At 30.0% G+C, this 72,089-nt stretch overlaps 4 protein-coding genes and 1 long non-coding RNA gene across 10 annotated transcripts; 3 read left to right on the forward strand and 2 right to left on the reverse strand.

Moving 5' to 3' along the window:
• Positions 1 to 1,576: 1,576 nt before the first annotated feature.
• Positions 1,577 to 2,233, reverse strand: LOC112491413 (replication protein A 70 kDa DNA-binding subunit B). The gene is made up of 3 exons (XM_060816781.1): positions 2,087 to 2,233; positions 1,727 to 2,001; positions 1,577 to 1,598 (listed from the first exon to the last, which is right to left on the reverse strand). The coding sequence occupies exons 1-3, from the start codon at positions 2,231 to 2,233 to the stop codon at positions 1,577 to 1,579; spliced, it is 444 nt and encodes a 147-aa protein (XP_060672764.1).
• A 4,443-nt stretch (positions 2,234 to 6,676) lies between these two features.
• Positions 6,677 to 8,415, reverse strand: LOC107417366 (uncharacterized). Its single transcript, XM_016025983.4, has 5 exons — positions 7,901 to 8,415; positions 7,719 to 7,796; positions 7,481 to 7,580; positions 7,222 to 7,355; positions 6,677 to 7,106 (listed from the first exon to the last, which is right to left on the reverse strand). The coding sequence occupies exons 1-5, from the start codon at positions 8,294 to 8,296 to the stop codon at positions 6,885 to 6,887; spliced, it is 930 nt and encodes a 309-aa protein (XP_015881469.3). The 5' UTR covers positions 8,297 to 8,415; the 3' UTR covers positions 6,677 to 6,884.
• A 13,979-nt stretch (positions 8,416 to 22,394) lies between these two features.
• On the forward strand, positions 22,395 to 30,588 carry LOC125422031 (tRNA threonylcarbamoyladenosine dehydratase). Its single transcript, XM_060816782.1, is given in 14 exon segments — positions 22,395 to 22,486; positions 22,842 to 22,875; positions 23,079 to 23,200; positions 23,471 to 23,523; positions 23,526 to 23,617; positions 24,159 to 24,281; positions 24,344 to 24,433; positions 25,077 to 25,227; positions 25,883 to 25,998; positions 26,290 to 26,505; positions 26,885 to 27,009; positions 28,038 to 28,056; positions 28,058 to 28,096; positions 29,564 to 30,588. Coding segments are annotated over 14 exon segments (1,383 nt in total). The 3' UTR covers positions 29,675 to 30,588.
• A 3-nt stretch (positions 30,589 to 30,591) lies between these two features.
• Positions 30,592 to 37,164, forward strand: LOC132803376 (uncharacterized). The gene is made up of 4 exons (XR_009638561.1): positions 30,592 to 31,982; positions 33,978 to 34,181; positions 35,556 to 35,646; positions 36,630 to 37,164. It is a non-coding gene; the product is annotated as an uncharacterized LOC132803376 (long non-coding RNA).
• A 2,281-nt stretch (positions 37,165 to 39,445) lies between these two features.
• LOC107417368 (octanoyltransferase LIP2p2, chloroplastic) lies at positions 39,446 to 45,207 on the forward strand. 6 transcript variants are annotated; one of them, XM_048472764.2, is made up of 7 exons: positions 39,446 to 39,669; positions 41,882 to 41,989; positions 42,160 to 42,327; positions 42,473 to 42,651; positions 42,733 to 42,997; positions 43,597 to 43,747; positions 44,509 to 45,207. In XM_048472764.2, exons 4-7 carry the CDS (start codon positions 42,482 to 42,484, stop codon positions 44,859 to 44,861), a joined length of 939 nt encoding a protein of 312 aa, XP_048328721.2. In that variant the 5' UTR covers positions 39,446 to 39,669; positions 41,882 to 41,989; positions 42,160 to 42,327; positions 42,473 to 42,481; the 3' UTR covers positions 44,862 to 45,207. The 6 variants fall into 6 exon arrangements, with proteins under 6 accessions (XP_048328721.2, XP_048328722.2, XP_048328725.2 ...); XM_048472765.2 differs by having other exon boundaries at positions 42,207 to 42,327; XM_048472768.2 differs by having other exon boundaries at positions 41,887 to 41,989.
• The last annotated feature ends 26,882 nt before the right edge of the window (positions 45,208 to 72,089 follow it).

Raw genomic sequence — 72,089 nt, forward strand, 5'->3', positions numbered from 1 at the left:
ACTTAAAAGATGGCTCATTTTGTTATTTTTCTTTGTTTTGTGTTGCAATCCTTAAACACGATCTCTGTTTAAGTTTGATTTTTGAGTTTCAAATAATGATGATTAATTTCAATTATTAATTTTTGAGGATCTCAATTATTATGGCAACTAAATATCCGAAAATACTCAAAAGACAGTGGAGTTTTTCTTGCAACAAATCTCATTATTTTGGCTAGCAAGCACGATCCTCAATCATAATGTAGCCTGTTTTTGCTTTTAAATGCAGCATATTGACAAATGAGCAAAAGTTGTAGAATGAGGTGATTGCTATGGGGCTCAACAAATGTACAAATCGATCAGTGCAAGGTATAATCATATCTTTTTTCTGTTTTATTCTTGTCCTATTCATTTAGATTAAAGCTTTATCTTATGTTTCACACCTGAGATGAAAAATATAATATCATTGATTATAAATTTTTCATGCATAATTAATTAGTGTGTTTTTAATGGGGAAAAAAACCCAGTAGTTGTAAGTTACAATCATATAATGATGATTGCATAATTGGACTATAATAACAATAATAATAATAATAATAATAACAACAAATATTTGTATGCATACCTTGGCATGGCTTTAACTTGATCATGTCTGCAATACAAGCAGTTAAACCTCTGGTCAAATTCATATCCAGTTGCTTTTGTGCATTTTTCACAGCTTAAGTACCAAAAAGGTTGAATCAAATTTGTCACTTTGATGTGACCATTGATCCAAAAACTTCTCCTCTGTTACATAATGAAAAGTACAAACATATCTTAATATTATAGTTGTTAATAATTATAAACAAAATAATAGTCAAGAAATTTATTGTATTAAGTTGATTATCTATCATCTTAATGGTAATGATGTCCTCAGCAGAAGGAAGTGTAGACAGTGACTTTGTCTCAAGACCAATCCTTCCACATATTATGTCCATGGCTTTTTCAGCATTAGCATTATACCTGTAATTGCTCAAATTAATTATTGCTATTTTTATTTTTTATACAAGAAAAATTGTTCTAAATTTAAACTCCAATATTAGTTTACCAAATTGATAAAGCAGCTGCTTGTGGTATCTCCGGTTCAATAACAAATGAACTGGAGGATTTGGTTGAAAGCGAGATACCTGTATGATGATATAAATAATACAAATATGCATGTAAAAAATTGAATTAATAAAAACTAATTTAGAAAATTGCTGACTATTTTAATTACATAAAAATTGTTCAAAAATAACATCAATTGTAGTGTAGTCATTAAGGAAACATACCATTATATGAGCTAACTTTAAGTCGACATCCAATAATGATTGGTTTTCTATTCGTAATATTCAAAATTTGAGTACATTCATTGTTCACAAATTGGTTCCACATGGTAAGCATCACAATATCCATACTGTCCATAAAATTAAAATCAAAATTCAGAAAAATGTTTATTAACTTATTTAATAATTAATAATTATTTTTATTTTTTTGGACTACTTACTTATCATTCATCAAAGTCATCTCTTGGACAATCTCTAAACCATCATTCGTGATTATCTCCCTTTTTGGCTTGATTTCAATCGCTATTCCAATCACATCTGATGATAAACAAATTCAAAAGTTAATTAAAATGTTATAGATCATTAGAAATTTGTCCACATGATGAATTAAATATAAATGAAAAGTTATAAAAATATAGCTGAACAAATTGACTATATAGACAAACATACCGACGTGGGAAAGAGAGTCAATATAAGTGTGTAGTCGTGAGAACGGGACAAAGCTATAAACAGCAGGCACAATTATCTCTGAATCTCCAGTCACTTCTTCCACAATGGTTCGACCATTTATAGTCCATTGCAAATTATTTTGAACAATCTGATACTGTGCACCAATTTCTTTAACCCAAGCATTAGAAATATAATAATTTTTCCCAATTATGAGTGTGTCTCGGAAGATGTGGATGTCTCCACCATATATTGTGGCCTGGATCTTATTACCCTGTATAAGAAAAACAAGAGACTTAAAATTGAGTTATATATGAAACAAATTATACAAAATAAATATATTATCAAAACAAACTTACTTCTTCATCAGCTAAGATTAACCTTTGATATTTGTTTGGACTTGATTTAGAAACTCGTGGCATTGCTTTCTCAATAATCACCACTTTTATTGTCCAACCTCTTTGTTGAGCTTGAATATCCTTGATTAGCTTTACTTCTCTAACCATTTTGCTATATTATATTTTAGAAAAACATAAAATGAAATCACTATGAATCAAATAAACCAAATTATAGATGACATAGTCATTGACTATGAGGAACACGGATGCTCTGGCAGTTGTTAGAGCTCTCAAAAAATGGATGTTTGAGATAATCTACGCAGACAAGCTAGTCCTTTTGTTAGCATAAATACATGTTGGTTTTTCATATATCAATATGTGATATTGGGTGAAGAACTGAAATATAAATCATATGCATGTGCACACAAAAGCAATGAAAAATGCAAAGATCCATGCACAATGAAATTCATGAACTCACAAAAGAATTGAAATGCACGAGGAAATTAAGTAATAAGACAAAGGAATGGAAAAAATTAAAGTTACCAATTTTGTAGTGAATAACACAATCCTCATGTTCTTTATCGTCACGGATAAAGAGAGTAGAGGGAGAGAAAAGCTGAAAACAAAAAAAAAAATAGAAAAGAAAAAAAGGCAATGGCATTTAAATACTGAAAACCAAGGAAATAGGCTTTAAAATATTATAAATCAAAATCTTTACTTACATGGTAAGGCAAAGTCTTTTCTGAAGTACAATAATGAAGTCCAGAATTTTGTATAAAGTACACCAACTCTATCCTTACCATACTGTACGTCATCATAACCATAATGCATGCCATACCACAACCCCTGACACCTGTATGGCAAAATAAAAAAAAAAAACAAGCATAAAATGTGGATCTCACCAGTATGGCAACTGTTGAATAGTAAAAAAATAAGGAAAAGAAAAGCCAAAACGCACAAAAAGTAGTCGTTTTGGAACCATTTTGAACAGTAAAACATGACCAAAACTTGGGAGCCCTTCTCGCTTATAGTATAGACTAAAGGATATATATTAACATAATTTATTTTTCAACCAAAACAGGAACTCAAGAAGACCACCCAGTCATAAATTGAATCATAAAAAAAAAAAAAATAACATTTAACTGATTAAATAGGAAAGCAACCGTTCAAACACTGTGCAAAAAAAGTTTCCGGCCAACAAATTCTCTACTTTTTTGTCAATAAATACTCTATTGCAAAATAAGTTCAATGATATAATAAAGGTTTAGACCCAACAATCAGGATGAAAAGGTGTTTTGACCATCAACATTTCTAGGAATTGAAAAGCTTTCACCATCAAGCATTATGGACTGTAAAGTTAGAATGATGCATCTTAAATGAAGATTTTGGAGCAACATAAATTATCAAGATGCCAAGATTAACTCCACACTCATTGAAATCTGCTATTTGACATGTAACCTAAAGACAGAATATGGAAAATTGCATCTGATAATTTTTGCAACAGTAGAGGTATATATCATGTATAAGAGGTAGGAATTAATTACAAGGATAACCAATCTTAAGGCATATGCCAAATTTCGATACCTAGCCCATGACAAGGCAATGCAATTTTGTATTTCTACTGTAAACTACTAGCAAGAAGATTGATGAATCATTCTTATTACTTTATATTAAGAACATTGTTAGCCAAAAAAGAACTGGCATGTCTGTTATATGCTAAATAATGTCTTCATTCTAATTAACATCAATAGGAACTCCTATGTCCTTCCCATTCCAAAATTGGATTCGACAGGTTTATTTAGTCTAAATAATAATTTTCAATATACAATACCAAAGGTACTAGAGATGGATAAAATTGCCATTAATTCTATTGCAAACACACCTCTCAACGAGAGCAGTAAAATCACGATAGTTTTGCATACAAGAACTACTAATACAACCTGATACTCTAAACCTAAATGCATCAGCAATTTTCCAACCTCCCAGTGGTAAAAATATCTAGTTTACATGAACAAAATATGCATAACATTTCATCCATTTTTTAAACAATGAACAAGCCTAGTCAATGTTATACAAGGTAACTGGAAAATGAACAGCACTTCCAATGCTCGGGGAGCAACTAGCTCACCATGATAAAAAAAAATTAATAAATAAGAATGACTTAAAGCCTAATTTCCATCCGGAGTCCATAGTACAATGAACTAAATCATCCATTGAAATAATGAAAACAATTCTGAGCAACATAAACAGTAAATGGTGCATTGTACAACACAAAACAATTAAAAAAGTCAACTTAATTAACAAATGGGTTGAATTTGCTGCCCAAAAACAAGTGCAAAAACTCAAGCTAGATCTTTATCTCTGTTTTAACCATGCAAGGAATATGTGGGCTGTTTTTATTTTATTTTATTTATTTATTTTCTTAAGCTGAAGAATCAGAGCTCACACAGGTATGTAGTTCATTCTCAACTTCTGGCTCTGTTGATTTGTTCACGCCACATTAAAATGATTCAAGCAGCTAACGAACATCACATTTATGAATTCAGATCTCTAACTTTGATCAAAGCATACCATGTTGAGGCTTTGTCTATTTGATGTTGTAGCGACTCCAATACCGCAGCATCTCACACCTTAGCATGGTTGGTTGTTTTTTGAAAGACACTATTTGTAGCCTTCGCTACTAAGTACTGTTAATCTACTTTTTAATGTAGTGCACACGTATATAATTCTCGCACTAGCGTGACAGCGATTTTCCTTATCAGTAAGATTTTAATGGTAAATCAAAAATAAAATACATACAATCAAGTTTGTGAATGTACGACATATAAAAAGAAACAACATACTAAAAACATGTACTCAACAAAAATATATATACTAAAAACATATTTACTATTGACAATTGGCAATCCATATAAGAACATAACATTGGAAAAGAGGCCAGAAATAAAAATTCCACAACCCATAGAGATTAATATATAGTTTTTTTGTTGGTAATGAGAGGATAATATATATATATATAGATATGGTACTCTCATCACCCTAAAATCCACTAAATCTTAATGGAAGAAACAAGCTCCACAACCTTTTTCAGTTGGGAAATAAGAGCAACAACATTCTCCAAATCAATATCATCCACAGCAACACCAAGCAAAGCTTTGGAAGCAGCATTTGATTCAGCAGTTTTCTTGGAGTTACAACAATCACCAAAATATATCCTCTTCATAATTTCAACGATGTTTTGAAAGAGAATAATATTGGAATCTTTTGGGTCAGACAAAGTTCTTGTATGGTAAATCAGTGTGCTCTCCTTGCTCTTCTGGCATAATTCATTCAGAACAATTTTCGATGACTTATTGTTACTAGCCATTGCTCAAAAAACTAGGAAGATTGTTTTTCTTCCACTGAAGAATTATGCTTAAATGGTAAAGAAAAAAAAAACATAAAAAAAAGACTAGTTGTTCAAAATTTTGGCGTTCATGTTTGGAATTTTAAAGGGCATCAACCAATTACACACCACGGAACCCAGAAAAAAAGGAAACGTAATTGAGAATTTGAAAAGCACGAAAGACTTTTGGTGTTTTTTCAATACATGATTATTTATTTTTTTTTCAGATTCTTTTCTTCATGTTAATTTGTGCAGATTATAAGGCATTAAAATTAAACATTAAAAACCGAATTAAGATACTTTGTTATGGATATTTTACTCCAGATATTTAATTTGGAATATCGATCACACCATTATTATATCTCGAACTTTAATTTTCCTCTAAAGTTTAAAAAAAAAATTTATGTGAAAACTCTTTATCCAGATATTTCTCATCCGTTTCTTTTACAGTCATTTATTTTTTATATACAAAATTTTCGCTCAAATAAAATTTATTTTATAAACATTTACTTTATTTTTGCGGCTATTTTTCTACTGTACTTTTTCCGCCAACCTTTTTTTGTTTTAATTGAGAACTTCTTTTTATTACAAAAATTTATAATTTATTTATCAGTTAATTAAACAAATGATACAACTCTGTTAAATTATATTTAATCCTATTTTTTCAAAAGAACTATAATCGTTTGTATCTTTTTTTTTTTTTTGGGTTAAAAAGATATTTGTTTTTGTGATATGAGAGGCCTACGGACAATATATGTAGTTTTATAGCAAAACCCAAAACGTCTGTTTTAATTTTCTTTCCAAATAAGAAATTTGATGGAGACATTGATGATTAGTAAGCGGAGAGGTCAGTGTAATAATTTTTGGTCCGTGACTCTAATTCCTGTCATAATTAGATGATGCGTACTTCCCATTTCCAATTAATATTAATAAAGCTACATATTTACCATAACAAAATATTATTATATTAATTCTTATTCTATACATTGAGAGCTAAATTCCATTAAAATTCATCTAACAAAAATGCATAATTAGTCATTAAATTATATATATATATATATATATATATATATATATCAAACATTATATGAGATCTATTTTCCGATCATGGGGTTTCCCAAACTTTATTTAGAAACAAATTAAGAGAATAGAGCTATATATATATATATATATATATAATTTCATGAGTAATTATATATGGTGTACATATAAAGGAGAAGAACAAATTAAACAAAATTTCCTAACATGAATATATCATCTATAACTGTTAGAAAATTTTCTATTTTGAACTTTCGAAGGTATAGCAACATATACAACTCATATCTCAAAAAAAAAAAAAAAGAATTAATGTGATAAATTGAACAGGTCTAAGTACGTATATATGTTCATGATCCTGTTTAAAAGTGAATGAAAGAAAATTCGATTGTCCATCTTCTAATATCCGTCCGTACTGCTGTAAGAGATTCTGGAAAGAACAAAGATACAAGCTGATGAAAGAAACACAGCTCCAGCAAAACATGCAAGATCCAAACCAGTAACCAATGGTATGCTTTTGAACTTCTGTAGCACTCCCACTTGCAGTATCATCATCATTGCATGTCCAATTTTCGATTTTGCTTGCGATACTGTTTGCATTTCAACCCATGCAGGAACCATCTGATGGATCATCATAAAAAATATTAAGTTATATATATATATATAAATGAGTGAGATAGTTTCCAGAAGATCAAATCTGTATTATTTATTTATATATATATATATATATATGTACCTTCATATAGAAGAGACCGAACAAGTTCGATCCAGAAAGTGTTGAACCTTTTTCTTTGATGATATTTGATCCAACAAACATGGCATACAAGCCAAACCCGAACATTAGCATGGCTGTTCCTACTAGGAACATATCTGTATGTAAATTAAAGAACAACATTATAAGGAAAAGAAAAATTAATTAATTATTTGCCAGCTAGAAATTAAACTTTTAATTTTTGTGTATCATAAAAAAGCGAGTGAGAGAGATTATTAATTACCTATGGCTTCAATAAGTAGCTCCACTACATGTCCTTGATCCGATTTTTCTGATAATGCATGGAAATACCGGAAATATGACTCTAAAATTGTAAAACATCCCTGTAAAATAAATGCACATAAAATTTCTTTGATAATGCTAAAAATTACAAACAAAAAATAATAATAATAATAATTAATAACAAAACAAAAGATAAAAAATAAAAAAACAAAAGTTATTGTAACTAGCTAGTTAATTACCTCAAGGAAACATAATACAGAACCGATCAATGAGCCTCCAACAGCAAACAATGTAAAAAATCGACAGTCAATAATCATCTGCAGACACACAGTGATATTCATCTCTCGTTATTTTCTTGTGAAACTAGCATGTATATATATATATATATAATATTCTAATATATATAGAATAAAGAATATACCTTTTCAATGGCCATCTGGAGTCGATGCTTAAGACTTTTTTGTCTGAAAGTGTTTCTCAAGAAAACAAGGACAGCATGGTTTGCATTTAGAATCACAGAAACCAAATATTCTAAGATTCCTCCAATCTGAACCTCCTTTGGTTTGGACGCTGTCATAACATTCTCCGAAGTGGAAAGGGAAGCCTTTACGGCCACCGTTTGATTCCTCTGATGATGATAAAGATGCTGATGATCATGATCATGATGACCAGTACTACTACAGCTCCCACCAACAACTCTTTTCTCTCCGTTGTTCAGACACCTAACCATCGTCGCCTGAGACGAAGACGGCGGAGAAGAAGAAGAAGAAGGAAAATTCAAAGGTTTAGAGGACCGTAACAATCTAGTGGTTGCCATGGTTAGTTGGTGTTTGATTTTTGGTTTTTGGTTTTGATATATGGTGGTGGGGGTGGTTGTTTTTATATGGCAAGGGGGCCGAAGAAGATTCGCAGCATATTGGCTTGGTTTGTCCGGGCGTGGGCTACTAGCCGGCTAGCTGGGCTTCATTTTGTTTCTTGAAGAGGTGGGTTTGAATCTCTCTCTCCCTTCTTTGACCTCACGTGGTACTTTTGCGTAATTGCAGCGTGTGGGCCCACTTTTATTAAGACCCGGACACGTGTTCACAACGTAACTTTTGGGAGCTCCTTCATGGTGAAATTTCAAATTCAAGACCCACCGTCTTAAACAACGTGGTTATGACATTTGAGTATGTTTTTTTTTTTTTAGTTCAATTTATTAAAAAAAAGTGGTTCCCCTAGGTGATTATATAATTCCCTTGTTAAATTGGTGTCCTAATTTAATCCACATACCCCCAAAAATTTGTCATGGTGATTATAATTCCTCTATTAGAAATTGATATCCTAATTTAATCATAATCCATAATAGGCACCTAATATGTCTCCGAGCATCGTAAATGTTATGGCCACAATCAGCCTCATTTTCGTTTTTTTGTTAAGCAATTGTACCATCTTTGCGAGTTTATTGATAAATTAAATTGTGATTTTACATAATAGAATTATTTGTAACATTCAATGACTTCTAAACCATCTTAGTACTTTAATTTATTCCACCGATCATTGTCAGGTGAGTAAGAGAATAAAAATGACATGTACTAGAACACTTGTAAAACGAACGGTGTAGAAACCATACAGTTAATATCAGGACGGTGTATAAGAAAATTCACAAGGATGAAAGTAAAATGAACGGGTATTATTTATGGCGTGTATAATTTGTCTGCATTTGGAAATTCAGCAGTTCGTGCATTGCAGTCGGCAGGAAAGTCAGAATTGAAGATCCTTGGAAGCTGCTACCGTTGCATAAACATGGCATTAGCATATACGCATCGCATGCGTACTGTAAATTTGTTTTTTGGTGTGGAATATAAACCAACGGTGACAAAAAGAAGGTGGTCAATGCTCAAGGACTAAAAATCACGGGACACGTGGCAGCTTGTAGCACCACATAAGAGTTTTTTTTTTTTCATTTTTTTTTTTTTTTTTTGGTGTTAAAAAGTTTCACAAGTTAGAAAGCCTATTTCTGTTTTGTTAAACGCAAGAAGTGCCAAAAAGTTTGGTGCATATTTTCAATATGGATTACCAATTCAACTTAAGAGTGCTGATTTTGCATGGAAAAGTAGTGGGTGGAATTCATATGAAAAAAAAGCTTATATGTGAATTTAATCCCTCAATTTGATAAAAATACAGAAATTAAAAAAAAAAAGTGAATATAACAAATATATTAACTAAGTCAATCTTTGATAACCATCTAATACCTGAGTATTCGAAATCTCATAGCTATAGTGACCATAATCTTGTTTTTCTTTGTAATAATACCATTTTGATTCCAAAAGAAAACAAAAATAATAAATATACTTTTCTATGAGTTTTATTGATAATGGAACTTGTTTTTCACAATTTAGCCATCTCTTGTACCAAATACGGTCATTTAGAAGATTTAGTTTTACATATTATGATTTTACATATTAGAATTATTTGTCAAATAAATTTCATGCCTTCTAAACCATTTTATACTTTGTTTCTGACCATAGTACTTAAGGAAATTGGCACCGTTGCATTTCAAATTTTGTTGGGGTCGACACTTAGTAACTTAAACAATTTTTTCTAACATTTGACACCCTAAACTCATACAAATCTTACATCATTGGCCCATCTATTAAAAAATCTAACAAAACGAGTCACATGACGCACATGTAATGCTAGTACGAGGATAAAAAAGAATTTCACTTTCATCTATACAAAAAATAAAGAAAGTAAAAATAAAGCATAAAAGATAATGATAGAAAGAGAAAATGATAGAGTAACAAGGAATTTCGAGTTCGATCAATTAGAATGTTCATGAAGCAACAAGAAAAGCAAGATTACAAAAAGCCTGACCTCTTTGTGCACCCAAACCATATTAGCAAGGAATTTTCTTATGTTCATCCGAGATAACTAACATTAATTATCCATAAATGATGAGGTAATTAATCAGCTAACATTCACATAGATTGTCTATGTAATGAAATATGATTATTTAATTAACAATTTTTTTAAAAATATAATTATAAAACCCCAAATTAATGGAAGATAGTATATACCATTAATGTGGGAAAAAATGTAGGGAAGAGGGATCTGTTTTTATATGTTAGGGCAAAACGATCTTGCTTTCTTCATCGATTTTTTTCGATGGTGATGGATGTCGACATAGCTGTAATATTTTCAATGACTATGGGATCACTGGTGTTGATGAGTTCTTGTTGCTCGTACAACGTTGGGCATGGAGGAACTAGTCTGGTGATTCTGGATTGGATATGAGGTGCCTTTTGCAAACAACACAAGGGGTGCACATTGATGGGCCTGTTCCATTAACCAGGTTGCTGCAGGTGTGTTCACCTATTTTATCTAATCGATTGTCATCAATTTGTTTAGGTTTTGATTGGATCCTGTTTTGAGTGCACCCGAATTTGTAGTAGTGACATGCAGCCTTGGTTATTCATTGTTGAACGGCTTTGTTTCAACCTCGGACGTTCTCTTTAATGAATTTTTCATTGAGGTATGATGATGGATGGTGCAACAGTCCTACTAGAATCGACAATCGTGGGGTGTTCACTATATTTTTTCTCCATTATCTCTTTGATAATGGAATGGATTTGGACCGGAGATTTTAAGCTTGGTTTCTATCATCATCATCAATGTTGATGCAAAAATTGGGCTCGGTTAAAACTCCTACCTCCTTCGATCTCTAGCCTTTAAAAGATACCAGAAAAAACTTAGATTATAAATGTGGTGCTGACCAAAGATACTTTAATGCTCAAATTAATATTGGTATATTTAATTAGAAGTAAATAATTAATTATAAGATTTTGAATGGCATACCAATAAACAGTGGTGTTGATGTCGTCTATATTAATAATGCCTTCATGATACTTAATAAACATCGTAGATGAGACTTGATTATATAGTTTATCACTTAAGATTTATTGAATAATTATTGATTAAGCTTAGAGATCACGTTATCTTTGAAATTTACCTCATGATATGTCTATCACCAGGTCAATAGAGATTATTTGCATATTTAATTAGATACCAAAGATTATATCTTATGATATCTTGTAACATGTAGTAACATACTGTTTCTATAGTAATACAATATTTGATTGATAATACCATGTAACATTGTAATGCCAAGTAGGATCAGTACAGAGGATAATAATGTTACATAAGCAAATAATGCCATATCAGTTACCACATTAGCAAAAACCAAATTCATCTACAACAATCATCATCATCATCATCATCGTGATTATTATTCATATGAAAGTAAAATTACTTTGTTAACCCCTTGTACAAGCATCATGTGCATGTCACATGACTTATTATTTTAGATTTTTGTACACATGGACCAATGGTATTAGGTTTCTATGAGTTCCAAATGCAAAGTACCATAAAGAATTATTTTTAGGATGCAAAATGCCAACCTATTAAAGATTGAAGTGGTATGGTGCCAATTTCCCTATTATTTAAGAATATACTTACAGTTTCTTAAATATAAATGCTTCAATTATAAGCATGTAAGTAAAATAATAGAAAGGAAAAATGTATACTAAGAGGATGTATTCAATATGAATTTTAAAAGATTTTTATAAATTTTTCAAAAATAATTAACTTGGTAGAGTTTAAAGACTTTTATCAAATTTTAATTGAAATATTTAATTATATTATTTTTATATTAAAATTCTAATAGTAACTCTTTAATAGTAGCCGTTAGTGGTAACAAATATTATTTTTTTAATATAAAAGTTATAAAAGATTCTCATAAAATTTTATAAACTTTTATACTCAAAGAGTTTTATAGAATTACATAAATAAACTTTTATAAGCTTTCATTTTAAAAGATTTAAATATATTTTCATTTATTTTTAAATGCAATATAAACTTCATAGCAACAATATTATAATTCTCATGTCAATAAAAATATTATCATAAAAGAATAAAAAAATAAGTTACCTCAATAAGAGAAATTTATTTACAAAAAATAGTAATGGACATTCTTAGTTATTTAATTTTTTTCAGTGTCTAAAAATATAATAGATATTTTAAAATATTTATATTAAACAAAAATAAATGAACATAAAAAATAAAAAAAAAATATAGAAGGAAAATAGTGATGAAGGTCATTTCTCAAAACCAAATCATAGATTTATTGCACTTTGGTATATTTATTTATTAAAAAAATCAATTGTTACATTTTTATAAAAGAAAAGGTAATTATGTGACATGTAATAAAAAAGACAGAGAAAAAAAAAATCCTATAACAATTTATTATTTTTAGGCTTTGGCTTTGCGACAGGGAGAGAGATAGAGAGTGAGGAGAAGATAGATGGGTGTTTAAAATGCCTCACTTGGGTATAACTAATTCAATCCAAAAAAAGAAAAAAAATCGAACGGCGTGTGTGAAAATTAACCAGGATCAATGAAAGTGGTGTACATAAAATTTGTCTGCATCTGGAAACTCTGCAGTTCGTGCATTGCGGTCCAAACGAAAGTCAGAATTGAAGATCGCTCTGAAAGCTGCCACCGCCGCATATGTACGGCGTATACGCATGCCCACTGTGAATTTGTTTGTTGAGGGTTGTGGAATAAACACCAACGGTGAATACGAGAGGGTCAGTGCTGGAGGACTCAAATTATGGGACACGTGGCAGGCTGTAGAACCACAAAAAGGTTCACAATTTTGTTTACTTAATTAATTTTGGTGTTAAAAGTTTAGCAATTTAGAAAAGCCAATTTCCCTTTCGTTAGATGCAAGAAGTGCCAAAAAAATTTGGTGCATGCTTTCAATGTGGATTTGCCAATTCAACTTAGAATCCCTATTTTGCATGTAAAAGTAGTGGGTAGAATTCATATAAAAAACAATTTATCTGTGAATTTAATCCCTCAATTTAATAAAATACCAGAATAAAAAAAATGTGAATATTATATTTCTAGTTTTTTTTTCACATGCACCTCAATTCTGGAACTTTTATGACTTGCTAAGAGAGGATTTTATATATGGAATAAAAAAAGGGGTTTTTTTTTTTTTTTAAAATAGTCATCGTGCAAATCCATTCTTAAAAAATAGTAAATTTTTTTTAGAAATAGTAATTTTTTTTTAAAAAAAAATAACCATCATGCAAATCCATTCTTTAAAAAAAAAAAAGAAAGAAAGAAAAAAAAGCAAACTTTTAACCCATCCAGACCAAAATATTTTTTTTTATTTTTTTATTTTTTTTAATCTTTTTTATGTTTTTTCCCCTATCAAAATGTTGATTTTTGTTTTTTTATTGTTTTTGTTTTTTAATCCCTTCTTTCCCTTTCTCTTTTGAAACAAAGCTAGAGCTTTCCCTTTCACCTTCTTTCAGAAAAACAATTCCATTTCATTTTAATTATCCAAATAAATAATTTAAATATTTTTTTCTTATTACTCTCTGTTTTAATATTTTTCTTCTTATTTTTCTCTATTCTATCGATCTAAACTTAATGACAAAATTTCAAGTTATATAGGCGTAGTAGATTATATTTTTTTAATAATAGTTTTTTATTACTATATATTTATATTTTAATAATAGATTTTTGTTAATATATATTTATATTTATAATACAAGGTTTTTAATAATTTATGTCCATAACCATGTCAATCAATTTTATTAAATTTTTTTATTTAATAATCAATTTCAAATTTTCCCCATTTTTCATCCCTATATTTGAATTCATTGATGTTACATATATTTTTTATATGGCCTAAAGAATGATTATATATATATATATATATATATATGGCCTAAAGAATGATTATATATAAATATAGAAAAATTCTATGGTGCGGACTATGAGTATTGACGATGGTTTTTGAAAAACTGTTGTCAATACTCACAATCTGCACGTGAATCGTCTGCACCATAAACGGACTCTATGTATGTATATATACATAAATAGATATATAAATCTTCATATGCGAATATCCTAGTTTTATAAAATTCGGATATCAATATCAGCTTATGCAACATTTTACCTAATTTGTTCCCAACTTTACTAAAGTCAGAATAATCTGATGGAAAAATAACTATATATACAAAAATTCTATCATTAGAATATTCTGATAAAATTTTGTGCAGATGCCAATGTCTTGCAACGTGTTACGGAAAAATTTCTCTCACAATGTCTACATCCTTCATTAGGATATCCTAATAGTAGCTAGATTAATAGTAGCTAGATTATATATATATATATATATATATATAAAATAATAGATCTCAATTAGGCTTCAACTTAAAATAGTTTTCTTTAAAAAAAAAAATACAATAATTAAGATATATGCAAATTATGGTCTTTAAATTGAAAAATATTTTAATAAATATTAAAATGGTGTTAATTTAATTTATGTCTCTTAATCTGCGCCAAAATAGTCATGACAATTAAGTAGAAAATTATTTGTCATTTTTAACTTTTTAATTTTTATAGCTTTAATTTTTATTACTGTTTTAATTTTGAATATATATTTGAACAAAATTAATTTTGAATGTTAATGTACCAAATGTTGAAGGTATCACCTAATTAATAACTTAATACTAAAATCCAATAGGTAGCTTAATTGGGAAGTGTCATTCTTTGTGGAAAACTAAGATTTCTTGAGAAAGTTAACACTTCTTGTATTTTGAATAATTTTCCAAGATAAAAAAGGAGGGTACATTGGAAATCTATTTATGAGGATTTGAAAAAATAGAGTGGAAAGTAAATTCTTTTAAACTATTGTCATTTTATTTTATTTATTATTTTTTTTTTTTTTGAAAAGTTCTACTTGCAAGACCTTAAGGATTCTATTTAGTTTCCTTTTTGTAAAAGAAAAATGTTAATGTACCAAATGTTGAAGGTATCACTTAATTAATAATTTAATACTAAAACCTTATTAGTAGCCCTAATTGGGAAGTGTCATTCTTTGTGGAAAACTAAGATTTCTTGAGAAAGTTAACATTTCTTGTATTTTAAATAATTTTCCGAAGATAAAAAAGGTGGTACCATTGAAAATCTATTTCTGAAAATTTTAAAAAATAGAGAGGAAAGTAAATTCTTTTAAAATGGTGTCATTCTTATTTTTTTTATTTTTATGTTTTTCATAAGTTCTACTTGCATGGCCTTAAGGATTCTATTTAGTCTCCTTTTCTTAAAATTCAACCTCTATCCGTAAGCCTTTTTATGTTCTTTTTCAAATTTAATTTTTCTTTTAAAAAAAAAAAAAAAACCTTCTTTCTTCCAATGTGTAGTGTCCTGTTATGAAGGTGGCATTGTCGATCTATGGTGACTACTCTTTTTTATTTATTTTTTTCCAAATAAAAAAGAATAGTGATATAGAACCTTTAAAGCCTTTTTTTTTTTTTTTTTTTTTTTTCAATCTATGGAGTGTTTCATTTAATGCACAAGAATTAATTGAGAAAGAGAAGAAATAGAAATCTTGTATGTCGTCAGAACGTTGCTAGCATTGGAGAACGATTAGATCCTCATTATAGGTATGTCAGATCTTGAAGGCAAGGTAACAGTAACTTTTTTTTGGTGGTGGAGGCAATGGCTACTGCTAAATGTATAAAACCCTAACCCTAATTAAAAAAACATAGAAATAAGGAAAGAAGAAGGTGAAAGGGGTTTTTGATAAATTAATATGTAGGAAATTACATAAAGTCCAAATAGAATCGTAAAAGGAAAGTTTTATTTGCACTACATATCATGTTACCTGCATTACACGTCTTTACACACCCACTCTAAAATTTATTTTGCCTAGCTACACTAATAATTGTATCTATTTTATACTAAAATTAAACTTGACGGATATTACAGCCCATTATCACCTTTAATATCCTTAATGAGACAATAAAAATAAATAAATAAAAAATTTATCCCCAATTTGTATTTTGGGATTATGGTTCTAAATAGAACAATCTAATCACCATGCCCGCTCTGTTCTTCTTCACCTTAACACCCAACCGAAAATTAACTATATGTCTCAGTTAGAAAAGAAACAGGGAAAAAAAGTTAGAAAAAAATGAAAAAGAAAAAGGTAAAAGTATTTCAAGCTTCAATAATTTTCTTATTCACCCAACCAAAGATTAACTGTGAAACTCAGTTATAAAAGAAATAAAAAAGAAAAAGTCAAAGTATTTCAAGTTTCTATAACCTTCTTCTTCACCCAACCAAAAATTAATTCTATAACTTAGTTATAAAAGAAAACCAAAAAAAAAAAAAAAAAAAAAAAAAAAGGTAAACGTATTTCATGTTCCAGTAACCTTATCCAATAATCAACATAAAATAAGACAACGAATCAAGCATGCCCTCAAGTCCTCATCTAAAGCATTTATTAGTAATTTTAGATTAGGAATTGTACTATTTGACCACTCCAATTAAATTCTTTGTTGCTTTCTTGGAGGAACAGGAAATAGATATTTGCCAATAAGAATGACAATTGGGTTGGATATGGGTAATTTTAATTAGGTATTAGATTAGGTTAGATTTTGTAATTTTACTATCTAATCAAGTCGAGTCGGGTCAGGTTTAAGGAAACACGTCGGGTACTTGGATATATTTGTAAAAAAATACAATACATTTTTTTTTTTTTTTTTTTCAGTTTTATGCACATTCAAACTGGGTTGGAGTAGATAAGGGCGGGGTAACCCATGGGGTTGAGTTGGGTGAAATCCGATTAGCAAAGGAATCAAATCAGGGTAATTATGATGGATTTTTATCAAGCCAGGTCAGGTCAAGTCCAATTAGCGAAGGAACCGGATCGGGATAGTTATGATGGAATTTTATTGGATTGGGTTGGATTTAACCGAATTTGGATAAATCTAACCTAATTGTTATTCCTATTTGCCAAGCCCAAGACTATGTAAGTCATGCAAGAATAAAGTGACAAATGAGAATACATTGAGGAAACTAACATTCTTATACTTGCAACTTCACCATTATTATATGATTTTTGCTACATCAGCAATATGATTTGGGTTTATCTATGGTTTTCTTTTTTTTCTTTTTTTTTCTTTTTTAAATTGTAAAAGAGATAAATGCAGGGTTAATTGTAAAAGGAAATTGGTATTTTAGTTGTAGTGTATCTAACGATTCTCTCTACTTTTTTTTTTTTTTTTTTGACCCTTGAGATTATTTAAGAAATTTTATTCATAAGTCTTGTTGAAATACTAAAGAGTCATTAAAATTGAAGTGCAACTAACATGTTTTCTAGTGTGAATAGAATTGACCATTGTAAAAAAGAACCTCTCTATTTTTCTGAAAACAAATTTAATCCTTATTTAAAAGATACAATTAATTTAATTATTTGTAAGTTTTAAAAATTCCAAACAGTAGAAAATGAAACCAAATACATGGAAACTATATTTGTAACAGATCAAAACTAATAGTTTGGATATAATAATAACTGAATTAAGATATCCATAAATATATGTAAAAGAAAAGTTATTGTGTAAATTTTAGTTAATAGATTTATTGTTAGAAAATTGAACTTTTTACTTTGAAATATAAATGAACTCATATTAAAAAAATAAAAGCTTACTTCGGTTTATTAAATTGAATAATATTTTAATTAAAAATTTATAAAAATGAAATTGCATCCAAAGCAGAATTTATTGAAGGATATAATTTCATTTTTTAAATTGGATGCATATGTACGATTGATATATATAGTAAAACATTGATAGATGAATCATCTCGCTAAATGTATAAAATTATTCGGTTTGTACTTGAACTAGTATACTAAATAAATAAATTTACTAAATGTGTAAGATAGAATTTTTTTCAAAAAATCTTTTAGAACAAAGTGAATATGTAAATTAATATTTGATTAAACTTATAAAAAAATAAATAATATATGTACATTTACTAAACAATAAAAAAATTTTACGTAATAAATTTTTTTTTTCCATTTAGCTTTTTTCCAAAATATGCATATAAAATTTTTTGTTTTTTCCAAGATATAAAAAAAATGGGAAAATAAGAATTGAATCTACTGATAAAAAATCATAAGTAGTTTTCCATAAGTAAAAGTCAACTAATTAGCAGAGTTAACAATCTTCTTTGCATTTATTTGTTAGATTCCTTTTATTAGTGTACTTCTCTATATGATGGCGATGATGATGATGATGATATATGTATATATCCACCTGATATGCATTCTGAAGAATGAGACTCATATAAAGCTGCAGCATGTGCATTCAAACAAGACGGATGGAAAAAAGAAGAAAGGAGAAATTTTTTTAACCTTAAAAGTCAAGGACCAGGATCTTCTAGAGAAGTGGTAGTTAACGATATTCTCAATTCTGTCATACAACAAGTGTAAGGGAGCCCATTCATAGACAACAATCTTAATAATTTCTTTCAGCTGCACCTTCATTATATAAGTCATCTGGTGCAAAACAAAAAAATATAAAAGATGTATTGACAAAAATATGCTGCCAAAGAAACATTAGGAATACTAAGAGCAAGATTCTTTATTTATGATAATATTCCACTTGCAAAGGCAAAATCACATCATTTTAAAAATATAATCGTTGGTACTCAACAGACAGGTATGGGAGTTGAAATTCCATCTTTATATGAAATTAAAGAAAAATATCTAGGTATGAAATATAAAGAGATGCCAAAATATATAGAAAAGTTCAAAGAAAATTGGAAGACATATAGTTGTACAATTATGTGTGAAGGATGGACAGGACCAATTAAACTATCTATATTGAATTTTATGGTCTATTGCAAAGGGTTATCAGTGTTTTTTAAATTAGTTGATGCCTTAGATGAAATCAAAGACTATAATTGCATATATAAACTTTTGGAGGATGTTATCTATGAAGTGGATAAGAAGAATGTTGTGCAAGTAATTATGGATAATGGTTCTATATTCGTAAAGGCTGGTAAAAAATTAATGACAAAGTACAACTTGTATTGGATACCATGTGCTGCACACTGTATTGATCTTATATTTGAGAATATAGAAAAGCATGAGAGTATTATAAGAATCATTCAGCATGAAAGAATGATAACCAATTATATTTGTAATCATAATTGGTTACTTTCTTTAATACGAGATATATGTAAAAGCGACATAGTTCGACCAAGAATAATAATATTTGCAACCAACTACATTACTTTAAATAGTTTCCTTAAAAAAAAAAAAAAAAAACTTATCTAAAACAAGTCTTTACCAGTGATGTATTGGCTGAGCATCCATTGAATCGAAAAAAACCAGGTAAAAAGGTGGAGAAAGTTATCATTGATAATCATTTTTGGGATTTGATTACTCACATTGTTAATATATATAAGCTATTATATAGTATTTTGCGAATTGTTGATGCTGAGTTCATATCTATGATACCAATATTGTATGATTGTTTTCAAAAAAAAGATATGCAATCAACAACCAAAGAGGAATTCAGTGGGTTATGGACATCATAGATGCTTGATGGAATAATACACTTTCTTATCCTTTCTATATGGTTGATAATTTTATATCAATTACTTATTATTAATTTTTATTTTATCAAATAATTTACATATTAGATTTAATTATTATTATTATTTTATAACATACTTTCTGAATCCATGATTTTAGTATAAAGAAGGACTTAGCACTGAGTCAGATCTTATACAAACTATTCACGATGTTTTTATAGTATTATATCCAAATTCGGATCGTATATCTCAATTTGGAAATGAAGTAAGATTTTGTTTTTTTTTTTTTTAAACTAACGTATAATAAAGTTTCTTATAATTTTTTCGTAATTACATATAGATAACATGCTTTAGAAATGCACGAAAAAGGTTCAGCGATCGTGTAGCAGCCCGAGCAGAAATGATACCTGGTATGTGCATTTGAGTATATTTATTAATTATTATAGAATAATCATGTATGAAATATTTAAAATTTTATTAATATTTAAAATTTAATATATTTTGATTCATAATGTTGAAATATACAGCTAAATAGTTATTAATGTATGAGAATAGCAATCTAACACTCAGAAAACTTACTATAAGTATTTTGTCACAAACTGTATCATCATTTGCATACATGCCAGTGCAATTGGAGTACATTTGCTTTAATACACATAAAACAACAAAATAAGCTCGCATATGAAGAGCTTATGAAATTGATTTTTTTTTTTACTATAATATGAAATTGTGAATTCGTGATATAGAATTAACAAATCAAATGCAATTAGATTCAGATTATTTAGATCTTCTTGAAATTAGAGCTAATCTTGGTGAAGATGAAGATAATTTCTATTATCCAATGGATTAAGAATTCACACTTAGATGATGATGAAGGCAATCCAGATTCTCGAGTTGTAATCCATGCTTCACAATTAGGGATAAATATTGACAATATAATTGCTGAAGAAGTTATGAACAGTGATAATGAAGGTAATAATTCATTTAAAATAGTGATAAGGCCTTCAACTAGGCGATTTAATCCTAGTTTAGAAACATTTGGTGGTGGTTATGCTCAACTAAATAAATATAAGGATGAAGATGATGATGATGATGTCGTTGATCTTGATGATGATGATGATGATGGAGGTAATGGTTATGGTGGCGATAGAGGAGGAGAATAAAATATATGTGGAGGTGGGGTTGGAACATAGTATCTCGAACTAAACCAACAACCATTAAGCCCATTTATTGGTGAAGATCAAGACACACATGCAACACAAGATTTTGATCATGGGGGTCGAACAGCAAGCACTGGTTCAAGCTGACACTATGAAATTTCCATGATGAATCAACTTGATAAAGATTATCTTTCTAACTTTTTAGATTCAATGAGTTTAAGTACACAAGTTAGTTATCAATATGGAAATTCTGAGATTTCAATTGTGTATCCAATTGATCAAATGAGATCATATAATCCTCACAATGATTACAGTATTGGTATCTTTAATCATCTCATGTCTCAAAATGAATACTACACATCTCCTTGGGTAAATTCACATTATCCATGACTTGGATAGTTAGTTAGAAGTGATAGAGAAAGATATACTTGGCATATTCACAATTATATAGAAAATTTCTCTAACATGATGAGTTGGATTATCTATTATTATACTCGCGAAATATTGGGATATAATCATCAATTTAAAGCACAAAGGAGTTCTTTTTGATATTAATAATGAATTACAAATTATATTTGAGAATTTCATATATCTTAGTATTATCTGTTAAATTTTCTATATTTTGGTAGTAACAAACATTATATTTTTTTCATTTACAATAATTTTTAATATTTATGAATTATTTTATTATCATTATATTCTAATTATTATATTTTTTTATGTTATTTTACTATATTAATTATCGTATATATAAAAATTTATATTGTAAATTAAATATTTATAGTTTCTATAATTTTATTAATATTTTTATTGATATTAACATTTTTACAAAATTATATTTTTAATATTTTTATTAATATCAATATTTTCATTACTGATGGAACATGAACATATGGAAGAACCTATTGCATCATGCCATCATTTTGCTTCAATGACTACTGCAGCAAGAAAAAAGATTATATATATATAGTTTGAAAAAAAAAATCAAAAAAAATATTTTGGGTAATTAAAATATTTGAAACGTTGTAGAATTTAAATGGAATTGTGAAGAGAATTACTCTATATTCAATCCTATTTCAATTCGATTGGATTTGGCCCGAACCATTTTAGTCGGGTGGACACCTGGAAGTTGGGGACTAAAACCGTAATCGGCGGTCTCCTCACACTTCAAAACCCTCAGTCAGCTCTAAAACCCTTCAAGTCTCCGATAAAATTTCCATTAAAGAGAAAAACGAAAACCAAAAAAAAAAAAAGAATTTTCCCGAGAAAATAAAAAAGAAAACCGCCACAAGAAAGAGAAGAAAGAAGAAATTCATGGAGGATAGAGCGAAGAGCTTGGCATTGGTTGGAGTCGGAGCTCCTTTGGACTCAGTTTCTACCATTGCTCTTCTCAAGCTTCTTTCGAGGCGAGTCTTTTTAGGTCGCGCTGTTTATAGTTGATTGTATATATGTACATTTCTACGTTTCGAAAAAAATCTGGTTATGGTTGTTATTATTCCTTTTATTTTCCCTTAAAATCTTTCTTCATTGTTCATAATTTGCTCTATTTTCCAGATTGGGTGACATTCGGTTGAAAATTTTCATATGTAATATTTTTTTTATTATTTTTAATTTTGAAACTTTGAATTATAGATGGTTTAGTAATTTAGGACCACCATTTCACTGAGACTGTTTGAGCTGTTTTATTTTTATGGTATTTTGCCCTCAGCATTAACAGTAATGCATATTTGCAGAAGGATGACAAACCACTGCAATAAGAAGGCTACTGAATTGGAGACTAAGTCACCATTTCAATGTAATTTGGTTACATATTGAAATAACCCTGCTTTTTCAATGCTGAAATGCATATATCTATTATGCCTGAATTTGTGGTCTTTATAATTGCGTTAAAAATATGATGATGGTGATATCTAATTTCATTTTCTGTCCTTAGGATCTTATCCCACTTCCATATCATGAAGTTTGTCAATTTTGCTTATGATTCTCATAACTTCTTAGAAGGTAAAAAGGCTTTTGTCTGAGACACATACAAGATGCAATGAGGTTTCTTCGGATGGAAATGATGGGATGGCTTGTGCAAATCTGCTAAATGACGAGATAGTTTCTGAACAACTAACCAGGTACTATTTGAGAACTGTTTTTAACCTAGGAAAATGAAAAATGAAAACTTGTTTAATGGCACTTTAAATATTAACTAAAGGATATTTAGTTGTAAAAGGTTAATTTGAAAAATATGGTTTATTGTGTTAATACTTTGAATTAAATGAATACAAGCATTAATAGCATAATTTAGATAAATGATAGGTTATATGTTTGGGTGCGTATTTATACAAATGTTTTTGTCATTCTGGATGGTGGTTGTTAGGATGTTGTTTTTCTGTTTTGTATAGGAACATTCAATTTTTTGGCCTTGAGTCTCAACAGAAAGTGACTACATCCTATGTTGTGTCATTGGTCTTGGAGGAGTTGGAAGTCATACGGCTTCAATGCTTTTATCGTCAGGAGTTGGCAGGCTTCTTCTCGTGGACTTTGACCAGGTATCTTCCGTGTGCACTTTTCCTTTTTTTTTTTTTTTTTATATATATTTTTTTCTTCTTTAGTCATTTTAACAAAGTTGTGGAGCATATTAAAATCCATGTTCATGTTTTTGCTTCTATTATGAGTTGCACTTTTTCTTGTCTTATGGGACATTAGACAAGTTGTGCCAAAGTTATACATGCTTTAGACAATATTTATACAATATAACCTTCAATTGTTCTCCTTGGTTGTGCCTCTTAATCAATTAGTGGCTATATAACCTTTAACAGTGATTATTTTCTTTTACGTCTTTTTTCTTTTTCTTGTTTTTTTAATAATCAGAAACATTATTAAAATAATCTTTGCAGTCTGGTATTGTTATAAGAATCCATATTGGTTTTAAAATTCTCATTTTGTCTTCCTGAAGATTTCCAGCAACAGTATCTCTTTTGGTGGCAAACATGAGAAATAGAAAAGTCCTAGGTTTTTTAATTCAAACTTAGCAGAAATCAATTTTCTCATTGTATGACACTTTTACTCAATTGTTGATTGTATAAAAAGGTATCACTTTCATCACTGAATCGACATGCTGTTGCAAAAAGAGCAGATGCTGGTATTCCAAAAGCCCAGTGCCTCAAAGAACATTTCTCATCAATCTTTCCAGAGTGCCATATCAAAGCAAAGGTGTTACTATATGATGCATACATTTCTCATCAATCTTTCCAGAGTGCCATATCGAAGCAAAGGTGTTACTGTATGATGCATCATCTGCAGAAGAGATCCTTTCAGGTTGGCCTGATTTTGTTTTGGATTGCATTGATAAGATTGACACGAAGGTACCTCTTCTTGCAAGTTACTTAAGTTATTATTTTTTAAAACCTGCAAGTCATAATATATAAAATTCTTGAACATGATATCAGTCATCAATGGAAAATCTTGTACTTCTGTTCTTCTACTATTTCTGCCTATGGTCTGCAGTTGAAATTAATATCACATGGCTAGCTAAATAAGGTTGCATAAACATTTAAGTGATAACAACTTGATTATCTTCCCTTCATGGAATTTCCTTTCTTGGGGATTACTAACCAGGTGAAACTTTGGGGCATAAACTCGTAAAAACTTGGACACCACACCTGTGCTCCTAACATCTCTCAGTAATTTCTCACATTTCATCAAATCACTTTATCATGTATGTTATGTTAGAAATTACTAGTAAATGTGTTATAGGGCCCAAAAGTATGGCTATCTCCTGAACCATCAGTAAAGGTCTGTGTTTTAGAGAATTTTTATCTGCATTATATCTTAGAATGACACTAGGTAATACTTAATTTGTGCACAAACTTGGTTAATGGTGAAATGAGGTTAGTTGTGGAGGAATCAGAAATCTGATTTGGTCACTGCTCTATCGTATCCATGTCATGTATCCCTATATGAATTGCAGTACTTGTTTTCAAATGCTTGATTTGTTATATGTAATAGGTGGCACTTCTTGCTGCATGTGTATGTAGGGGTTTGAAGGTTCTATCAGCAACAGAAGCTGGTGCTAGAGCTGACCCAACAAGAATTCATGTTGCTGATTTGAGAGAATCTACGAACGACCCATTATCTCGATATGTAAAGGTGCTGGCTTGTTTTAATTTAGAAATTTCTATAACTGCTTGTTAAAAGTTTTTTGCATGCTTTGACTCACTGTCGCTTTTTAGTGTATCTAAAATCTGTTTTCTTCATTGTGCAAACTCATCTATCATATCTTATTTAAGTTTTTTTTTTTTTTTTTTCTGCTTTTTGAGATATATATTCCCAGCATAAGGGACTGATTTCTTAAAAAGCTTATAGCTTATAGTAAAGATGTTCATCACTGTTTATCAAGCTCAATACAACACAACATGTACTAGCATTTCTTATCGTGTAGGCCCACCCAACTAGTTGAACCAAATGTCATGTGGATCACTTATAAAATATTTGTAATGTTCCCCCCCACCCCCAATGTCGTGGATTTCTCATTCTCTTTGATATTTTTAATGTTTGTTCCTTCTCGATAGAGTAATGTTTTCAACCAAAGAAATTTTTACTCAGTCTCCTTGAAGCTAATACAGTTTGAAACTAGTATTATGTGTATTCTTTGTCTGTGTGAAAACCTTGTCAATGTTGTGATTTGTGCGTTACTGCTTTCTATTAGAGTTCAGTGTACCACTTTTATGAAGGTGAAGCAGCATTTCAGATTCTCTTTTTCCTTCGCTAGTGTAGTACTTATTTCTGGCACCAACTTCTATCATCTTATTAAGTTTCTAATTATGGCATTGATGGTGGAATTCCTGTTGTTTTTTCTTTAGAGAAACCCAATGCAAAGCTTCTTCCATTCAAAGGACCTAGTGGAGAAGAAAATCCTTCAGATTATCAGGTAAGCAAGAATACTCAAGGAAAACAATTGAGTTGTATTTTACTTTTTGGATATATATGGGTAACCAGGGCAAGAACTCTGGAAAACGGTGTACTTATTTATCTTTAAATTATTTTCCTACAATGAACCCATATATTTGATTGCTCCTTAACAGATAACGGTATTGTTTTATCATTTATAATAATATTGTTAAATCATCTGCATTTGAAAATTATAATTATTAGTTGCTAAATTATTGTTGTGAATAAATTTTCTGTGGTTTGATATTCTATCCTCTTATTCTGATATCAGATAGTACCAGGTTTTAGAGTTCATATCATTCCTGTCTTGGGGACCATTCCTGCAATTTTTGGACAGGTCATGGCCTCCTATGTTGTTACGCAACTGGCAGGGTTGCAAGTTCAAACAGAACCTGTGGTAAGTTTGGATGTGGATCATTATCGGACTCTTCATCAATGTCTTATTGAGCATGAGGAGTCACTGTATGGTACTGCCATGCAAGTCCAGGTATGAAAGTTGATCCTCTCGAGATCTTTGATTAAACTATGCCTTTCTAATCTAATTATTCTATCAAGTTTTTGGCACATATATGCACTCTTTTCAGTTCATATATGGCATGGTTGACATTTTAGGTATCAGACCAGCTCCTTTAGTCCAGTTCAGTTATTGGTGCTATTGCTTGGACGTGGTACCATTTTTTAATAGTTTAGCTTTCATGACAATATATAAAATTAGAAGTTCTACGATCTTATGTAAATATTATTTATGACAATATATAAAATTAGAAGTTCTACGATCTTATGTAAATATTATTTATACTTTTTCTGATAATTATATGGTAAGTGCTTACTTATATATTTTGTGTATCTATTGCAATTTCTTTTAGGTTGATGTGGATGAAGCCATGTATATTGCAAAAGAGTTGTGGCATGGACGAAGTGCTAGAGAGCTTTTTGCAAAAGATGTAGAACGTGGAATGTGGAGATCTTTTAATGAATTGATGCTTGTGAGGTATGGTTATTTAAGTACTACCATTGAATAATTTATAGGAACTTTTTTGTTGTAAAACTCAAAAAGTACAGTAAATTTTAGCCTGAAACGTGACAGTTACAGGTATGGAAGGTGGAAGTTTACTGAATAGGTAAAGTGCACACATGTTCTAATTCTTTCCATGTCTGTCCCTTTCTTTTATTTTTATGTTATATTTTCATTATTTATTAAATTGCAAAGCGTATTTTTTGTCATTATGATATGTTATTGTTTATTATAAGACCAACTTCAGACTATAAGAGAAACATACAAGTTAGTAATATCATAAATAGAAATGGATTTGTAAAATTGCTTGTTTACTTAGTAGGCAATGCATACTCAAGTTTCAAAGTTAGCAATCTGTCCGTCTCATGTGGAGGTTGGTTGGTTATAATTTCCATACAACCCGTACATGAATTATTTAATTGTGTTGGAATTTGTGAAACAAATAGAACCAGTTAGAAACTGGCAAAGCATGACAACGTGACCTGCAAAACCTATTTAGTAACGGGTCATTTTGCCTTACTATGATATGAGATTAACTCTTGTGACCTCATAAAGATATTTGACAAACCTTAATAACACTGGCAGACCATAAAGCATGAAATATTTCTAAACCATTTGCTCTTCATCGTTGTCCAAATTTATAAGTGTAACAAGAGACTATGTGAATTGTAAAAAATTATGCTAAATTTCTTAATTATAGCATGTAAATACAACCTAATATACAGATGCCTCATAATCACTTTTTGGATATTTTGTTTTAAATTGGTTCAAGGTTGGGTAATAGAGTTGTCAATATAACCAGAATGTACTAAAAGACATTGAATTGTTGGAAAAACACCAATGTCATATTGTATTGTAATTGAATGTAAACTGGTGCATTTCTGATACAGTGAAGCTTATATCATGTCTCATTAAAATAGGGTTGCCTCTTGTAAACTTTATTTAATTGACGTTGTTGTGCTTTTGATCCAACATTTCCATTTTTTCTTTTTCTTCTTTTTCAGGTGGGATAGGCAAAAAATGGGCATCTGTCTCCAACTTAATTCTTTTGAAATTTAAAAAGGTATCTATAACTAAGATTAAAATTGAGCTTATTGATGGCACTTCATCAATTCTTTGAAACAAACATCCTTTGGCTGTTGTGGTAGTTTGATAGTTGGGCTCCATTCCTAGAAGTTCAAGCTTTTGGAATTTGTGCTAATTTAACGCAGTTTTAAAGCGAAATAGTTGACTGGTCATTTATAGAATATGATAATAAATAGAACTGCATGGTAAAAAAATATCAATTTGAGAACTCTTAAGTAGGTTGAAGAGCATTTTTCTATCCCCAGTTATGCGTAAAGTAATTGTTGAGTTAGTATCATTTCTACTGCATGTAAATAGAAAGCTGTTTCTGTCCTTGTGTTTTCTGCCAAAAGAATGATTCTTCTTGCATTATTCTTTCATATATTTGCATGGTAAGGGTACAGATTTTGACGGTTCCCTTCCCTCTAAACCTTTCAACTAGTTTCTCAAATGATCTATTTTTATGTAAATGAGAAAATATCCCTCTTGCCATGTCGCCTTTAACGACTAAAGAGCAATGCAACACTCACCAAATTTGTTTACAAGACTCTTGGTAAACAATGACATGGCAGTATATGAGTGGTTAATAGATTATTCATGCCCTACAATCGTATCATAGGAGGAAAAACCAATTGTGTAATGCCACGTCATTGTTTAACCAAAATTTTGGTAAACAAATTTGGTAGGTGTAGAATTACTGATAACTAAATGCATTTGCTTCATTTTATCTTGGCTGCTTCCACTCTGTAATATGATAATTGGCATCTTATATTGGCTGCCTAAGTGGTTTACTACCTTGGCAAATATTTGACCTGCTAGTGTAATAAGAAATTACCAAAGCATACATTTGAAGTTTTTTAATTTTTATTTTTTTAATCATTTTAATTTTAATTTTAATTTTATTTTATTTTTTTTGTTTTCCAAATGGTCATTCTGTAGTTTGTTTTTCCTCCTCAGTTCGCTGTCCGTGTTGAGAGGACACATCCTTCCTCTTTCTTCCTCTCTGCCCCTTTCCTCTTCCTCCTTGATGAAGGCAGTTATTAAGCTTCTTTTGTTGACTTTAACATGGACTTGCATATGGCATTAAACAATATGATCAAACCCAATGACATCTCTTGTCCAATTCTGCTATTCTGTAATATGATGACACTGAGTTATTGTGAGATATCTTCAATTAACAAGTATAAAGGTAACTTAATATCCTTGTTTCCAAGATAGGCATGATAGAAAAACTGTTGTTCCATTATAAATGGTGAGTGCTGATGGTCTAAAGTAGGATTTGTTGTGGAAATGAATCCATTTACTAAAGTTGAAGACAGAATAATTTGCAATGTTGTTAAGTACATTATAATGCCTCGAGCTTATGTAAATATCATGTTGTTTGACAGTTTGTTTATTTCATATTTACTTTACAAATTTGTTTTCTTTCATCTTTTCCCTAACGAAATCTCGTTCTGCTGGTTAGGCAGATGAACATGAATCAATGACACTCGATGATATTAAAGAAAAGGAACCATAATTTTTCAATAGGGTGACATCTGTGCTGAAGCGAGCTGAACTAGAGTTTGATTTATGACTACATTGAATCTCCTTTTTCCATCTTCAGCTCTAGTTCAGGGGTATTACCTTTCCTGTCCTTTCGTTGGTTTTATATGTGGAAAACTTTGTTCCTATATGTATAGTACCCACCCAAGAGGAGGACCGGGGTCAGAAAGAAATATTTTTATCAATCCCAGAACATGAAAGTCCTAGTAAGCCAATGAAAATGAGCATAGCAAACATACTCACGTAGAAAATCCTGTAGCGCTTTTAGATTTTTGCTTGTATGCCATATGTTTATTTGAATGAGGATAGGTTTTTGCAGGTTAATTGAAATCAACATGGAATTCAATTCATATAACTAAAAACTTTTGCCAGCATGTTATCCTGCTAATAGTATAAATGAGAATCAAGTTAAGCCTTGATTTAATTTGACTGAGCTGGTTGGTTAGAGCACGGTGATCCGGTTTTTCCTCAACATTTGGCATTAAACAAAGAATAAACTGGATAAATTTTCCTGCACTGCAGATTGACAAAAATGAAACGTTATAACTGAAAACAGGACAAACAGTATTAGAGGCCTGTAAACCCCAAGGAAATTAGAGAGATATGCATTCTTATATGAAAAAGACAATAAAATCCCTTGTGATATTATTGACTTTGGCGTTGAAATGTTGTCATTCACCATATTGGTGCCTTTTGCAGTTCTCTTGTTTTCCTTGCTGTCCTCTGGCGTTACATCAAAGTGGTTAGTGACAAAACATATTACATCACCTAATATGTGAAATTTAACTTTCAATGCCATATAAAGCGTAAAGCGTAAGAAAAAAGGACATTAAATGTAGTTAAAACTAGCCTAATAGCATCAACACTTTTTTTTTTTACTTTTTTTTTTGGTTCCCCCTAGGTTTCAATTGTTTATTTATTTTTTTTCTCCAGTTAAACCTTTTTTTTTTTTTTTTTTTTTTGGGTACGCGATAACCATTCGTTGTTGAAGTGCTACATACGCAGCACACTCCATTGAGGGATGTGACAAACCACAACCCCCAGATTCAAACTAGTAGCAACATTTATGTCCAAGCCAATGCACTCGGGCAAGAAAATCCCAACTCTGCGTCGAGAAAACTCATATCTTCTTCATCACTTGGATCTCTTTGAATGCATTTAGCACCCCAAGGTTTTGATAATAAAGAAGATATGGTTTTCTCCCAAGTGCAGAGACTGCATATTGCTACTAGTTTGAATCCGAGGGCTATGCTTTATGTAATGCACAGAAACTAAGAATGGATGAGGGACACACACATATATATATATATATATATAGGGATAGAGAGAGAGAGATTTGTGGATTGTGATTTGGGAGGGGAATGAAACAGTATTTATAAGAAGAATATGAGGAAAATAGAGCAAAATTGAGAAGATAGAATGGTTTGGCACAGATATTCCATTCAGTGTGAAAGCTTAAAGAGAGGCAAATGACGACATTATGAGTTTATGACTAGGACTACCAGAGCCTTTATTCAACATAGGAATGGCAAAGCAACCTGATAAGCATAGTTTGTTTTTTCTCCGGTAGTGTTTGGTCTTCAAATTTCAGTCCCTCTCCTCCATCATTATGTGTTTCAAATGACATTTTTATTTATTATTTTTTGATTATGTGAAATTTACAATTTATTTTCTTAGCCTATATATTATTAAAATTCAAGTTTTCTTTCTTTTTTTCTTTTTTTCTTTTTGTTGTTGAGAGTCTCCTCCGAGAAACAGAACCAACTCTTTATTCACTTGAGCAATTTGCAAGATGTCATACTCATACTGCAACAAGATACGAAAAAGCACCAATGAAAAGGGCAGGCTTGCAGAATTAGACCAGCCCATAATAAAAGATGAAGTTCCATGTTTGGGGAATTTAGCCCAATACCCTTATTTGAAACGTGTTAATGAAATCTACTCACCTTGATTGAATTTTTTTCGTTTTACCCTTTCATTTTCATATATTTCCAAATTATCCTTTTCAAATATCAAAAAGGAAAAATCAAGCCCTAAACAAAGCATGACGAAGAAGAAGAGGAAGAGAAAGTGAGAAAAAATGGCAAAACAGCTTGGGATGACCAAAGAGTTCTTCAGGAGGAAGGATGGAAGTCAATAATCACGATTTAGATGGTTTCTTTCTTGTCGAATCTAAGATGAAAGTGCAGGAATTAAAGCGTGGAACTGAACGCCTATCTAGGAATTTGCAGGTGATGTATGCTTTGTCGTTGGACAAGTCAAATCTGGCTGTTTCAAAATATCAAGCTGGGTGCATGGATGCTAAAGGATTAGTAGAACCAAACCATCAAACTCCAGAGGTAAGTTGCTGTGAAATATGTTTATATAACTTATATTCTTAATTTTATTTTTTTTCTAAAAATAATTAATTTCACATCAAGATTCAACATTTTGGAACTTCTAAATTACTCCTTCATTCATAGTTTGTCACAATTAGACAAAAGATAATGACAGTATCTGATTTTTGCTTGAATTATTCATTTCCTTATTTGGTAGGCTGATAATTCCCAAGAAAAATACTTTATAAAGGAATATGACTTTGTAAACTGTAATGTCTTTTTTTTTTTTTTTTGGGAAGCTCTTTGGGACATGTTGAGAGAAGTATTTTTTAATTCAAACCTGTCCCCCCCAAAAAAAAAAAAAAAATCCCAAGTTTCGTTATCCTAGATTTTTAAAATTTTTGTTCCTTCTTATATTTTCCATGCACCAAATACTAAAGAATTTTCAAAATCAATTTCTGGAAAATGATTCCTCATTGAAATAATGTAATAAACATTTTAGTGTGTTATTCATACAAGTAAAACATTTTCCTTAAGATTTCTTATTGGACTACTAAAAAAAAAAAAATCTAATGGAGTGAATTATTTATCATTCTTGTGTTGTAAATTAAAGTGCTTAGAGTTTGGATGTTTATCTCTAGGCAATATATCTTTTATTTGAATTTCTTATGGATTATTTGAATAGACTGGCTTCAACTATTTGAAGATTTCTAAATTGGAAATGGAAAGTTAAAAGGACATTTCTTTTTCCTTGACCCATAACTTCTATGGCTCTAAAAGTTTCTTGACTAGATCATGAAAGACAGCCAAATGTTAATGTGGACCATGTTGTGATTATATACCTTAAATTAATAATAAATAAAAAGTTATAATCCTGATAATGATTTATATTAAGTTTTACATAGCTTTCTAGACAAAATGCTTGCTAGTTTGTTTTCAGAATTTATAATGATAAAAACTAGGGCTTGAGGTTTTGTTTATTTGCCATAAATGTTTGGCATGTTCATCTTATAGTTCATACAACAAAGAAAAGTATGAAAACATTACCATCAATGGGTCCTAATATGTTGCTGGATGTTACCTTGCGGAAAAATGCCCAGCTTCAAATATTATGCAAACTTAATGAATCTAAAATATCCTAGCCTTGAGAGGATTTAGTTTCTCAAACAATAATTTAAAGTTAAATACAAATTCTCTGTTATTGTAATAAAAGCATTAAAACAATCTTTGGTTGTTTTCTTCTATACATGGAAATTAAATTTACAACCAATGGAGTACCCAAAAAAAAAAAAATGATAATGAATGTAAATGACCATAAATTTTCTTGCTCCCTATCTATTTGAGAAGATTTTAACAAGAAAAACTTGCATGTTTTTGACGTCATGAACTGCCTCTGATAATTATTGAAAACTAAACAGACAATTTATGTTGGTGTTGCTTGTCTTGGGACAATTTTGTTTGGTTACCATCTCGAATATGACTTAGTCTAGCAATAAGATAGCATGCTCTGTTTTGCTTTGAGCTTTTTTAATTTAATTTCAATATTAAAGTAAGAGGTAGTACTGCATAATATTTATTACAGGATACATGATATAATTACAAATCTCAAGTCCTTGTTACTTTTTTCTTCAGACTCAACCTTCCAAGCCTTTTAATATAAACTTATTCCGTGCATGAGGTTTACCATAGTGTTCTTGTTTATTTGCTGTAGGGTTGTCAACGTCTCTCTTGAGTACCCTTTCAAGGATCTTGGGATTGTTGAAAACATTATATTACAAGGCTTGAGCAATAATTCTTACCTTTGTTTTTTGTATTTGGTTTTTTCCTTTTCTAGCTGTTTTGTATTTTTAATCACAATTTTCCTTTTGTTATTAGAAGTTAGAACAACTTATATATCATATTAAATGAAGTAAAGTGCAAGAAACATTTTTCATTTTATATTTCTAGTTGAAATTCAAGATCTATCTATTCTAATTTTGATATACTTTTCTTCCATTTGATGTTCTTACCTACCAGAAGGATCATAATGATAACTAGTGTACCTGCTGGAAGTAGCAAACTGAACTATGGAGTGAGTGACTTCAAGAAAAAATGTTGTAGAAGATCTTCATGGATCACCAGCATGACTTTTAGCATATGCATACAGAAGAAAATTTCATGATATGCTAAGGATCTTAGTACTAAAAACAGTTTACATGTACTAAATCTTACTAGCTGGGGGTATGTTATAGCTTAAATCTTAAGCTGGATGTATATTTAGTTTATCCACTTAATCATGCTATATAACAACTATGCAATGTTCTATACATGTTATTAGTAGTCCTGTTGGTGACGGTGTGCTTTTATATTTTGCTTACTATTGATGACGGTGTGCTTTTATATTTTGCTTATGCTATCTTAGTAGTCCGTTGGAAAAAATATTAACATAGATGCATTGAAGAAATGTATTAGTACAATACAATGGTCTCATATATATTATGAAATAATTGCAATAACAATTATGGATAGGATGGCCTAAAGGTGATATATAAACCTATTCTTTCATCTTGTATTTTAATTGGTAAAAAAGCAAATTTTTGCCCCTGTTTTTTATTTCTTTCATGCACAGACTATATATATATATATATTACAAGCATTGGTAACAATGGGTTATAATATTTTTTCAAAGGATAACTCATGGCCTTGGTTTATCTTAGGATTGCATTTTTCATCTTGCCATGACATAATAAGTTACTGTGGAGATTGGTGGCTCAAAAAAGGAGGTACAATATTAAACCAAAAGTATATTTCAATGAACTTTACACAACTTTATTATCAATTAAAGATATAAATATTTGAAATATATTTCTATTTCATTCACATTTTTATACTTTTTAGTCATGATTCTTTCAAGAAAAAAGGTATATATTAAATCATAATTTTAGTTTTTAGGTTGCTGCAAATACATATCGATGGCAAAATATGATGATCACATATTAGAAAATTTTAAGGTTTGTTTCATTTTTCTACATTAAGCCCACTCAAACTATCCCACTTGCAAATTTTGATGATCCAATTGGAAATTTCTCCAATAATCATTAAGAAGATTATATATTTTGGAGTTAATATTCTTTGCCTTGTGGTATTGGATAAGAGTCAGACATTATATTCCATTTGTTGCTCAAATTAATATTCATATGTTTTGTACATTGAAAAACATTTAATATTTTTGTGGTTAGGTTGAGATACTAGTTTTGTACATTTGAAATTTGACTCCTAACAAATTCAGCAAATGCCTGCACCTTAGTTGAAGAATTTTGAAGGTCTTTTATAGACTGCAGTAAACTCTTATGAGTGGATTATTTAAATTATGCATAGAGCACGTAATTCACCAGAAGAATTCTGATAGCAGTTATATTTCTTGGTGATAATATACCTAAAACAAATTTGGAAAAGGAAGGTGTATTTGTTGTATGATAATAATAATTCCGATACATAGTTGCATTAGCCATTCCTTACGATAGTTACTTGGTTACATGGATGACTTTCTTTGTTTGTTTTTCCTTCTATAAACAAAGAATCCAACGATAGTTGCTCTCTTTCTTTGTTTGACAGGTTTAACTTAAAGAAGCTCACATATGAAGAAAGGAAGAACCCGTTAATTGAAGGATTGACTAAATTTGGGCAGTGGCATAAATTTTCAAAGGTACATAGCCTAAATTTTTCTCCCTAATTTTGTCTTTATTTTTGATGAAGTATGGAAGAATGTGAATTTTTTATGCTGAGGAATGTGGATTTTGTATGCTGGAAGAATTATATGTTGTGTTTTTTTGTATGCTAGAAGTATGCAGATTGAAAACTGAATTGTGGAGAATAGAAATTGAAGTTTTGGAAGAATTCTATGTTTTGTTTGGTTTTTTAATTGTATATTCTATTTAACTTGAAGTTTTATTTTGTTTATTTGCATTACAAGGTCATATGAATGGCGACATTGACATATTCTCCATCAACTAGCTAAAGCAAAATTCTAAGTGAATTAGCTCATAATGTATATCACCTGTGCAATATCTTTGTCCCCAAAATTCATATTTATGTAGACTCACATATAATGTGCATCATAGTTTTGTTCACATATTGTTTAATATATTATGTAAGTTGTTTCATATATTTAAAGTCTAAATACACTACTATATTTTGGTTGTTTACTTTTTTTTTTTTCAAAAAAAAAAATTTAAAGCATTTTATCCTCCTAATGCAGCTCTTTTATGTTAACTATGATTTGGAGGAAATGGATTTTATTATGTCCATGAGAGAAAATAACTTGATGACCTTTTGCTTTATTTTTTTATATGACATGCTCTAAATTATTACCATGTAGTTTTGTATGTTATCAGTGTTTGATTTGTTTACCTAAAGAGCTTTTCTTTTATGTTGTCTAACCATATACTATAAACTTTTCTTTGGGAACATGGATACAACCTTTTTTCTTTGGGGACATATTTACAACCTTTCTTTATCATAGTGTTGGGAATGAGAAGAGTACTTGATTAGGCTGGTAAAATTTCTGTCTGAAATTCTTTGCACACTTTTCAATTTATTAGAGTTGATTTTCTCTAGATTGCATCATTCATTTCATAAGCACCCTTATTTAGTAGCCACTAGAGCATATTATTCATTTAAATTTGACAGATAATGCACATGCCATATAGAGAAACCTGGCTTTCCTTGTGTCCATGCAATTGCAGCATGTAAGCATCAACATATTTCTCCATATATCATTTGCTCGGCACATTACTCAATTGACTCACTTCGTGAAGCATATTCGGAAACCATATATCCACTTGGAGATAAATGTCAGTGGCATGCTCTAGATGATGTCATAAACCAGCTTGTACTTCTACCTAAGATTGGCAAACAGTCAGGAAGACCAAGAAAGAAGAGGATTCAATCTCAAGGAGAGGAGTGTCATCAATATAGATTGGTCATAGCAGCTGATCATGCTCAGGCGCCATACCTCTTGATAGCATTGCCAACCAACAGCACCATTCAACCGAAGGACCATAAATCGCTCTACACTATATTAAGACAATGGGGGCATGTTATGTGGTATGCATGTGTTATGCAATGTAGTAAGGAATGCAATTAGTAGCTCAACCGCGTAACGTGTGTTTTGGCATAACAGACATTGGTTTTATGTGTTGTTTTGTTGGAAAAGTATCTATCGTATTGTGTTGATAAAATATCAATGACCCTAAACAGAAAAAACTCCAAAAGTTCAGAAAAAGTTCTCAAATTGGCAAAAATATTTGGTTACCGTAGGTTTCATCGGTAATTACCGAATCCCCGTGGTAATCACATTTTTCCAATTTTTTGGCCCCCACAAGTTCCCTAATGTGTGTTAAATGCAAAAACTTGTAAAATATACATTATTCAATGATCCTAAAGAGAAAAAAACACAAAAGTTCTGAAAAAATTTTCAAATTGGCAAAAAAATTTGATTGTCGTAGGGCCTTCAGTAATTACCGATGAAACCTTCGGTAATTTTTCCAGCAAGTATAAATTGATTACTGTAGGTTTCATCGGTAATTACCGAAGGCCCTATGGTAACCAAATTTTTGTGCCAATTTGAGAATTTTCAGAACTTTTAGGGCTTTTTCTTTTTATGATCATTGAAAAATGAATATTTTGCATATTTTTGCATTTAACACACATTAGGGAACTTGTGGGGGCCAAAAAATTGGTAAAATATGATAACCATATGGGTTTCGGTAATTACCAATGAAACCTATGGTAATTTTTCCAGCAACTACAAAGTGATTACCATAGGTTTCATTGGTAATTACCGAAGGTCCTACGGTAATCCAGAACCAAAGGACGTTGCTCGCCATTAAAACAGCAATTGAAGATCTACCAAAACCATCAAGTGGACCAAAATTAAAATCCAGAACTAAAGGACTAATTAGGAAGCAAACCATATTCCCAGCTATGGCTCCTAAAGCCCCAAAGAAAACATTCAATTGCTTCTCCGACCTTCTTAATGTAGATTTTTCAAAAGAAACCTTGGCGAGCAACGTCAAAAACTTAAAAACACCCACAAATCCTAGTAGAATCGGAATAAAATTGCCATTTGCTAAAGACACAGATTCTTCCGATCTACCATTCAAGTATTTTTGAAGCAATAAAGAAGAAATAACCACAAGCGAGAAGATAAAAGCATTCCGATACTCATAGAAATAAAGGCGAGATTGAAGATGGGCATCATCGAGCATTAGCCTGAAGATCTGAGCATTGCTTTTACCGAACTCAAACTTATTGTCCTTGGATTTGGTCCTCTTTCTAATCTTAGCATTGGTTTTGGATGAAAACCCAGAAGCTGAATCGAAGGAGCCACAAAAGGTTTTCTTGTATTAGATCTAAAATAAAAGACATCCAGGTTATTTAAAATTTTTTTAAAGGTATAATGGATATTAAAGGGTAAAATAAAAAAATTCACTAATGCAAGGGTATATATCATCATGGCCCTTCTAAAGAGGACATTGGGCCAAATTCCCCTTCATGTTTTGGATTAAAATCACTTTCAAAAAGATAAAAAGAGAATTTGGTCCAATGTCCTGGGAGGCCCCTAAAAACGTTTTGTAAAGCGTTAGGCACAAAAATATAAAAAATGCTTTTTTGATGATTTTTCTTATAGGAGTTCATTCATTTGATGATTCTGAAATAGATATTATTTGGTGACATATTGGAAATCGCTTCCTAGAAAAAAAAATGCAATTGTGAATAATTTTTAAATGCATAAAACTATTTTAGAAAAAAGATAAAAGTACTCTATACAATGTTTAATTGAAAAAATGCAAAACAATTTTTTATTTTTCATGATGGTGAGAGCTAAGAGCTCCTATGACTATAGTGCCCATCATTTCGAGATTATGCCATGAAAGAACGTGGCAATGGAACACTCAATTTCAATATATTAGAAGAACATATTTCCTTTTTTTTCTTTTTTTTTCTTTTTTTTTTCCTTTCCTTCCCCATAAATATATATGTTTTCAACTATTTCTTATCTAATTCAATCATGTTTTACTGCATATGAATTATATATTAAATGACACTATCCCCCAAAAAATTATATAAAAGATAAATGAATTTTATAAGTTCATCCAAACCTTTTTATTTTTATTTTTTATGTTTATTTAGAAAAATTAAGTCAAAGTCGGTCAAAATTGTATATATTGTGTGTAGTGACCTTAATTGTTAGAAAAAGAAAAAGTTATAATTGTAAAAAATTCTTATATAAGCCAAAAACAATATAAAACAAAATAAAATATAAATCTGTCCCCTTTTTTCTTTTTTGGTAGAAAAATAAAATCTGTCCGTTCGTAAATGAGAAAAATAAATAAATATATAAAGGGGAAAAAAAAAGAAAAGAAAAAGCAAAAGCAAAAAATAATTTTAACGAACAGATTTTTTCTTTTTTTTTTTGGTCAATTGGCCAACGGAGGGGTACATAGAACTGAATCAGTGCGTCAAAACAATGAGTCCAAAATTCAGACTCTCTCTCTCTCTCTCTCTCTCTCACTATTCCTATTCCTGGGTTCAATACCTGCATTTTGCGGGGCCATGGTCTAGGGTTTCTGATCAGCTAGCGTTGTTTAGTGCCAAAGCGCCATGGCCTCCAAGTTCGTCTACTTCCTTTCCTGCTTCATTTTCCACCTCCGTTTCGCTCTCGCAGGTTTGTTCTCTCTCGTCAATTTCATGTTATTTATCTCCGATTACCGCAATTGCTCTTGTTTATAAGCTTTATTGATTTGATTGTACTGGCAAAAAATCATCCTTATGTATGAATGATTTTTGACTATCAATCTGTTTGGCTGCTAAGAAAACGATGGAATAGTACACATGGTATTATTGTTCGTTATATGCCTTAGAACGAAGTGAAAAGAGGATGTCTTTTTTTTGTTTATAACGTTAAAGTTACCGATACTTCTAAAAGCTTAAGCTGGATCGTGATTAATCATTGATCAGACAGTGTTCAGCTAATGCATGATTCATTATTATCAATGCTTCCCTAACTACATAAACCATATGCAAGCCTTGTGCAAAGCAAAATTACTGTATGCATTGGTAAACAGCATTCAATTACATAACAATCGCCCCAGTGAGTCTTGATAATTGGTACAAAGTTAAGTTAGCAGTTATTCCAAGGAACTTTAGCTGAGAGGTAATAGGTCGCATACACATGTGAAGAGTAATAGAGGCCATAAGATGTGAAGAACAAAAAATTGTATGCTTGAAAAAAGAACGAAATTCAGAATTCAGATTTATATTATAGGATAATTGCCTAAAGATATAGTTTATTACCTAGAATGGTCATGTTTAAAATGAAGAATAGTATGGGCCATGGATTGTATGATAATTATAAGGATTGCACGGTGGTCCTAACTTATAGGACTCCACTATCAATCATTGTACTTCTCTTAGTATCCACTTGAGTAATGTAGTGAGTCTTCACTGCCAAGATCCAAAAAATCCTTCCTGTACTTACATCAGGACAGTTGATGTTCCTTCATTTAAATGATATTATTAGGTGGCTTATTTGAATTCAAGCTAGGTTTTGAAAAAGTAAATACTAAAGAACTGAATTTAAGAAATGTAAATGCTAGAAATGAAAGAAGTATTTAAAGAGCGTCAGAGTTGGAAGTTGCACGTTGATTGTTAGAACTATCATAGTTTTAGAGCAAGAAGTTCTTTTATTGGAAAAATAAATGATACAGAAGAGAGTTATTTTATGCTGTTTCGTTCCAACATGGATTTTCAAGGTAAAATTTTCCGGAGTTAAGGAAAATGAAATTTCAATTGTAGAAAATATTATCTATGTATTTAGTGTCATCATAAAATTGCCTGAAATTGACTGTAACATGCCCATATACATTATATAGTTGAACTTTGGAAAACGAAAAATTCAAAAGAATTTCCATATAAAGGAATGTCCAGCATAATAACTTGTTTTTAGAATGTTATTTATGGTATCTTAATGTACCAGCTCATGGTAAATTGCATTTTTGTTATTAATTTCATTAAACTAAGAAAACTATATTGCTGCTTTTTTTGTGTTATTGACAACCTTTGTGCTGAAATAATTATCTGTCATCTTGTGAAGCCCATGGGAAAAAAATGGAGGGTGGTTTGATATTTTTGAAATTCCAAACTAGATGACCCAGAAGTATTTGGGCCTGATGCAAGCTAAGTGAACTGGGTGGCTGTTTGTATTGTGTAAATAATACAAAATCTCATGAGAAGCCTAATTTAGTACATTTTATTATTGAGTAAAGGTTCAAGTTGATTGTATTCAAGTTAATTAGTCCTCTCTCTCTCTCTCTCTCTCTCTCTCTCTCTCTCTACAAGAAATACAAATTTGTTAAAAGGGCACCAAGGGGCACCTGATTCATAAGCAAGGGTATATTTGATTTATTAATAATTCTGATATGCAGAAGACTGTATGAATTCTTTTGCGTAGTTTGGGATTGATGGTAATTTAACATGGAATCAAAGCCTAGTTGTCTGTATGGTCTGGTGTTCTTAAGCTTTTCTGTTTGATGGTAACTTAGCTTGTAGTACCATGCACAGGTCCATTTATATGGGCATGGTAATTTATTCAAAATGGTATTGCAAATATTTTATTTGGAAATAAATTGGTGTACACAGAATTTTATTTTTATCCAGAGAATTTTTGTAGTTTTAAGAAATGTTAATACTTAGACTGTATCATGTGGGTAACTTTTTATGCCTCTGATCCAGTTATGTCTATTTGATCTCACTTTGTCCTTTCTTGGAATCAAATTTACTTTGGAATTCTTTCAAACTTTTACTTATATTTATTTGTTTTTGTTTCTTTTCCCTTCTGGTTATGATTTTTTACCATCTTTGCTGTTGAAAAAATTTAGGACAGACGAGCTTGATGGAGTCAGTTCCAGATCTGCAGAATTCTATGTACAAGGTTGTTGATGGATATCCAAAAAAGTTGTAGATTTTTCCATTCCTTTTCCGAACAGGTAATGACTACGTTTTGTCTCTTTCAATTCTCTTTATGTATTTATTTTGTGGGTATTCTGTTTTTTGTGTGTTTGTTAATGCCTTCAAAGTGTTTGATTATTATTCTGTTTGAATGAGGTGGTTTGCTGTGTAATTTTATGCAATTTCATTTTTTTACTGTCGACCCCAGAATTTCACTAATACTTGTGGTGGTAATACATTCTGGATACAACAAAGAAGCAGAGAATGACGTTGGGTCTATAGAAGATGAAGTTTGGAGACTAGAATAGTTCTTAGAATGGAGACAGCTTTAGTTACTGATAAAGCCAGGAATTGATCGTCTTTTGATTTTTTTCAGGTTTAGTTGTTAATTCAAACTTCAAATGACAATGATTTAGTTGAGCTTGGAACAAATTTAATAATAATAATAATAATAATACTGAGGTTGGAATCTGTGATTAATGGAGTACTCCATCTATCTATCTTTCTTACCAAAATTACAGGAGTAAGATATGATTCTCGGTGTGACTTACCATGTCAGCTCAAACCCAACATGTTCAATTAGCAAGCATTTGAATGATCGAGAACGCTCTCCCCCCTGGACGGTCGTTTCAAATTTGAACAGATTCTCAGATCATAAAACCCCAAAATCCACCGTGCTGTCACCTGAGCCAAGAAAACCGTGAGTTTTTCTGTCATGCATTTTAACAAGCACCTACCCATCCACTGTATGAAAAGCTTGGGTGAACTTGGAACTGTGCAGGTGTGAATACTATGATTTGCATAAAGAGCTAGTTCCATACCAGGAGGCATGGTCTTGGCAAAAAAGCATTGTGAAGGAGAAAAAGGCTTTGATTGAAAAAAATACTGATTGTCCAGACACACTAATTGTTCTTCAGCATCAACCTGTATATACAATGGGTACAGGTAGTTCTGAGGAATTCTTGAACTTTGACATGAAGAATGCTCCTTATGATGTTTATCGAACTGAACGTGGTGGTGAAGTTACATATCATGGTCCCGGTCAGGTTATGGCTAAATTTTGCTGAGCGCATATCTAAATTTGATGTGTTTATATTTGCTTATATTGTCTTTGATGCTGTTAATGGCCTTTGCAAAAGATTATAATCTAGATAGAGCACAATTATCTCAAATGAAAAATTGCATGCTTGAAAGGAAAGAAGATGGTGACAAGGTATAAAATTTAATTCTACAAAAAATGATGATTATAAGTTGAGATAGTTTAACATGTGTGACCGTTAAGACTAATGTTCAGTAACCATGTTGTCTATGTGGTGACAAAGCTTAAATTTTAATTCGACAAAAATGATGATTATAAGGTGAGATAGTTTGACTTGTGTGACCATTAAGACTAATGGTTTCTAGAAAGTAATATATCTATATGTAGATAGAGATATAAAACTTATCTCCTTGAAACATCCTCTTTCCATTGTCTGAATTTCATAAGCATTTAGAGGTACTTTATTTTGTGCTTGCCTCCATTGATGAAGAAGAGATGAAGCTGATTCTTTTTTTCTTTTTTGATTGAGCATGTGAGCTAATTGTTTATCAAGGTCATTTTGTAGCTTTTTTGCCTGACATTTGAGGCATTTCTGTTACATTGTAGCTTGTTATGTACCCTGTTATAAATCTCCGAAACCACAAGATGGACCTTCATTGGTACCTCAGGGCACTAGAGGAGGTGGTAATTCGTGTTCTTTCTAAAACATTTTCTATCAAGGCTTCTCGGCTTGAGGGTTTCACTGGTGTTTGGCTTGGTATGCTTCTTAATCATTGCATGAAAGTTTTATTATTTGGTGAGATAAATGTTCTATCTCTCATGTACAGCTTCATATCCTTTTAAGTGCCCTCTTCACATCACCCACTTCTCTTGCAAACTTAGAGACTACAGCACTTTTAAATCCAGTTAAGACTTGATATTCACTGCAATAAACTTGATGTCAGCCTGTTTTAAACTTTGTATTGTACTTACAAAGTGTATGATGCGACACTTCTAAGTTCAGTTAAGACTTGATATTCACTGCAATAAATTTGATGTCAGCCTGTTTTAAACTTCGTATTGTACTTAAAAAGTGTATGATATGACATCAGATGCAAGTTGAACATCTCTGGGTTGTGGATTAGTATGATTAATTCCTTGTCTATCTAAGTTCATAGCTATGATATTAAAAGTACTTTATAACTGCATGATAGCATAGGTTAGAGGCTTTGATTAACATTGTATGCGGAATACATTTTATGGCCCATAGAAGAAAGAAGTGTGGATCAGTGATATGAGTGGCTGGTGATTTAGATCAAACTGCATTGCAGTATTATGCTATATATGGTTCCCTTTCTATAGTTTCTTGTGTTTATTCAAAAACTACAGCATTATCAATAGTATATAGGAGACACTACTTGAACAATAAGTTTAAGATCATAAATTCATAGTAGCTTCTATGGACCTGATGAATCAAGGACCCGGTTTAACATCAGTAATCTTTGTTTATTTATTTATTTATTATTTTGCTTCTTTCAGGAAACCAGAAATTGGCAGCAATTGGGATACGGGTAACCAAATGGATAACATATCATGGCTTAGCATTGAATGTGAGCACAGAGTTAACACCTTTTAACTGGATAGTCCCTTGTGGAATACGAGAACGCACAGTTGGAAGCATTAAGGGGTTGGTTGGAGAATGTCAATCAACTGGTCGTGGAAAAACAAATATACATGATCGAAGTGATAGCCAGTTGATTGATATTGCTCACAAGTCTCTGATTAATGAGTTTTCTGAAGTTTTTCAGCTTGATCTCCATCACAAAGTGTCTTCTTTTTGTCCTTTTCGTGAAGGAAAACCAGTAAATTCTCCTGCTGAGAAAGTAATTTAGTTGAGAAGATTGGACATAGAATGGTAGATTTCATCCTTATGCCTAGATTTTTGAAGGACCACATTATTATAGAGGCATTGCCGGTATGATGCCTAGATTTTGAAGGACCACATTATCATGGAGGCATTGCCGGTATGATGCCTAGATTTTGAAGGACCGCATTATCATTATTATTATTATTATTATTATTATTATTGATATATACTTTATACATATGGAGAATTGTCTCCACTATCCTGGACTATAATTTAAATGTAGGACTTCTTACTCCGCTGTTGGCTTTCATCAACTGCCCATAAAATTTTACATTTTAGATTTTATTTATTTATTTATTTCTCAAAACGAATTCCACAGCTCTCTTTGCTAAACTGACACCACCCTCCGTAGCCGTCTGTTGCTCCTCTACTCACCCAAAAACTGGGAATGTACTCAACAGCTCACTGGCACGAAATTCGTTTTCGCATTTCCCTTTCTAGGATTGTAACCCGACCAAAAGTTAGTTTAGGGTCCCAATGAAGATCAAATTTTTTTTTTTTCTGATATTATATAAATATAATGCTTTTGGATCTAGATAGAGTTTTCTTATTAATAACTCAAACAAATATTGGATTTTAGGAATTAAAGATGATAAATTTGCCATGGAATAATAATAATAATGGGGGCTTTTAAATGGTTTTGAACTTTGAAGAGGAAAAAATTGTGGGAAATTATGGTAAGATCTATCATTATAGCTAGAAAGTATTTGTACTGAATTTTAATTTTGGCATGGCCGTGGTTCTATTTTATAGGTGAATTTTGCATCACCATGGCTGTTGAACATTTGGAACAAATAAATGGTGGGGGAGGAGGTAATCAAGGAATCGAGGGTGGAGACTGAATAATTAACGAAAAGGCTATTGATGAAAAAGAAATGGTTAGGGTCAATGAAATCGGTTTAGGATTTTTTTTTTTTTTTTCAATTTTTTGTTTGCTTGTAAAAAGTCTGTTTAGGAGTTGGCGGTGGGAAATATGGGGAAGATGGCAGAGAAAGAAGTCCTGGACTTTAATTAGATTCTAATACACCGGAGGACAGAACTCTACTTATATATAATTTTCTATGGTGCGGCAATATATATATGTATAATCTTCTCCATTTTGATGTCTCAAATTTATAACTTTTTGATGTCTTAAATTTATAACTTTTCAGATATAAGTATGTAATTATCAATTAAATTAATTTTACTTGATATATCATGCAATATAGTGACATATATATATTTACATCATAGTATATGTGTATATATATACACACACAATTAATCTATAATACAAATGTCCATAAGTTAGAAATCATACAGAGACTACATATATTAAAACAGACTTTTATCATGGTAACATGATACTTTTACTGCTTGGAATTTATTTATTAATCTTTAAATTACTTTAAAGGCCGAAATTAAATATATATATATATATATATATATATAATTAAATACAAATTATTAGCTCTCTTTTAACATTAAATTTTTATTCACTGGCTTTTGATCATTTTAAGAGTTAGGATCAAGTAATGGCTTAATATAAATTCAATGATACACTAAAATTCTATTTGAGAAAAGTGAATCTTATAGAAATTTAGTAAACTATAAATACATTTATAAATATTATTTTTTCAAGTGATTCAATGATTAATAAATGAATTTTTTAAGGTAAAGCGATGATATCTACCTGGTGTGATCAATGATTATATCAGGTCATATTGATAGTTTTACCATCATAATTTTTTTTTTCCCCTATCTTTTGAATTGCATAAAAGAGTTGAGATTTAAAATACATTAATTAACACTGGATCCAAAAATAAATAATTTTTTTTAAATAAGATTTTAGTATGTCATTAAACGTATATTTTACCATTAATTGAATTTTGAATCTTAATTGTTAATGTGATTTAAAAGATAATAAAGAAAGAACTGATATTAAGCTATTTGGTATAACTTATGTAAAAAGAGCTTTTGACTGTAGAGATTTTTCAAATATAACTTATGTAAAAAAAAATTTTATTGAAAGCTGATGCGTGTTTGGTTGCTAGTTTAAAAAGTGCTTTTACCATTTATTTAATGCTCTTTTGACTTTTTCATATAAGTTTACTGTGGAGCTTTTGAAGAAGTATAAAATTTTAGCTTCTTAATTTTATGGGTTGAAAAAGCCTTTTTTCAGTCAAACACTTATTGTTATGTAGCCGAACACTTTTTTTCTAAGTATAAGAACTTATAACAATCAACAAGTGCTTTTTGCTAAAAGGTAAGTTATACCAAACAGAGGCTAAAACTATAAGGTCGTCATGATACAAGCTTACCACTATATACGTTAATATCGAATTAAACATCATATTTGAATTGAATGGAGGAAAAATGAGAAAAGAAAAGGAAAATAAAATATTTGTTAATAATTCTTGTTTTGATGATTGATGAATGAAAAAGAAAGGAAAATATATGAAAGTTAATAAATATTCTCATACTTTAATAATAAGGGTAATTATGAAATATTAAAAAAAATTATTAAAATGTTTAACCTTTAATCCTTTCCTTGAAAAATTGATTAAAATAAAAAAATTAGTTCCTTCTATTTCATTTTCTTTCCATCTCAGTTTAACTATCCAAATAAAAAATTTAAATATTTTCCTTCCTATACCTCTTCAATCGGAACCTTTATCTAGGCATTGTCGCTTATAAATTTTTTAATAACAGATTTATATTAATATATATTTATATTTATAATACAAGGTCTTTAATTATTTATGTACATAACTATGTCAACAGATTTTATTAACTTTTTTTAATTTAATAATCAATTTCAATTTTTTTCCCCCATTTTCATCCCTATATTTGAATTCATTGATGTTCCATATATTTTTTATATGACTTAAAGGATGATTATATATGTATATATATATATATATATATAAATTATTAGATGCGGTTATTCTGATTTTATAAAATTCGAATATCAACATCAGATCTTAGGCAATATTTTTTTCTGATGTGTATCCTAACTTTAATTAAGTCAAAATATCTTAATGGGAAAATAACTATATCTATATATATATATATATATATATATATATAAATTCTATTATCAGAATATCATGATGAAATTTCATGCGGATGCCAATGTTCCATAATATGTTGTCGAAAAATTTATCTCTTAATGTTTGTATGAAATTTCATTAGGATATCTAGGGGTGGGCAAAATCCAACCCAGTCCGTTCAATCCGTCCAATCCAATCAATTTTTAATGGTTTGGATTGGATTTTTACATCAATTGGATTCGATTGGATTCAAAATATTAGAAAGTGTATGGATTGGATTGGTTATGGATTGGAAATACAAATCTAATCCAATCCAATCCAATCCAAATAATATATTATATAATTAAAAAATTATATATTTTTTATTTTTTTATTTTTATATATTAATTTTTAACTTGTTTTTTTTATATATTAATTTTTAATATATATATTTTTTTACATTCCCAAATCCCAAATCGATTATTGAGTGAATGAATTTTGATGAATGTATTATTTTACATTCTAACAATTTTAATTTGATTTTGTAGGAGTGAGATGATAACATTAATGCTTGCTACTTGATAAGTGCAGGATGTGTATCATTTGCTACATTTTCTTCTTTATTTTCCATTGTAAACTATATTGTATTATTCTAATTGTATTTGATGTTTTGATAATTATAATTTATTATTTATATTTTATATTTGAAATTTTTTATTTGTTTTATATATTTATAAATTAATAAGTTTCAAACCGATCAACCAATCCAAACCAAACCGACCATAAATGGTTTGGCTTGGTTTGGATTTAATGTTTTAATGGTTTGATTTAGATTGTATATTAGAAAAACCGATAAGTATGGATTCGGTTGTATTTCAGTCCCAAACCGAACCAACCCAATACATGCCCACCCCGAAGGATATCCAAATTATATATACTATAAAATAATGGAACTCAATTTGGCTTCAAGTTAAAATGGTTTTCTCAAAAAGAAAAGAAAAAAAAAAACAATAATTGAGATATATGTAACACTCTGAGAAAATGCTGTGAATTCAAAATTTTGACCAAGATTGATCGTGGTTGATTAAGCGGGTTTTAAAGTTGACTTTTTACTGCAAGAGAAATTTTGTATTGACCAAGTTACTATAGTGAAGTACTTGTCAATACGAGTTCATAAACTAGTAGTACATCAAAATCGAAGCTAAGGTAAAAAAGTTATGGCCCATACAAGATGCGATCCGGACTGATTAGTGAGTCTGAAATTGACTTTTTATCTATATGGGTTTTGATGTTCATTCATATACTATATGGTAGTGCTCATTGCTATGAGTTTGTAAGCTAGTGGTACGTTCGATTTGGACCTATGGTTGAAATATTATGGGTTTGTAAAGTTGTATCTATCTTTCAAGACTAACAATATTTGGTAGTGAAAAGTGCCATGTGTCACATTTATATAGATTCCACATGTCACAATGAGAGAGGGACACATGTCACCCTTAATAAAAAAATTTATTATTTGCTTTTTGTTTTCTTTCTACCCCTCTCTCACTCATAGGTGCACCTCTCTCTCTCTCTCTCTCTCTCTCTCTCTCTCTCTCCCCCTCTCCCTCTTGAGTCCCTATCGAAATTCAACCTTCCGACCATTTGTATGATGCACGTGCCTACCATGGGTGGAGCCCATGAGATTTTCGGCCGACAGTAAGAATGGCAAGACAAATTGTAGCCGAATGTGCCCAAATCGGGCATCTATCACAGGCGATGGCTAAGCTGGTTTTCCGATGATCCGGCCACCTCCTGGCTAAGTTGATTCTCCTTTCCACCATTTTGGGACCTCTTGAGTTTGATTTTGAGCTCCATTCAGGTCAATTCCTTACCGTTTCAGAAATATGGTGAGTTAAACATTGGTTGAATTTTCCCGATCATTTTACACCATCGCCGACGGAATCGAGCCCAATAGAGGTTAGTATCATATTTCTCATATCTCAAGCTTTCTATTGATACTTTGTTTGCAAATTATGATGGTGTATTTGAAAAGTTGCCATTTTTGAATAAATTATTATATTAAATGTGAAAAATTGAATTAGATTGAATATATATATATACATGTTTATGTATATTTGTAAGTAAATATATTTTGTATATATATATATATATGTGTGTGTGTATACTATGGATATGTGTGTAGATTGATATATATATATATATATATATACACATTTTGAATATATGAATATATGTATATATATTTGTTGAAAGAATGTATATATATATATATATATATGAATATATGTATGTGAATATATAAATATACTTATTTATGAATATATAAGTAGGAATATGCATATATACTTGTTTGTGTATATTTATGTGAATACATAGGTATTTGTTAAAAGATTGTATATACATATATATATTTGTGTAAATGTGTGTATATATATATATATATATAGATATGTGTGTGTGTGTGTGTGTGTGTGTGTATATGCATGCGTGAGTGTATGCATGAGTGTTATTAAGTATATGTAAATATATATATATATATATACATACAGGTGTGTATGCACACATATATGCGTATATTTATGATGAATGTATAAATATTCTCCTATGGATGTTTATGGATATATTTGTTATGTTTAATTATAGTTATCTGCTAAATTTAAATTTGATATGTTATCTACAATTATATTGTCAGATTATGTCAGATTTTTAAATGGTTGTATTTGATTTCAGCTAATACTATGCATTATTCCAAATAAAGGTGTCTTTATATATATATATATATATATATATATGTTTTGTGTTATTTAAAATTCTAAAAAATATTATGTATGCTTTAAAAATCTAAGGAAATCATTATTTAATTTTACTATGTGAATTCTATATGATTTAAATATATTTGATGTACAAAATTTATATTTATGGTTTTAAAGAAATTAGTGTGCATAAAAATGTAACTTTGTATTTAAATATTTATGTTTTGGTTTTATAATGGTAAAAATTAAATTATTTAAATTGTTGGATTTATTTTGATGGTTTAAAAGAAGTATAGAATTTAATAGATTTAGTAAAAGTATATAAATCTGGTTGCATCTATTAAATTTCGATATTTATAATATTATAAGATTTTATAATTTTTAGATGCACTATACAGTACTGGTATTCTATATTATATTGTTGATTAGCATGCAAATATGTATGGCCATCTTATGAATGGTTGTTTATTATAGCTATCCTATGGATGCCATTAACTTGAAGGTTGATAAAAATATTGGATAGTGAGCATCAGCCGCCTCCTCTGGCCGCATGATGGTTGTTTATTATATTATGACTATTATGTTGGAACTATAAACCTAAAGGTAGGCAAGTATATTCCAAATATACGCACCAGCTGAAGGAAGGACTTCATAGCTCCAACCTAGTTTTGGTGCTTCAATGCTTACCTTATTATTATGAAAAAGGGGAAAGACTTTTTTAATAGATTAAAACGTGATTAAGGGGAGAGACCATTTGCACAGTAAGCATTAGCCGCCCCCTTCTTTGACTGTAGGATGACTGTTTGTTATATTATGGTTATGCATCAGTGTGTAAGTTATATTCATGGCTGTTCTTATGAGCTGTGATAAGAGAGGGAAAGAAATTATAATGCAGAGTGAGCATCAATCGTCTCCCTCCTTGGCCATTAGATGGTTGGTTATTATGGGTTAATGCACACATACATATGCCATCCTGTGCAAGTATAGTGTACAGTAAGTATCAGCCATCCTCCTCTCGGTTAAAGGGCGATTGTTGTAGCCATGATAAGTAGGGATGGGCATGGATTGAGTTGGTTCAGTTTTGGACCAAAGTACAACCCAATCCATACGTTTCGGTTTATCTAATATAGAACCCAATCCAAACCATTGAAGCGTTAAACCCAAACCAAACCAAATCATTTATAATCGATTTAAAGTCTATAAATATATAATATAAATTAAAAGTTTTTCCAAACATGAAATATAAATAATAAGTTATAGTTATCCAAATATAAAATACAATTAGAGTAATCCAACATAGAATAAAATATAAAATTGCAATTTATAATATCTAGCAACACTCATCAATGTTAAAATAAAATAAATAAATAAAAAAAACACTCTTCAATGGAAAATAAAGAAGAAAAGTAGCAACTGATACACATCGTGCACTTCATCAAGTAGCATGTATTAATTGTCAGGACCCGTCCAGAATTCCTTCCCTGGAACCCTAGACAAGCCCTGATCCCAGGGAAATACCACCGAACCTTCCAACGGAAAATCCGGCAGCACCTCCCCTAAGGGTAGGACTAACCAAAAATTTCCTGCACTGAAAACACACTTCTAAAAACATCCCCTTATTCCTCCCACGATACTACAAATTGATTCCATAAATTTCAGCACTTCAAAATAAATACAGTAATCCAGTGCAAAATAAATACAACAAGAGTGAAAGAAATATTACAATTGCAATAAAAGAAGAACAGGGTACTTCACGAACTAAAACAGCGAGGAAGATCGAGTCCGCTCCGAATGAACACCGACAACCTGGTACCTAGAGGAACGGAATTTAAGAGTGTGAGATGTTAATCATCTCAGTGAGTGACCCTATCTACTATAAAATATAATACCACGGTAATAACGTAGGTAAATAATAATTATTTGGAAATAATAATTTCTCTCAAAACCCTTACAATTCTCTCAGTTGGAAAAGTTCCCCTTTTAAAACCTTTTCACAAAACCCTTTGTTCGTATTCCCCGAAAACCAAGACATCAATTAATTCACTAAATATCAAATAGAATATAACAAGTCAAGCATCCGACAATTTTAATTTAAAGGAAATTAATTTATTGAATAATTAAGTAAAGAGAAAATTAAACCAATTTAAGATCCCCAACCAAATAAATACCAGAACAGTAATAATTATATTTTTAATTCCAATACAGTTTCAAAACATTTTATTTTTAAAACACAGTTCTGAAAAAAATCATTTGATGCACCCACTATATACCAGTGGCGCCAACAGTACCCAGCGTCCCGAGGTACCGCCAGACAGGAGATTATAGAAAGAAACTGGCATACGGTCGCGTGGCGTCCCACTGCGCCGCTGCTAACCTGGTGTCCCGGCCATGGGGGGTGGCCTATCCTCATCCGATGGCAACCACAGGACAACCTCATAATATCACTTGCGCGCTACTCACACCCACCTGCGCGCTAATCACAACCGTGTGCACACTAACCATATCACATATAAACAGAACACCAGTACGTGCACGGTGTATCTAAAAATCATAAACTCCACATATTTAATTTATATATAAAAACTCACGTTTTGCATAAACATAGCGGGTATATTCCATCCGCTTGAACCCAGAAATTCTCCACAATTTCTTTATAACCAACACCATAAATTCCATGATTTTCAAATCCACCAACTACCAAATCCACCAATTCAAATATTCACATTTTCCCAATAGCATAAATAATTCTCGAAATATAATAATTAAATCTCATAATATTTCATGGGCATATTTTATAAAAATTGGAGTCACCAACATAACCAAATATTTTCTTTGAAATATTTGAAAATCAAATCATGCCCAATTTAATATTAAAACCACAAGAATTTCAAAATTCTCAAACCCATGAAATAATTTCACATGGCATAAATTTATAAAATGCACATTTTCTTTAATCCAATAAATTTACCAATAATTCCACAATAAATCAAATAAATATTTGGCACATAGAATTTAAATTCCAAATATTCAAATCACACATAATAATCTCAGATTTAATTCCCGAAATTAATTTGAAGGTGGGTCACTCACCTGGAGCACGCAATTAACCCATGATCCACTATGGGATCAATTCCACGACTCACCGGTGCTCCTAGAACACAATTCACACACAGTCAAATAAATTAATATTTTAAGCGGGTAAATAATACCGGGTACCCGGGGGGTCAAACACAAACGTTAACCAAAATGGTTGAATAATATACCGAATCGAAGCTCGTGGAACGAGGAGCGCATTACCGGTCTCCATCGACCCCAATTCCGCCGGAGGTGGCCGGAATTTGGCTGGAAAGTTTTGGCCGATTTTCAATTCCTCGTATCTCGCAAACTGCTTCGAATTTTTGAGATTGGAGGCCATTTTTGAACTCAGAGGACCCAAAATAGGGGGAGAGGAGGCTTAATTCGGACTGGGCTGGCCGGATTACGGCGAAATCGCCGAAAAAATTTCCACCCACCGCCGCGACTTCGCCGGCCCGATCTGGGCACGTCGCCGGACGGCCGGTCGCCAAATTTGGCTGGTGAGCTCACCGACGTGTGGGCTTGGATGGTGGCCAGCGCGTGTAGCGTATGGGTGGCCGGAATTTGAAAAACACGGGAGAGAGAGAGACGACGGGAGGGAGAGAAAGCTGTGCGTTTTACTTGTCTCTGTCGGGCTCGGGGAAGAAGAAGGAAAGGAAGGGAAAAGAAAGGGAAGGGTGTTTTCCCACGTGGGGAAAAGAAAAGAAAAAGAAAAAAAGAAAAGAAAAAGGAAAGAAAAAGAAAAAGAAAAAGGAAAATAAAAAGAAAAAATTAAAAATAATCAAATAATATTAATAATAATATTATTATTTAAAATAATAATAAAAATAATACAGTATTTGAAAAACTCTACAGATCCATAACTTTCAAACCACATATCCAAATCGGACGTGCCGCTAGTCTACGGACTCATATCGACGAGCACTTCACAACCATGCATGAGTCAAAGCTCAACCTTGCATGAATAAAAAGTCAACTCCGGCAACCCTTGAACAGTTTGGACCTCAACTTGTTTTGCTCATAACTTTCAAACCGTAGCTCCGTTTTCAACGTGCTACTAGTTTACGAACGCGTGCCAACGTGTACTTCGTAACAGTACCTCAGTCAACCTAGAATTCCAATCAGATCAAAAAGTCAACTTTTGACCCCTTCGGTCAACGGTCAACAATTAACCTCGATCAACGTGCAAAAATTCCGACATGGTTCGGGACAGGGTGTTACATTAATAGTCATCATCTCACTCCTAGCTGGTGGTGCTGTAAGTTTTCAATTTGATGGTTGTGTGTGTGATGGTCGAATTGAAACTTGGTTAATGATTATGGTGGTGGTGCGGCAACAAGACATGTAAATGTTTAGGGTTTCAATTTCATTTAGGAATTGAGAATATGTTAAAAAAATATATATTAAAAATTAATATATAAAAATGAAAAAAATATATAGAAAATATATAATTTTTCAATTATATAATATATGATTTGGGTTGGATTGGATTTATATTTCCAACCTAATAACCAATCAAATCCTAATAATTTATGATATTTTGAATCCAATCCAACCAATAAATGTAAAAATCCAATCCAAACTACTAAAAATGGATTAGATTGGTTGGTTTGAACAGGTTGGATTGGATTTTGTCTACCCCTAGCAATCAGTATTGTGGGCTGCCAAGGTAACCGATTGTAGGTTTTTCTCTTTAACCTCCACATCAGATAGTACTAGGGATGCCGAATATTGTCCGACACCAGCAATATATCATATGGTGCATCAAATACCTTTTTCACACACACACACACACACACATATATATATATATATATATATATCATATTATGTCTGTATGTATCACTTCGTATGGGGCAATGACTCGATCTAGCTTATAAATAGTTTCATCTTGTAACTCTGCTGCCTACGCGACCAGTGAGTTAGAGGGTCACTATAGCAACAACCTTGGACCGTATCGATAATAGTGTATTTGTGACAGCTGATATCATAAGATCGTGCATTCGTATATTATTGCAAATTATTATTGTATTTATTATGATTACTTTTATTGTTATTATCATGTATTATTATTATTATTATTCGGTAGTCTTCGAATAAGTGTTACACCCTTCGAGCAAGTATCATAGCCTTCAGTGAAGTATGATGGCTTTCAGACAAGTGTGGTAGTCCTCAGACAAATTGTACTATTATTATTATTATTATTACTACTAATATTACTAATATTATTATTGTTTTTTTATCATCCTTTTATATAATTTATGTATTTGGTATGTTCGTAAAGTGATATATAAAATATGGTACTGTACTAAGTAGGTGGTATGGGTAGGCTTGTTCAACAAACCCGCAAACCCGACCAACCCGACCCGACCCCGATCCAATCCAAAAATAGAAAAAACCAATGTAAGTGGGCGAGTTGCGGGTTGGTTTTTTTTCAAGCCGAGTCCATCAGGTCGGATTTCGGGTTATAAATTTAAAACCCACTAAAACCCATGCATAACCCCAGCATATGCAGATAATTTTGACCTGGGCACACGTACACACTATTACTGAGTACTAACACACAGATGTAAAGGAAGGCAGGGAAAAAAATAAAAAAATAAAAAAGTAAAAATTTAAATGGGCTTTTGTTATGGGCTAAAAAAAAGAGTAAAAGTTTAAAAAGTAACAGTTTAAATGAATATTTGTCATGGCTGAAAAAAAAAAAGTTTTTTTTTAAAACAATCACATGTTTCAAGTTGAAACTTTCAACCCCTTTTCTATGCCCTAAGTTGACTTTGCTTTTCTCTCAGCCTCCATCGAGTCTCCTCCAGTCAACCTTATCATCTTCCCCTATCTTAGATCAAGACTTTACTATTTCTACCATCTCCTTCATCGGCCTTTTCTTCATCGAAACAAGATCTCTTTAGCCTTTTCTTCTGGTATAGTTTCCAAAAATTTATTGTTTTGTCTATTCACTCTTGTCAAGTTGTCATTTTATTTACTGCAAATTCAATGGATCTTGAAGTGATGTGTAGCTTAGTTTTGAAAAACATTCTTCACTTTTGTTCTTACTTTACAATTGCTTTGCCATAAATTCTTCAACTTTGATCTTTTAGTTATTTCCTTGATATAAACTGGTACATGCATTTGCGAATGCTATAGGAAACAAAAGTTTGATTAGATTTATTAAAAACTCAAAACTGAGAGGTTAGGTTTCAGTAGAATAGTAAAAATCAGTCCAACCCGATTATTATTAGGTTGGATTGGATTGGGTTGTGATGGGTTATAGGGTTGGATCAGATGGAAACCCGATCAACTCGACTTGGTCGGGTCTGTAATTATTTTTCTTCCAACCCGACTGACCCGACCCGTGTACACCTCTAAGTATGGGTAGACATGAATATTTAAAAGTATTCTTTGTTTATTAAATTATTTCTAGTATATGTATATTTTTATACTTTGTTATTGAAGTGCTGCCTTTTGTAGAATCTTTTGTAGTGAGGCGGGAAGAATAAGGTGACGCCTTTTTACAAGTGTGTGTTTTGTGCAAAGAATTTTATAACATGTCCAACCGTTAAGGGTAATATTGCTGAAGTTTTCATTGGAAGATCCGATAGGATTTTTCTGGAATCAGAGCTTATCCAGGACTCCGGTAAAGGATTCTAGATAGGTCCTGACATATATGCAAATTGTGGTCTTTAAATTGAAAAAATATTTTAATAAACATTAAAATGGTGTTACTTTAATTTATGTTTCTTAATTTCTGCCAAAATAGTCATGACATTTAAGTAGAAAATTATTGTAATATTAACTTTTTAATTTTTATAGCTTTGATTTTTATTATTATTTCAATTTAGAATATATACTTGAACAAAATTTATGGCATAGTAGTTGTTTAGAGAGTAATACTCTTGAGAACATATTCCCAATGTAAGGCAAAAAAGTTTTGATGTGCCAAATGTTGAAGGTATGATTTAACATTAAAACCCAACAAATAGTCTTAATTGGGAAGTGTCAATCTTTGTGGAAAACTAAGATTTCTTGGGAAGTTAACTTTTCTTGCACTTTGAATGATTTTGGAAAGATAAAAAAGGTAGGTCTATTGAAAATCTAATTCTCATGATTTAAGAAAAATATAGTAGAGAGTAAATCCTTTTAAAATAGTGTCATTATATATATATATATATATATTTAAGAAATTCTGCTTGCAATACCTTAAGGATTTTATGTATCTCCCATGTTCAAAATTCAACCTCTACCCCTAAGCCTTTTATGTCTTTTTGCAAATTTTAATTTTTCATTTAAAATAAAAAATAAAAATAAAAATAAAAAAAACCTTTTTCCTCCAATATGTAGCATCCTCCTGTGAAGGTGGCATTGCCGATCTATGGTGACTACTCTTTTTTTTTTTTTTTTCAAAACAAAAAGGAATAGTGATAGAGAACCTTTACAGCATGTTTGGGTAAAGGTAAAGTTAGTGGGAATCTAATTTTCTTGGGAAAGTGATAACTTTTTTTTGTTTGGATATTTATTGTGAAGTGAAAAAGTGTGGGTCCAGGGAATCAGATTCCCACCAATATAGGAAAATATGTGGAAAAGTTGTTTCCATCTATATAGGTGTCATTTTGAGAATTCCAAAGAAAATAGTTTTAATTTTTTTTTAAAATACATATTTACCCTTAATTTATTATACAATATTAAATTTAATTACTTCTCAATCTCAACTTTCCCATTACTCACCAAACAAATCAAAAAAAAAAAAAATAATTTTCAGGAAACAAAATCCTAGGAATCAATTTTCTTCTTAATGTTGACACTTCCCAAACACCCCGTTAAAGTTTTTTTTTTTTTTTTTTTTAAATCTATGGAGTGTTTCAATTAATACATAATAATTAACTGAGAAAGAGAAGAAATAAAAAACTTGTTTCGTTAGAGCTTTGCTAGCATTGGAGAACGATTAGGTCCTCATTGTAGGTATGTTAGATCTTGAAGGCAAGGTGACAACAACTTTTTTTGGTTGTGGAGGCAATGGCTACTGTTGCTAAATGTATAAAACCCTAACTCTAATTAAAGAAACAAAGAAATAAAGAAAGAAGAAGGTGAAAGGGGCTTTTGGTGAGTTAATATGTAGGGGACTGTATAGAGTCCAAATAGATTTGTAAAAGGAAAGTCTTATCTACATTACTAGTTTAATATGTAGGAGACTATATAGAGTCCAAATAGAATTGTAAAAGAAAAATGTTATCTACATTACAAAACATGTTACCTGCACTACATGTTTTTACACACCACTTTAAAATTTATTTTTGCTAGGTACACTAATAATTTGTATCTATTTTACTTTAAAATTAAACTTATGTACATTACAGTGCATAATAACCCTTAATACCCTTACCTAAATAAGACAATAAAATAAAATAAAAAATTATCCCCAATTTGTATTTTGGGATTATGGTTCTAAATAGAAGAATAAAATCACCATGCCCGCTCTCTTCTTCTTCTGCACCCTAACACCCAACCAAAAATTAACTATGTAACTCAGTTAGAAAAGAAACGAAAAGACCCAAAAAAAAAAAAAAAAAAAAATGAAAAGAAAAGTATTTCAAGTTTCAGTAACCTTCTTCTTAACCCAACCAAAAATTAATTGTGTAACCCAGTTAGAAAATAAGTGAACCAAAAAAATTAGAAAAGAAATTAAAAAGAAAATAGTAAAAGTATTTTAAGTTTCAGTAACCTTCTTCTTCACCCAACCAAAGATTAATCATGTAACTCAGTTGCAAAAGAAAATGAACAAAAAAAAAAAAAAAGATAAAAAAGGTAAAAGTATTTCATGTTTCAGCAACCTTATTCAGTAATTGACATAAAAGAGGACAACCAATCAAGCATGCGCTCATGTCGTCATACGAAGCATTTGTTAGTACTTTTAGATTAGGAATTGTACTATTTGACCACTCCACCAAAATTCTTCGTCGCTTTCCCGGAGCGAATTGGAAATAGATATTTTCCAATAGGGATGGTAATCGGGTTGGGTATGGGTTATCTTAATCAGGTATCGGATCGAGTTGGATTTTTTTAATTTTATAGCCTAATCAAGTTGGGACGGTCGGGTTTGAGGAAACCCATTGAGTATTTTGTGGAAAATATAATAGATTTTTCTTTTTTCTTTTTTTAGTTTTATGCACATTTTAATTAGGTTGGGACAGATTGGGTTGGGTAACCCATCGAGTCAGATAAGGTAAAACTCGATTAGCAAGGGAAGCAGGTCAGGGTAATTATCATGGGTTTTTATAAGGTCAAGTCGGGTAAAACCCGAATAGCAAAGGTATCAAATCTAGGTAATTATGATGGGTTTTTTCGAGTCGAGTCGGGTTTTCTAAAACTTCAGATAAACTCGACTCGATTTGCCAAGGCCCAAGACTACTATTTCCTAGGGCCCAAAACTATGTAAGACATGCAGGAATAAAGTGACAAATGAGAATATGTTGGCGAAACTAACATTTATTCACTTGCAACTCCACCATTATTATATGATTTTTCCTAAATCATTAATATGATTTGGGTTTATCTATTTTTTTTTTTAAAATTGTAAAAGAGATAAATGTAGAGTTAATTGTGAAAGGGATTGGTATTTTAGTTGTAGTATATTTAACGATTTTTTTTTTCCTCTAATCCTTAAGGCTATTTAAGAAATTTTATTAATAAGTATTGTTGAAATACTAACGAATTATTAAAATTGTAGTGCGGCTAACATGTGTTATAGTGTGAATAGAACTAGCCATTGTAAAAAAGAACTCTCTTTGTTTTTGAAAACAAATTTATCCTCAATTAAACGGTATTATTAATTTAATTATTTCCAAGTCCTGAACATTCCAAACAGTAGAATATGAAACCAAATACATGGGAACTATATTTGTAGCATATCAAAACTAATAGTTTGGATATAACAATAACTAAATTAAGATATCCATATGTGTATATATATATGTATGTATGTTTATATATATATATATATATAAAGGAAAAGTTATTGTGTAATTTTAGATAATAGATTTATTGTTAAAAAAAATTGAACTTTTTACTTTGAAATATAAAATTAACTCAAACTAAAAACACAAAAAGCTTACTTCGATGTATTGAATTGAACAATATTTTAATTACAAACTTATAAAAATGAAATTGCATCCAAAGCAGAATTTACTGAATGATATAATTTCATTTTTTTTTATTCGATCCATATATGCTATTGATATATACACTAAAACATCGATAGATGAATCATCTTGCTAAATAAATAAAATTATTCGATCGTAACTTGAACCAATATATTAAGAGTCTGTTTAGCAGAGTTTTTTTTGTTTGCTTAAAAGTTCTATTTGAGGGTTAAAAGCTCTTTTATAAAAAAACAGAGGTGTTTGACAAAAATTAAAAAGTACTTATTGATCAAAAAATGAAATTTTTTAAGCTATTTTAGAACAACTCAAATTTTAAGCTTCTCTAAAAAATATTTTTTTTTACTTTATATGAAAATTTAATGAACATTTAATGCAGTTTTTTTATTTACAACCAAATACTTATTAGTTTTTTAATAAAAATTTTTTTTTAGAAAGATCTATTATACAAAGCTTTATAGATTAAAGTTCTACTTTCATTAACTATATTAAACGGACCCTAAATGAATAAAAATTTTAAATGTATAAGATAATAATTTTAAAAAAAAATTCTTTTAGGACCCATTGAATATGTAAACTAATATTTGATTAAAATTATAAGAAATAAATAATATATACATTAAACATGCATAATAAAAAAAAATTACATAATAGCTTTTATTTTTTTTTTATTTAACTTTTTTTCCCAAATATGCCCATAATTTTTTTTTTAATGTTTTTACCAAGATTAAAAAAAGAAAAAAGAAAAAGGAAATAAGATTTTAAATAAGAATTGATCAATTAATCTACTGATCCAAAATCAGAAGTAGTTTTCTAGAAGTAAAGGTCAAAAGTTAGCAAAGTCAACAATTTTTGCATTTATTAGTGAGATTTCTTACATTAATAGACTTCTCTGTATGGTGAAATTATCTATTAATTCATTTATTTTTCTTTATTTGTTGATTGAGTGGTGATCAATTGCATCATTGTATATTTAATTTGATTTATCTTTTCATTATTAATATATATTGTATAATTAGTAAAATTATTTCTCAAAAATAGTATAAAATATATTCTTTTTAAATTAATAAATATTTATTTATTGAAAAATAAATAAATTACTTATTTATCAATAAATAAATAACTCTTTTAAATGAATAATTTTTTGTAGTCCCATTAATACTAATTTATGAAGGTTTTTCAGTATATATATATTTTATTATCTTTTATGTATAAGTGTAAATAGTTTGCCAATTGAGTCAATCTCATTTGATGATATATTTAATAATTTGTTATACTGAATTTTTAAATAAAAATATAAGTATGAATATAATATTTTAGTATGAAAATAATATGGAAAGGAGTGGTTTGTACAAAACTTTTCTTCTCCTAATTGAGTTCAAATACTTTTTTTCTCTCTCATTTTATTCCTAATCTCTAATTTTAGCACATAATTATTTTCTTTCTTCTTACCAGAAGCAAAAAAACTAAATAAATATATATATATATATATATATATATAAAGAAGAGTTTCATGGCTTTAATGATTTGTAGCATGAAAAATTATATGTTCTTTCTATTCTGAAAAAAAAAATATGTTTAATATATAAGAAGAAGTGTTTCAAATTGTCAAATCTAAAATATTATATATATATATATATATATATATATATATATATATATATATATATATATATATATTCTTTTATTGATCTTCTAAAAGAATCTTCAACGGGATTTAGGATAGAGAATGAAGAAAGATAATGATTATTTTGAAAGTGAGAAATAAAAGGTAAAAAAAAAAAAATGGTGTTTGAATATGAATATAGAATAGTTAATGGTTTTTAAAAGATAAATATGAACCATTAAATTAGATAAAATTATATTATTGGTCAACTACCATTGTATTAAAGTTTTGTATGGGTAACATCCCCTACTAAGATTTTGATGTTTATAGAAACAAATAAATCATTCCTGATTTGTTATTGTATCATAAATTTTATTGAGGCACATTAAATTAAAACAATTTAAGGTTGAAAACAATTATATTTTCAATATTTTTCAAGTGAAATATGATGATTTATCGAAATTTAAGAAAAATTAAAAAAAGTCAATTCAATGTTGTTATCATACTTTTGACCAAAATAAAAAAAAAACTAAAAAACAAATCTAATGATGATACTTATTTAGTACAATTTTAACCATTGAAGCCATTATGTCTTTGCCAAACGTGATTAATCCAAATAGAAATTTTTCAAATTTGAATTCTATAAAACTGCAAAGATCCAAATATTTCATCAAACGAAAACTTTCATATTGTCATTTTAAAAAGTTAACAAAAATGCTAAAACAAAATTAAAATGATCGTAACACATAAAAATAGTACTTAATAAAAATCCGGAATTAAACCAATTAAAATAATTTCATTAAATATTTATTTCATATAATTTTAATTTGTTTTTAAAATAAGTAAAAAATAATATATGACAATCAGACTTTGAGCATCTATAAGTCCAAATTACTTATAGAAAAACTGATGTAATGGACGAACATTAAATTTTAGCTAGCGATGAGAATCACTATTATTGCTTGACATTTATACCATTTAACATTGAATAAATAAATGGATTGTTGTCTAGTCTGGTTTAGGATACCTAGCCTTCACCTAGGTGACCTAGGTTCAAATCTAGGCAATGGAAACTGTACGATTATTCACAAAATGAAAAACTATATATATAAGTTGAATAAATAAAATTCCTGTAATTTCATTTTATTTTGTTATTATGAGAGATCTTTATCTTGATAGTTTAGTATAAATCATTTCTATTTTATATGTTTATCATCTTCATGTCCATATATGTTGTACATTTGTCCATACTGAAATATACATAGTTCTTTCATAATTTTTACTTAGAGTGAGTCTTCTTTTTTTTTTAAATGTCTTCAAATTCAACCTCTACTCCATTAAATACCACAATACGAATGACTATAACCCTAATTACTAGACTTCCTGGTATTTAGATCACTAAAAATATTTAGTCATCCATTGTCCATAAAAATTGATGCCACAAACTATCTTCGGTGGCGACAACAAGCACTAAGACAATAAAAAAAAAAATAAACGATGACATACATCATAGCTCGACATGAAACTACTCCACTTGAATTTCTTACTAATGCTAACTGTCAAGCTAGCAAAGTTAATGAAGCATTCACTACCTAAGATCAAGTGGATCAAATTCTCATGTGCGGGCTATTAGCATCCATGACTCTAGAAGTTTAGATTCAAATGGTAGGCTGCAATTTTTCACAAGAGGTATGGGAAATTATTGATAGACTAATTTTTGTCTTAATTCAAAACTAAAGTTTTGCAGCATAAACTTCAACTTTAGATCACTAAAAAGGGTGATATGTTAATGGTGAAATAGTTACTAAAAATGGAAGGATATGTTGATGCATTGACATTTGCTAGATATCAAAGTCTCGAAGGTTCATTTGATATGTAGTGTTGGATTGTATTGGTATGAGTTGTATTGTATTGGATTGTACTTAAATGTATTATACTATACCTATGCTATGTTTGATGCAGGATCACATAAAATAATACTTTGTTTGGTATCGTATAAAATAATTCTTTGTTTGGTACAACAGTGTATTGTATTTTATTATTATTTATTATTTATTGTTTTATAAATTATTGCTATTAAGAAAATAAACATCACAAAAATATCATATATTCCTCTTTCCATTTTGTATATTATTATAATTCATGACAATAATAAAGTTTAATATTAAAATAAATTAAGAAAATAAATGGTATCATATAGTTAAAATAAAAATTGAAAAAAGCTTAAAAATTACTAAATTAGCAATGGAATAAAAACAAGAATCATTGTTCAAATCTAATAACTAATATCTCCTATACATATTACATATCATTAATTTAATATTTTTGTAACTATGCTTATGACTATTGCTCCTACAATGCACCTAATAAAGAAAATTTTCCATCAACTATAAATATTTTCATAAATTGGGTGAGATTAAACATTCTCATTTAAACATATATTTGAAGGAGCCTCCTTTTGATGTTAAAGGTATAAGATATACTCCTTTTAAGCCTCTTCTAGTGAAAAATATGATTTAGATATGTTTCCTTTGAATCCATTAACTTGTTCTTGATATTCAGGTCATAAATGATAAATTTCCATCATTCGATCTTTAAAAATAACATAAACAGTTGCACGCACCATATGCAATCTATATATATAGAAAAAAATAAAATTATATGTTACAATATAATCCTAAAGACAATTTAATATATATAGTTATAACAATACAACATACTAATATTCTACATAATTGTTCAAACATATTACATTCGATCCATAATTGTGACATAAATAAGCAAATAAAGTTAACATAGTCCATATTGAACACACAACACTCTTACAAATAAGGTTCACACAATCTAAACTACAACTAAATAAAGTTCATAGAATGCAATCATAAAATAATATAACAAAATTAGTCATCCAAGCTTGATGAATCTCCTCTCAATTGTCTAAGTAACCTCCTCATAAACATCTTCCTAACTGGACCATGAGTGGACCTAAATGTTATAAGATAACGAGGTTTCTCAACTATAATTCCAAAGACATTAAATTGGTCCTCAACAGATAGTCCCATATGTTTTAATTCATTAGAATTATCAGACCGATCTTCATGATCTTTCATGAAGATATCTACTATCACTTTCAATTGATCAATAGATTTGTTAAACATTTGTTAAAATCCAGCCAATAGAATATCCTCTGCATTGTTAGAATATGCTCTCTTTTTTCTTTTATGGGTTGAGGTAGTAGTTGAACTATTTTGTATTGAAGTTAGAGAGCTCTCTTCCACATCAAGAGTATTTATGTTATCATCTTTTCTATTTACCTACTCAACCATATCAATGGGAGTTTCAACTTCCCTTCCAATTACTATATCTTTTCTAAAGATATTAGTCAATCTATCAAATATAGGGAAATATTTACCTCTCCATCCATCAGCATTCTTGTTATGCTACAACACAAAAAACTAAAATTAATTATATTGTTATGCTCTAAATATTATAACAAAAATAATTATCTAGTAGTTTTAAGTTAAGCCTAAACATAGTTATCTCATGCTTCATCGCTATCCACCTTAACGTATTTGAGCACATCATTCCATGCAAATCCACTTGTATTAAGTATATAAAAAACAATTTCACATTTTTTTTTCCAATGTTTCAATCTTGAATCTATATGAGGATTAGCTTTTATGCTTGAATTAGGAAATCGTGCTTCCAAAACCTTCTCAACAAGGATCATGGTTCCATGTTTGAAAGATCCATTATCACACCGAAATCCAGATGCTAATACATCTTCAAGTATAGATAGTAAAGCACCATCTTGATTTTGATTTACTATTTTGTCCCATCATTCCTCTCTCTCTCTCTATATATATATATATATATATGCATATTAATAATTTTAGACATATTTACAGCAAAATGTCACGACCATTTAATTCATATACTTTGCTTTATAAAATAGTTTATCTGAACATATATACAGTTGCATAAATAATATTCATAAAATATATATAGAAATATGCAAACTGAAATAAATTTATGTAATAGCAATTAGACTAATAAGTCATAAGAGTTCAAATATACATAATGTTAAAATACCAAAACAATCCTTCCATTGCTCGATGTCAAACATAAAAATACAAATTAATGGTGCTTATTCCCTCTCCACTCTTCATATATTTGACATGCTAAGTTATATTTCCAAGTTATCCATTCACTTGAAGATTCAATTGTACCAATTGTGTCTATTCCCTCGCTTTCTTCATTTTCTAGATTTCTACCATTCATGTTTGCTCAATTTTCTATTGGATCAGCAACCATTTCACCTCTAATAAGGTTATATAATAAGCAACATGCAGTAATTATTTGGTATTGAGTTTTAATGGGGTAAAAAGCTGGACTCTTCAAGATGCCCCAATGCATATTAAACAATTCAAAACATCTTTCTATAACATTCCTTGCTGAAGCATGTTACATATTAAAGAAACTTTGCAGGATTAGTAGGTTGACCACTTTCTCTCCATTCTAATAAATGATATTGAGTTCATCTATAAGGTTCAAAAAACCCCTTCCCATTTTTGTACCCACCATCAACAAGGTAATAGTTTCCTATATTATGAAGAAAAACATTAGTTTTTGTAAATATTTTTTATTTTATTACTTAAGTAACTAAATTATATAAATCTTCATATACCTGTGGAGACTCTTAACTAATTCGGCTTAGTTACTCTACAATCAGAAGCAGAACCTTCCAACATCGGTAAGACAAAGATAAACTTCATGTACGTGAACAAACACCTATAACATTGGTTGTAATTTCTCATTTTTTGGTTCGGTAACTTGATTTATCATGTTCGGAAACATGAACCTTAATATAAATTCCATCAAATGCACCCAAACAATTCTATGTAAAGTATAAATAATCAGTATATAAACAACATAGTGAAAATAAGTTAAAAATTGCCTACGCTCTTGTTAGCTTATCTTAAACCATCTCCATCTATCATTGATACAATTTTCAGGAACTGGTTTGGAACATTAAGTAATTTACTTTGCAATCGTAATACACCATGTAATATAGAATTGAAATACTTACTAATTGGTTCTCCTGATTTCTTAAATTTATTGCCAACTGTTCAATTTTTCACATGGTGAGCAAGTATATGTAAAAACATACACACTTGCTCCTTTAAGGATACTACACCATCTTTCTTGATCCTTCTATCACTACGAAGTAGCTTACATAATATTCCAAAAATTCTTCTATATACTCAAAGTTGTTTTATACATTTCAAGTCACTATTGCCTATCATACTATCTAAATAATTCAACCTCGTCTCATGCCTAATAAAGCTTCGGTCTTTAAGCACATGATTGTTATAATGCTTTTGTCTTCTCTTTAGAATCTATAACATCATCATCAACATTAGACCGATCATGTTTAAATGTCACACCTTTATGATTAGAAGGATAAATACCTTTTTATGATCCATATCTACCCATAAGAAAAATAAGATAAAGTTATGTAACCAATTACACTATAATTTTTTAAAAATAAGATAATTTCTACTAATCCAAGATCATGACTTTAAGCCTAATTAAAAAATGAGCCCATTTATGTAGATAAAATATTATATATACATAATATATATATATATATATATATATAATTTAATAGACAGAATTTAATAAAAAAATAAAAAATCTTGAAACAAAACTAGCTTGTCCACTTTTATTTTATCCTAAATTTTAATTGGTTAAATTTAAACATGTAGTCATTAAAGGGAAAATCTAATATACGAGGCTTTAGGAATGCTTAAGCCCAATCCCATGAACCTATATAGTGGATAAACATGCTTAGGCCCAATCTAATATACGAGTGTATAGAATTTAGTTGCAATGTAAATACAATTACTATTGCAAAGCCAGGACATGACAAAACACAAAGCCTACCAAATTAACATGATCATTTATATACAACGTGAGGAGACAAAAACAAAGATGATTGGTCTGTCTTATCATACGTGCACACTAGTAAAAAAAAATGAAATGGAAAAAGCATGTAGCTTTCAAGCTTAAATTCTCTCTCTCTCTCTCTCTCTCTCTCTCTCTCTAACTTTACAATTTTCCTTTTTCTTTATGTTTCCGTTAGAAACCTTATTCCTTTTGTCTCTCTTTTTCAATTTCATTTTGGATAAAACTGATTTTTTTTTTTACTTGAATTATTTGTTTTATTTAATTAATTGTAATTGGAAGAAACAAAAAGATTTTATTTTTCTATCTATAATTTCAACATTGTGGATTATGGCTTTTTCTCTCTCTAATTTCAAACCCATGAAGATATGATTACTTCTATTTCCCCACGTAGAAAAAAATGAGTGACAATCAAAAGCTTACCCCCAAAACCACAATACTAGAGATAGAGAGGAAGATATAATATTTTGGAAGCTTACCCTCAAAACCACAATACCAAGTCGGCCATGAAAAAAAAAAATACACAAGCATAATCTTACCACAATACCCAGTTGACCATAAAAAAAAAAAAAAAACAAAGGCACACACACAAGCATAATAGGAAGGGAAAAATTGAAAATGAAAAGAGAGAAAAAGAATTTAAATAATACAAAGAAAGAAAAAAAGAAACAAAAAGAAAGCATTGATCTGAGAAGTGAGATGCCTTACTTGAAGAAAATCTAAGGCGGCGCAGTCGAGAAGTTGGTTGGCTGTGTAGTTTTTGGGAGGAGAGATGGCACAATTGCAGATGAGGGAGAGTTCAATATGTTGTATTAGGTAATACAAAGGAAATCTGGTGTATAGTAATACATCATGAACTGGATTAAAAAACACAAAGGGTATTATATAATATAATACCCTTGGCAACCCAAACACTTTATTACATAATACAATACCCACTAATACCACGTGCCAAATATATCCTGAAGAAGATCATATTCTTCATATTTTAAGATGTTTAAGTTTGAACTATGATGCTTTTGTTATTTCTATTACCACAAGGACTGAACCATCAGAATTGTAGAATATTTGTTTTTATGTTACAAGTTCATGAAAACAATATAAATTGTCATCACTCTGTTACTAAAGATACTATGAAGGTTAATATTACTTCTAAAAAAGAATCTAATAAATAAACACTACGCGAAAATTAAGCTTTAGCGACACATTATTAGCGACGCTAGGAGATAAATGCGTCTAAAAAAATAAAACCGCGACTCTGAGGTTAATGCGTCAGTAAAAATTTGACCAATCAATGACGCATAAGAAAAAAGTTGACGTCGAGAAGTCGTGAGAAACAACAACACACGACGCATCCGTTAAGAGTCGCTAAATATTCAGCCCAATAGAGTCGTCTTTAATAGAGTGCGTATATTTTTTATCAATTGTATTGTTTAAATGCTACACTAAAGATAATTGTTAATCAATCTGATTTTCTTTCAACTTTCCAAATAGGTGAAAATATTTAAGAAAACTTACAGAGCTGTATCTTAATTTTTTTTTCGTTCCACCTTACAAATATCCGGCGACGCATAACAAACTCTATGAGTCGCCTATTAAATTATTATTATTATTATTTTTTTTGGATTTTTGAAAATATTAATCAGTTGATTTTCTTTCAACTTTAAATAACAAGTGAAAATGTTTAAGAAGCATCACAGTGCTTTTTTTTTTTGTGCTTTTTCCAAAAAATTTTTTGGAAGACATATTATTGATATCAGGTGACACAGAAGCATTATGCGTCGCCTATTAGTTATTATTTTTTCTTTTTGGGATTTTTTGTAAGTATTAAACAATTGATTTTCTTTCAACTTTAAATAACAAGTGAAAATGTTTAAGCAGTATCATAGTGCTTTTTTTTTTTTCCAAAAAATTTTTTGGAAGACATATTATTGATATCAGGCGACACAGGAGCATTATGCGTCGCCTATTAGTTAATATTTGTTTTTTTTGGGGTTTTGTAAGTATTAAACAATTGATTTTCTTTCAACTTTAAATAACAAGTGAAAATGTTTAAGCAGCATCACAATGCTTTTTTTTTTATGTTTTTTCCAAAAAAAGTTTTAGGAAGACAAATAATTGATATTAGGCGACACAGAAGCAAGCATTATGCGTCGCCTATTAGTTTAAATTTTTTTTTTTTTGGGTTTTTTGTAAGTATTTAACAGTTGATTTTCTTTCAACTTTAAATAACAAGTGAAAATGTTTAAGCTGCTTCATAGTGCTTTTTTTTTTGTTTCTTCAAATAAATATTTTGGAAAATATTTTATTGATATAAGGCGACGCATACACACTATTATGCGTCGCCTATTAGTGTACTAATTTTTTTTTCGTGTTTTTTGTAAGTATTAAACAGTTGATTTTCTTTCAACTTTAAATAACAAGTGAAAATGTTTAAGCAGTATCACAGTGCTTTTTTTATTATTTTTTCCAAAAAATTTTTTGGAAGACATATTATTGATATCAAGCGACGCCGAAGCATTATGCGTCGCCTATTAGTGTAAATTTTTTTTTTTTTGGTGTTTTTAGTAAGTATTAAACAGTTGATTTTTTTTCAAATTTAAATAACAAGTGAAAATGTTTAAGCTGCTTCACAGTGCTTTTTTTTTTTGTTTTTTAAAATAAATTTATTGGAAAACATTTTATTGATATAAGGCGACACAGACACACTGTTATGCGTCACCTATTAGTGTAATAATTTTTTTTTTTGGTTTTTTCTAAGTATTAAATAGTTGATTTTCTTTCAACTTTAAATAACAAGTGAAAATGTTTAAGCAGCATCACAGTGCTTTTTTTTTTTATTTTTTTGCAAAAAATTTTTTGGAAGACATATTATTGATATCAGGCGACGCAGAAGCATTATGCATTGCCTATTAGTGTATTATTTTTTTTTTTTGGGGGGATTTTTAGTAAGTATTAAACAGTTGATTTTCTTTCAACTTTAAATAACAAGTGAAAATGTTTAAGCAGCATCACAGTGTTTTTTTTTTTTTTCCAAAAAAGTTTTTGGAAGACATATTATTGATATCTGGCAATGCCGAAGCATTATTCGTCGCCTATTAGTGTAATTTTTTTTTTTGGTGTTTTTAGTAAGTATTAAACAGTTGATTTTCTTTCAACTTTAAATAACAAGTGAAAATGTTTAAGCTGCTTCACAGTGCTTTTTTTTTTTTTTGTTTTTTCAAATAAATTTTTTGGAAAATATTTTATTGATATAAGGCAACGCATACACACTATTATGCATCGCCTATTAGTGTAATAATTTTTTTTTTTGTGTTTTTTCTTAGTATTAAACAGTTGATTTTTTTTCAACTTTAAATAACAAGTGAAAATGTTTAAGCAGCATCACAGTGTTTTTTTTTTTTTTCCAAAAAATTTTTTGGAAGACATATTATTGATATCAGGCGATGCCGAAGCATTATTTGTCGCCTATTAGTGTAAAAATTGTTTTTGGGTGTTTTTAGTAAGTATTAAACAGTTGATTTTCTTTCAACTTTAAATAACAAGTGAAAATGTTTAAGCTGCTTTACAGTGCTTTTTTTTTTGTTTTTTCAAATAAATTTTTTGGAAAATATTTTATTGATATAA

The sequence above is a fragment of the Ziziphus jujuba genome, chromosome 4 (assembly GCF_031755915.1).
Source record: "Ziziphus jujuba cultivar Dongzao chromosome 4, ASM3175591v1".
NCBI lineage: Eukaryota > Viridiplantae > Streptophyta > Magnoliopsida > Rosales > Rhamnaceae > Ziziphus > Ziziphus jujuba.

Excerpts from the sequence above, each read along its gene's own strand:
- LOC107417366 (XM_016025983.4), bottom strand. The coding sequence starts at position 8,296 with ATGGCAACCACTAGATTGTTACGGTCCTCTAAACCTTTGAATTTTCCT. Across the intron at positions 7,797-7,900 it reads TCCAGATGGCCATTGAAAAG|ATGATTATTGACTGTCGATT; the intron begins GTATATTCTTTA and ends GTGTGTCTGCAG. Across the intron at positions 7,581-7,718 it reads CTGTATTATGTTTCCTTGAG|GGATGTTTTACAATTTTAGA; the intron begins GTAATTAACTAG and ends TTTATTTTACAG.
- LOC107417368 (XM_048472764.2), top strand. The coding sequence starts at position 42,482 with ATGATTCTCGGTGTGACTTACCATGTCAGCTCAAACCCAACATGTTCA. Across the intron at positions 42,652-42,732 it reads TCACCTGAGCCAAGAAAACC|GTGTGAATACTATGATTTGC; the intron begins GTGAGTTTTTCT and ends GGAACTGTGCAG. Across the intron at positions 42,998-43,596 it reads CATATCATGGTCCCGGTCAG|CTTGTTATGTACCCTGTTAT; the intron begins GTTATGGCTAAA and ends GTTACATTGTAG.
- LOC112491413 (XM_060816781.1), bottom strand. The coding sequence starts at position 2,233 with ATGGTTAGAGAAGTAAAGCTAATCAAGGATATTCAAGCTCAACAAAGA. Across the intron at positions 2,002-2,086 it reads TAATCTTAGCTGATGAAGAA|GGTAATAAGATCCAGGCCAC; the intron begins GTAAGTTTGTTT and ends TTTCTTATACAG. Across the intron at positions 1,599-1,726 it reads TCTCTTTCCCACGTCGGTAT|ATGTGATTGGAATAGCGATT; the intron begins GTTTGTCTATAT and ends GTTTATCATCAG.